Below are 72,089 nucleotides of genomic sequence, written 5' to 3' on the forward strand. Positions count from 1 at the left end.
CCACCTTGTAGATGGTACACACTGCTGCCCCGTGCCTCAGTGGTGGAAAAAGTGAAGGAAGGTGATAGATGGGGTGCCATTCAAATGGGCTGCTTTGTCCTGGATGGTGTCAAGTTTCTCACGTGTTGTTGGAGCTGCAGCCATCCAGGCAAGTGGGGAATATTCCATCAAACTCCTGACTTGTGTCTGATGAATGGTGGGCAGGTTTTGGGGAGTCAGAAGGTGAGTTACGTACGGTGGAATTCCCAACCTCTTACCTGTTGTTGCATCCACAGTATTCATATAGAATTCGAGAAATCTTTCCCTCCATTACAACTGTGAGTCCTTCAGAAGCACTTCATTGGTTTCAGAATGCCTTCAGAGGTTCTGTGGTTGTCAAAGCTGCTTTGGAAAAGTGAGTTGTTGCATTAACTGGGAATCTAAAATTTAAAAAAAAACAAGAAGTGGCCAAGAATCCGTCCCTTTTTAGATATATTAGTGTCATCTGGCCTGTCCGCTCAACATAACCATTATTACAATATTTTAACAAGCAGTGGATGAGCATTTCATAGAATCATACAGTGCAGAAGAGGCTCTTCAGCCCATCGAGTCTGCACATATACGTAAAATAAAAACACAACCTGACTGTATGCATGATGTCTGCTCTATTTTCCTGTATTAATATGTAGGCACGGTGGCACAGTGGTTAGCACTGCTGCCTCACAGCGCCAGCGACCAGGGTTCAATTCCCGGCTTGGGTGACCGTCTCTGCGTAGGTTTCCTCCGGGTGCTCCGGTTTGCTCCCACAGTCCAAAAGATATGCTGGTTAGGTGCATTGGCCATGCTAAATTCTCCCTCAATGTACCCGAACAGGCGCCGGAGTGTGGCCACGAGGGGATTTTCACAGTAACTTAATTGCAGTGTTAATGTAAGCCTACTAGTGACACTAATAAATAAGCTCTACTTCACGGTCACTGCATCAAAGCTTTAAATCTATACATCAGTGCTTGATATCGTACATCTATCCAACAATCTCTCAATGACAAGGATTATTCACACGGGAGTTCAATAACTTGTATTTATGCAGTGCTTTTAATTACCTGCGGACATTCCAAAGCACTTTACACAAATTGAGGTACTTTTGAAGAGTAGTTACTGTTGTAATGTAGGAAATATGACAGCTGATTTTTTATACTCGGCAAGCTCCAACAAACATATAAACATATAAACATAATAATGATTAGGGTGTGTGTATTTTATTGATGTTGGTGAATGGACCTGATCCTGGAAGTCCAGAGTTCGGCTGTGTGTGAGACAGCCTTTAATTCAGAAGCAGTACCATATGGAAACTTTGTAATTTATTTAAAGTACCCTGTGGAATCTACAGCTGTTCAAAAATGCTTGACAATTATTTTTAAGAGTTTGTATCAACCATTTGATTTGATTTGATTTATTATTGTCACATGTATTAGTATACAGTGAAAAGTATTGTTTCTTTGCGCGCTATATAGACAAAGCATACTGTACATAGAGAAGGAAAGGAGAGAGTGCAGAATGTAGTGTTACAGTGATAGCTAGGGTGTAGAGAAAGATCAATTTAGTGTGAGGTAGGTCCATTCAAAGGTCTGATGGCAACAGGGAAGAAGCTGTTCTTGAGTCAGTTGGTATGTGACCTCAGACTTTTGTATTTTTTTCCCGACGGAAGAAAGTGGAAGAGAGAATGTCCGGGGTGTGTGGGGTCCTTAAATATGCTGGCCGCTTTTCCGAGGCAACGGGAAGTGTAGACAGTAACCGTAAGGGAGCAATTGTAATTACCGTGGATAATAAGAAATACTGGCCCATGTGACCCTGGAAACACTCAACCTGGGAGCAGTACCAACAGGACGGAAGTTAACAGACAGAAGCCGTGTGGCCAAACACAAAGGAGAACTGCAGCTTCTTCCCTGCTGCCATCAGACTTTTGAATGGACCTACCTTACATTAAGTTGATCTTTCTCTTCGCCCTAGCTATGACTGTTACACTATTTTCTGCACCCTCTCCTTTCCTTCTCCCCTATGTACTCTGTGCTTTGTCTGTATAGCACGCAAGAAACAATACTTTTCACTGTATCCCAATACATATGACAATAATAAATCAAATCAAATAGCTGGGACAGGCACAGTGGGCTGAAGGGCCTTCTTTGGTGCTGCATGATCCACGCTTCAAACCTTAAACGAAAGTATCAAACCCATGTTGGCTGGTAATCCTCACTAAATGTAACTGGGGACCAGTGGGTGGAAATACTATCAGAGAAAAGTTGCTCAAATGTCTATGTGCAGCATTGCAGGCAACATCCTTTCCAAAAGATTTGGCTCGCAAATGTGTGAAAACGTAAGATAAAAGCAAATGACTGCGGATGCTGGAATCTGAAACCAAAAGAGAAAGTGCTGGAAAATCTCAGCAGGTCTGGCAGCACCTGTAAGGAGAGAAAAGAGCTGATGTTTCGAGTCCAGGTGACCCTTTGTCAAAGCTGACGTTTTGAGTCCAGATGACCCTTTGTTAAACGTAACCTCATATTATTATATCATATTATCCAACTGGACAACAAAGAAATGTTGGGGAATAAGGGCACAGGGTGCATTCTCCCAGTCCTATTGATCCAGTGAGGGCTATATTTCAACCAGCAAGCCTAATCCTGTGGTTCAGTACGAGTCTCTGCTATGATCCAGTTCTGCTCAACTGATGTTGTGAAGACTGTCCTGGTTGTCTTGTGGGGAGAAGCATCTGTGCCTCCTTTTTATTCCTAATAGCCCGGGGGTGGGATACATCTGAGTTCCCTCACCATCTAGCGGTGGGTATACACTCAATCCTGAGCCTTGTGGAGGACAGGAATGCATCCAAGTTCTCTGGTGGTCTTTGTGATCTAGTTGAGAGAGGGGGGAGCAGGAAGGATTTGACTTTCCTCATCTGGAGGAACCCACCCAATTTCCCTGGTGGTCTAGTGGTTAGTTTCATCTGATTCCCTGGTGGTCCGGTGTGAGAGAAGGCATCAGATTCGCAAACAAGCTAGTGACGGGTTATATTAGACACCTCAGGGACACATTTTCAAACCTGTGCCCCTTTCCATGTATTGCAAGTCTGAACCGTAAGAAAAATCCTGTGTCCACCTAAAGATTCATCCGAAATAGTTGTGAGATCCACAGACTATCTTTATGTAAAATAGGTTCTGTTTACTTCTGTTCTGCACTGCTTGTAAAAGGTAACCTAATATAAAAAGACTTAATTAACTGAGATATCTTGTGCAAATACTTGCTACAAATAAATATGGCATATATTTTGCATACTCTGCTCCAGTACAGAGCATAGGGCCGAGATTCTCCAACCTCGCCTGTAGCTGGGATTCTCCACCCCCACTGCAGCGAATGGAGGCCGGAATTTTCCAGTCTTGCGCGTCCCCCGACCGCTGCCAGCGGAGAATTTGACGCACAACCCAATCTCCGATCGCAGCAGCGGGACTGGAGAATCCCAGCTGTGGGAGAGGTCGGAGAACCTGGCCCAGAGGTTTGGCTGAGCGTCAAATTCTCCATTCCCGTTGACAGCAGCAGCAGCCGTGGGGAATGTGAGGGCTGAGAATTCCAGCCCAGGTCAGTAGCAGTGAAGGTCACAGAGGTCGATGGGGAAATCAGTCCTCTTGATTTTCTGGCCCACTAAAATCAGGAGCTGCAGCTGTCAGCTGTCTAATTAGAACCATAGAACCATAGAAAATTACAGCTCAGAAACAGGCCTTTTGGCCCTTCTTGTCTGTGCCGAACCATTTTTTGCCTAGTCCCACTGATCTGCACTTGGACCATATCCCTCCACACCCCTCTCATCCATGAACCCATCCAAGTTTTTCTTAAATGTTAAAAGTTAAAATGTTAAAGCATTCACCACTTTATCCGGCAGCTCATTCCACACTCCCACCACTCTCTGCGTGAAGAAGCCCTCCCCAATATTCCCTTTAAACTTTTCTCCTTTCACCCTTAACCCATGCCCTCTGGTTTTTTTCTCCCCTAGCCTCAGTGGAAAAAGCCTGCTTGCATTCATTCTATCTATACCCATCAAAATCTTATACACCTCGATCAAATCTCCCCTCAATCTTCTACGCTCCAGGGAATAAAGTCCCAACCTATTCAATCTCTCTGTAACTCAGCTTCTCAAGTCCCGGCAACATCCTTGTGAACCTTCTCTGCACTCTTTCAACCTTATTTACATCCTTCCTGTAACTAGGTGACCAAAACTGTACACAATACTCTAAATTCGGCCTCACCAATGCCTTATATAACCTTACCATAACACTCCAACTTTTATACTCGATACTCCGATTTATAAAGGCCAATGTACCAAAGGCACTCTTTACGACCCTATCCACCTGTGACGTCACTTTTAGGGAATTCTGTACCTGTATTCCCAGATCCCTCTGTTCAACTGCACTCTTCAGAGTCCTACCATTTACCCTGTACGTTGTTCTTTGGTTTGTCCTTCCAATGTGCAATATCTCACACTTGTCTGCATCCCCACACCTTTCCTGTGCCTGAACTGGAGTCTTTGGCTGGAATTCTCCCATCCCGCCCGTCACTGGAATTCTAGCGGGCAGGGGGACGGACCATGTAAAGATCCGTTGAAGTCAGGCGGGAATCTCTGGTTTTCAGGCGAATGCAGCCAGAGAATCCCACCCATAGTAAATGTACCTTATAAAATCATAACTTTATCAAGTCTAATATTTGCCCAAATCTTTCGAGTACAAAGAACATCAGCAGGGTGAAGAACAAAGAACAGTACAGCACAGGAAGAGGCCCTTTGGCCCACCAAGCCAGTGCCGACACAAGACATCTTCCTAAACTAAAGACCTCTTGTCTCTACGTGGTCCCTATCCCTCTATTCCCCGTCTATTCATGTATTTGTCAAGATGCTTCTCAAACATTGCTATTGTATCTGCTTCTACAACCTCCTCTGGCAGCACATTCCAGACACTTACCACCCTCTGTGTAAAACATTCGCCCCTCACACCTCCTTTAAACTTTCCCCCTTTTACCTTGAACCTATGTCCCCTAGTAATTTCTACCCTGGGAAAAAGATTCTGACTGCCCATTCTCTCCACACCTCTCATAATTTTGTAAACTTCTATCAGGTCGCCCCTGAGCCTCCAAGGTTCAAGTGAAAACAAATCAACTCTCCTCATAGCTAATACCCTCCAAACAAGGCAACATCCTGGCAAACCTTTTCTGTATCAACTTAAAAACATCTTAATCTCTCCCAATCATCATAACCTTCTATTCACTTCTCCCTCATCTAGCGCTTATCTATAACTTAGGTAAGTGGGGCAGCACGGTGGCACAGTGGTTAGCACTGCTGCCTCACAGCGCCAGGGACCCGGGTTCAATTCCCACCTCGGGTCACTGTCGGTGTGGAGTTTGCACATTCTCCTCATGTCTGAGTTTTGTGCCCCGGTTTCCTCCCACAGTCCAAAGATGTGCAGGTTAGGTTGATTGGCCATGTTAAATTGACCTAGTGTCAGGGGGATTAGCAGGGTAAATATGAGGGGTAACGGGCCTAGGTGGGATTGTGTTCGGTACAGACTTGATGGGCTGAATGGCCTCCTTCTATACTGTAGGGATTCTATGAAATTACCCTGAAATGCAAATATGCTCTTCAATTCGTTATTCCTTGTGGTAGCAAGTTCTACATTCCAATTATTCTCCAGGCAAAAAAAATCCCTTGATTGCCTTATTAGATTTATTAGTGACTATCTTATACATATGACTCCGACTAGTTTGGGGCTCCCCCAAAAGGGGAAATATTTTTTCTCTACATCTGTCCGATCGAACCTTTTCATAATTTTAATCTGCAGAGGTTGGGAATGTGAAATAAATATAGAAGATTTGTTTAAGAAATTTTTACTCCATCCTTAAATTTACAAAGCCAGTGCTCAGAGTGGACCAGGCAAACCCAAATTCATTCCATGCTTGCTCCAAAGACCAAATTCAAATTCCAATTGAATCCAATTCATGGTCCCCATAAGAAAGACAAACAAGATCCAAGCTGACAAGATAAGGCACCCTATCTTGGGCTTGATTGATGATTGTTCTTAGCCAAGAAGCCAAGAAGTGATAGTCATAGAGTCATAGAGGTTTACAGCATGGAAACAGGCCCTTCGGCCCAACTTGTCCATGCTGCCCCTTTTCTTTTAACCACCAAGCTAGTCCCAATTGCCCATATTTGGCCCACATCCATCTATGCCCATCCTACCCATGTAACTGTCTAAATGCTATTTAAAAGACAAAATTGTACCTGCCTCTACTACTACCTCTGGCAGCTTGTTCCAGGCACTCACCACCCTCTGTGAAAAAATTGTCCCTCTGGATCCTTTTGTATCTCTCCCCTCTCACCTTAAACCTATGCCTTCTAGTTTTAGACTCATCTACCTTTGGGAAAAGATATTGACTATCCAGCTGATCTATGCCCCTCATCATTTTATAGACCTCTGTAAGATCACCCCTCAGCCTTCTACGCTCCAAAGAAAAAAGTCCCAGTCTATCCAGCCTCTCCATATAACTCAATCCATCAAGTCCCAGTAGCATCCTAGTAAATCTTTTCTGCACTCTTTCTAGTTTAATAATATCCTTACTATAATAGGGTGACCAGAACTGTACACTGTATTCCATGTGTGGCCTTACCAATGTCTTGTATAACTTCAACAAGACGTCCCAACTCCTGTATCCAATGTTCTGACCATTGAAAGCAAGCATGCTGAATGCCTTCTTCATCACCCTGTCCACCTGTAACTCCACTTTCAAGGAGCTATGAACCTGTACCCCTAGATTTCTTTGATAATAAAAACAGAAGATGCTGAGAATATACGGTGGGGAAAATCATTTGGTTGACATGCCAAGCGTAAGGAGAAGCAGGGTGGACAGAACTTCACATCCTGCTCTGGTTGGGGTGACAAGATGTGCTTTGCATTTTCTGTTCCGCCCCTCAGTAATATTAAGAAAGTAAGCTCGCAACCGGCATAACAGGGGCTTACATTTTGGTGGATAGCAGATCTGGCATGCTACAGATCGGGTTTTAAAGAGGGAAGGGGTTAGGGAGGCATGGTTTGCATTGCAGTCATTATCAGAGATGGAACAGGCTCAAAGAGCAGCTCCAGGAGGCCTGTGATCTTGGATTCCAACATTAAAGTTTATTTATTTATTAGTCACAAGCAGGCTTACATTAAGACTGTAATGAAATTACTCTGAAAATCTCCTAGTCACCACACTCCAGCGCCTGTTCAGGTACACTGAGGGATTTTCATAGTAACTTCGTTGTAGTGTTCATTGTAGGCATTGTAGTAAGCCTAATTGTGACACTAATAAATAAACAAAAACTTAAAGGGATCAATCCAGTAATCACATTGATTGCTTCTTGTCCAATGGTCCTTAATAATTCATGCTTAGCCTTCAAAATATTTTGACATCTGCTTCTTCCCTTCAGGACAAGGTGGCACGTAACTGCCAAGAGCAAACCCATCTGGGAGGAGGGCAGCATACCAGCTGGCCTTCACTTTTGTTTGGAAAAGGTGACCCTCAGGCTACTTGGCAGGGAGATTGGAGAGAGAGCAGCAGATGGTGAAGCTGAAGGTACGATTATACACCGTCAGTATACCACAAAGATATAAGAAGTTTTCAGTCCCAATCACACTTGGTGGAAGTGAGTGACCAAGTATATGGGCACAACTGCGAACGACAAAAAATATACCAGAGGATCCATCCGCAGGCAAATGTGCAAAACGAGCAAAGCTCTTCCTTCACAGCAACTGGCCAGTCAGGAAAAAGGGATCTCATCAGCTGTACTGAATACAGAACAACCGTCAACCCTAGAGATCCACGTGCCCCAAACAACCACAGTGGAATAATAATAGTTGCCACAGCAATATGTGACTCAGGAAAGACACTCTCCAAATAAGGGACATCACCCAGGTCAACAGCCAACATCAATGTGCACACTTGCCATTAAGAGACATGCGTGATTTAAAAACTATGCATGTACAGTGGCCGATTGGTAGAACAAGCAGTTGTTAATGCATGAGAATAGTGGGTGAAAAGTGGATAATTTGGGTAACTCACAATCACACATGATTATGCATGGAACTATGTCTTCTGTTCATTCGGAAAAGGGGGGTGGTGCTTGTATCTTTCATTTGTTACAAAAAGGGGCATGTTTGGATTTTAAAATGCAATCAGTCTACATGTCACATATGACTTTCTGGAGTCCAGTGACCTCTACCATGAGACTGTCTCTCTGTAGGTAGACACCTCTAAAGCATAATAAAAACCCCTCACTGAGACAGACACTGAAAAGCACACTGTCCTTAAACTCAAAATAGTGAATCTTTGGAATTCTGTACTCCAGAGACCTGCTGTTGGACAATAGCTGAGTTTATTCCAGACTGGAATTGATAGGTTTATGGGCATGAAGGTCATCAGGGGACATGGGATCAGGAAAGTGGTGATGATGCAGAAGTTCAGTCATGTTTCTATTGAATGGCGGCGGATAAATGTGAACATGCAAACAGAAATAGGCCATTCAACTCATCGAGCCTGCTCCGCCCTTTCAATAAGATCATGGCCGATTGTAACCGCCTGCCTATCCCCCGATATCCTCTCACCTCCTTGTTTATCAAGAATCTATCCACCTCTGCCTTGAAAACATTCAAAAACTCTGCTTCTATTATCCTTTAAAATTTTCTGGGCACTGATTTGATTTGATTTATTATTGTCACTTGTGTTGGCACACAGTGAAAAGTGTTGTTTCTCGTGCGCTATGCAGACAAAGCATGCTGTTCATAGAGTACATAGGGGAGAAGGAAAGGAGAGGGTGCAAAATATAATGTTGTAGTTACAGACAGGGTGAAGAGGAAGATCAGAAAGAGAATATTATTAGAAAGTTTAAAGAAGTTAGAGTTAAGTTTTAAGAGCACAGAATGAGAGGGTATACTGGGGATAACACGCAAGAATTCGCCTCGCTCCAGCGCCATCTTTTTCCTAAATTTACCCTTTGCTTCCATACACTTCGGCTCATGCTTCTATGCACATCAGTATCAATCCATTTGTTATGGATTTGTTCCAATAGGAGCACGGTGGCACAGTGGTTAGCACTGCTGCCTCATAGCGCCAGGGACCCAGGTTCAATTCCGGCCTCGGGTCACTGTCTGTGTGGAGTTTGTATGTTCTCCCCGTGTCTGCGTGGATTTCCTCTGGATGCTCCGGTTTCCTCCCACAGTCTGAAAGACATGCTGGTTAGGTGCATTGACCCGAACAGACGCCAGAGTGCGGCAACTAGGGGACTTTCACTTCATTGCAGTGTTAATGTAAGCCTACTTGTGACACTAATAAATAAACTAAAAAACAAAATGAGGGAGATAGTCTTCAGGAAGCATAATGGAAGATATGTCCCCATCAATGGGGGTGAAGTAGAAATGGTCAAGGGCTTCAAGGTTTTAGATGTCCAGATGACCAGCAACCTGTCCTGGTCCCTCCGTGCTGACACTATAGTTAAGAAAGCCCACCACTGCCTCTGCTTTCTCAGAGGACTAAGGAAATGCGACATAGGGTGCCACCGTGCCGCCCTATATCCGCCATTATAAACATTCACTCCCTCAACATCAATGCATAGTGTCTGCCGTGTGTACCAGCTACAAGTCTTTGACAGCACGTCCCAAACCTGTAACCTCCACTAGGCAAAAGGCCATGGGGCAGCAGGTACATTAGAACACCATCACCTTGAAGTTCCGCTTCCAGCTGCACACCAAATGGGTTTAGAAATATATCACCGTTTCTTCATTCTCACTCACAGTCCTGGGATTTTCGAGTTAACAGAACCTCCACCAAATGGACTGCAGTCGCTCAAGGAAGTGGCTCACCACCTTCTTCTCAAGGGCAACCAGGGATGGGCAATCTGTGTTGGCCTTGCTATATCCCATCAATGAGTAAAGAGAAGAGCACAAGAGTTCCACAAGATCCTCAGTTTAAGTCATGAAAGACCAGCCATATCTGAGATATGAAGTGGTGATTCCGCCTCCACTCCAGCATAATGGTCAACATGCCCTTTCCTTCTTCAGGGAATGTAAAGTCAGTGAGAATCCATGAGGAACCCCATGTAATGAATTCTCAAAACAAGACTGAATAAACAAGAGTCACATTAATCCCTATAGACATTTCTAAAAACCAAAGGCTGGGGAACTCAAGGGATGGCCTTGTGATATTACCGCTAGACGATTAATCCAGAAAATCAGCCAATGTTCTGGGGATCTGGGTTCGAATCTCGCCACGGCAGATGGTGGAATCTGAATTCAATGAAAAAAAAATCTGGAATTGAGAGTCTACTGATGACCATGAAACCATTGTCGATTGTCAGAAAAACACATCTGGTTCCCTAATGTCCTTTAGGGAAGGAAATCTGCTGTCCTTACCTGGTCTGGCCTACATGTGACTCCAGAGACACAGCAATGCAGTTGACTCTCAACTGCCCCCCAAGGGCAACTAGGGATGGGCAATAAATCCTGGCCAACAAGCGACACACATATCCTACAAATACATTTTTAAAAGCTCCACGGCTCTTGCGCTCACAACCTCTTGGGTCTGTCCTGACAATGATACCCAGAGACAGTGATGGAACAGTCTGGGATTTTGGCTGATAATTACAATTTGGTTTATAAAAAGGTCAGGTTCCTGTTTGCTGAGTCTGTGGGGACTACTCTCCCAAACGTTGTACCAGTTCCCAGACATTATGAGGGACAGCATTGGTTAGGTTGTGCTTAGTATTGCTTCCCGTTTTGATGTCTAAGTCACAGCCTGCGCAGTTATATTCTTGTTTCTCTTTCGATAGCTTGTTACAACTGAATGATTTTCTAGGCCTCTTTGTTTTTATTCATAGCATGTGAATGTCGCTGGCTGGGCCAGCATTTATTGCCCACATCATGAGGGCACTAAATAGCAATACAGCCATGTTTATTTTCTTGCCTGAAGTACATTCGTGAATCAGATGGTTTTTTACAGCAAATGACAAAGGTTTCTTGGGTTGGGATTTTCCGGTTTTGGGGCGAGCGCAGCCAGGAAATCCCACCTGAGGTCAAGAGACCTTTGCATGATCCGCCATCCGCGCGCAGCGATTCCCGTGGTGGGCAGGACGGGAAAATTTGACCCATGGTCATCATTAGACTTTTAATTCCAGATTTTTATTGAATTGAAACTTCACCATCAGCCGTGGTGGGATTTGAGCCCAGGATTCCAGACCATTATCCTGGGTCTCTGGATTACTAGTCCTGCAACAATACCACTATGCCACGGCCTCTTCACAGGGCGGTTAAGGGTGCGGCACAATGATGCAGAACTGGAGTCAGGAAAAGGCAAGACTGTGTAAGAATAACAGTGTTCTCTCCTTACAGTAAATCAGTAAAAACAATTGGAACTTTCCAACAACCCAATTGTTTCAAGACCATTTTAGCGGTACTGCATTTTTAAAGAAAATCTCAGATTATATTGCTGAAATTCTCAAAAACGATGATGAATTTTATCTTCTGATTCTGTGTATTATTAGTCTAGGATTACTGGATTATTATAATAAAAGCAAAGTACTGCAGATGGTGGAAATATCAATTGCGATATCTGATATCAGTCCTAAATTTGCCTTTTGCTAATGTTGAATCTTTGTACCCTTGCCCCACTCTACAAATTCAGTGTGACTTTCTGCATTTAGCAATCCCAAATCATTGATTATCTTCTGTAACATCACAGAGAGTTATCTAGTTATCACCCAGAACCAATCACTGGTGTAAGAGAGTTATTGCCTGGTCTAAGGGAAGGGGCTCAGCATGCTAACAAAGGAGGCAGTTTGGTGACCCCCACCCCATTCATTTTGGTAGGAAGAAGATAGGAATAGCGCAGAGAAACAATACAAAATAAAGGGCACAATTCTAAAGGGGGTGCTGGAGCAGAGGAATCTGGCTGTATATATGCAAAATATCCAGTACCATTATCAATAGGGACAGAGAGTACAAAAGGATGGAAGTTTTGTTACAACGGTAGAAAACACAGGTTTGGCCTCAACTGGAGTATTACATCCAATTCTGGACATCACACGGGCTGTGAAGGCATTAGGATGGATGCAGAAACATTTCACAAGAATGGTTCCAGGGATAAGGAACTCCAGTCAGCCTGAAAGATTGGAGAAGTTTGGACTGTTCTCCTTGGAGAAGAGAAGGTCGAGAGGAAATTTGAAAGAGGTTTTCCAAAATCATGAGGTATTCCAAAATCAGATAGGGAGCAACTGTTCCCATTGGTAGAAAGATTGAGAACCAGAGGGCACAGGTTTAAGATATGGACACCAAACATGGGATGGGATTTAAAGGCCTCGCTTGACCCAAGACTGGTAAATCCTGCCCGATGTCAACACATATTTCCATTGACTGCCCCTTGCCTGCTCTGATACTGTGGTGGGCAGGGCGGTTGAATTCCGGTGATGAAGAAAAACCTTTTTGTGCATCAAGCAGTTAGGATTTGGAAAGCACAGTTTGAGAGTGTAGTGGAAGCTGAGGCAGGGTCAACTGAGGCAGGGTCAACTGAGGCAGGATCAACTGAGGCAGGGTCAACTAAAATAGGTCAACTGAGGCGGGGTCAACTGAGGCAGGGTCAACTGAGGCAGAGTGAACTGAATCAGGGTCAACTGAGGCAGGGTCAACTGAGGCAGGGTCAACTCAAACAGGTCAACTGAGGCGGGGTCAACTGAGGCAGGATCAACTGAGGCAGAGTGAACTGAATCAGGGTCAACTGAGGCAGAGTGAACTGAATCAGGATCAACTGAGGCAAGGTCAACTGAGGCAGGGTCAACTCAAAGAGGTCAACTGAGGCGGGGTCAACTGAGGCAGGGTCAACTGAGGCAGGGTCAACTGAATCAGGGTCAACTGAGGCAGGGTCAACTGAGGCAGGGTCAACTCAAACAGATCAACTGAGGCAGGGTCAACTGAATCAGGGTCAACTGAGGCAGGGTCAACTCAAACAGGTCAACTGAGGCGGGTCAACTGAGGCAGGGTGAACTGAGGCAGGGTGAACTGAATCAAGGTCAACTGAGGCAGGGTCAGCTGAGCCGGGTCAACTGAGGCGGGTCAGCTGAGGCCAGGTGAACTGAATCAGGGTCAACTGAATCAGGGTGAACTGAATCAGGGTCAACTGAGGCAGGGTCAACTGAGGCAGGGTCAACTCAAACAGGTCAACTGAGGCAGGGTCAACTGAGGTGGGTCAACTGAGGCAGGGTCAACTGAGGCAGGGTCAACTGAGGCAGGGTCAACTGAATCAGGGTCAGCTGAGGCAGGTCAGCTGAGGCAGGGTCAGCTGAGGCAGGGTCAACTGAATCAGGGTCAGCTGAGGCAGGTCAACTGAGGCGGCTCAACTGAGGCAGGGTCAACTGAATCAGGGTCAACTGAGGCAGGTCAACTGAGGCAGGATCAACTGAATCAGGGTCAACTGAGGCAGGGTCAACTCAAACAGGTCAGCTGAATCAGGGCCAACTGAAATAGATCAACTGAACCAGGGTCAACTGACTAGTGTCAACTGACCAGGGTCAAAACGGAATTGGACCATTATGAGAAAAGGAAACAAAATCAGGGCTATAGTGAAAAGTTAGGGGAATGGCACCAGGCAAAATGTACCTCGTGGGCCAGCAGTAGACATGCTGGGTTGAATGGCCTCCAGCTGTGCTATAATCATTCTATGATTCTATGAACATGCCTAAACTACATTCTCAACTTGTGATAGAAACCTGAAGCTGATGCTTATCCTTATCTGGAAGAAGTGCAAGGCTGAAATCTATGATGACGGAGGGAGGGGGAGGTTGGAAAATGTGGCGAGCCATTCCAAAGTCCGTTGACTTCAGTGGGAGCGGAAAATCATGCCGGTGGAAAATTCCACCCGCTGTTTGTGAGAATACAGAAAAAATAGATCTCACTGTAACTTCCCTACCGCTGGGAAAAGTGTAATGATGCCAGCATTGTGGCCTGCGGTCCTACCTGTCCTCACAGTTTTGTTTTTAGTTTGGTAGACCAGGTGGTGACTGTTCAGTTACGGCAGCATTCTCCTAGGCCACTGGAGGGAGATCAGATGTTCCTAGCCACTCTCGCTTTACCCCAGGACAGGATACAGGCGTGGATGACAACCCATCCGTCAATATTACAAAGGCAATTTGAGGGAATTTTTGGAAGGCTACTGAATTCTGTTGGTGAGGAACCCTGTTCTCTGAACAGACCTTCTAATCACATGAGGAGAGAACTGAGCAACATGAGTTTGTATATTTTTTATTCATTTGTGGGACATGGGCATTGCTGGCTGACCAGCGTTTATTGCCCACCCCTAGTTACCCTTGAACTGAGTGGCTTGCTAGGTTATTTCAGAGGGCAGTTCAGAGTCAATCACATTGCTGTGGATCTGGAGTCACATGTAGGCCAGACCAGGTAAGGACGGCAGATTTCCTTCCCTAAAGGACATTAGTGAACCAGATGGGCTTTTCCGACAATCGACAATGGTTTCATGGGTATCAGTAGATACTTAATTTCAGATATTTTTTACTGAATTCAAATTCCACCATCTGCCATGGAGGGATTCGAACTTAGGTCCCCGGAATATTAGCTGAGTTCCTGGATTAATACCACTAAGCCATCGCAGCGATCACCTTAAAGGACAAAATTACAGCCCTCAGGACCTCTGCAGGAAAACTGTTTGCAATGTCACCTGCAGACAAAGCCACTGGATAGAACTGCACATGAGAAATTGGTTGCTGGTCCCATCAGCAGCATGGTGCCTCCACCTTGTGCCACCCTCTACACCATTCACCTGGGCATCACACACGTTCTCACTGGGTCGGCCAACCAGTCTGCGCTTCGGGGTGACACTGATTGGCACTCCTGTTACCATCATCCTGAATTGGTTGGTTGGGTTGGAAGTTGCTTCTTAATTGGCCTCCTACTGGAAGCTGGTGTCCATGTCCCATCATGAGCATGTCCGAGTTAATAACCTGGAAATTAGCCTGACATTGGACTGCGACTCAGATGGGAAAGTTCTGCCCCAAGGCCATTCAATTAGGCCATGGCTGCCCTGTACTTGTTCACGCAATCCCATGAAATGTTTACACAGACTCCCACTGTCCATTCAAGACAGCGCCAGAGCTTGGCGACTTCTTGCGAGCTGTGCCCAGCATCCCCCTAATTCTATCTTTTACTCTCATTCTATGCTTTTCAAACTCTACTCTAACTCTTATAAACTTTACATTCTGCAGCCTCTCCTTTTCTTCTTCCATTTGTACTCCATGAACGGTATGCTTTGCTTGTATTGTGCGCAAAAAACAATACTTTTCACTGTATACCAATACATGTGACAATAATAAATCAAATCAGTTGAGAAGAGTTGCCTTTTTTTAGTCATTCATGGGACATGGGCGTCACTGTCTGGCCAGCATTTATCATGATGTGGAGATGCCGGCGTTGGACTGGGGTAAACACAGTAAGAAGTTTAACAACACCAGGTTAAAGTCCAACAGGTTTATTTGGTAGCAAAAGCCACACAAGCTTTCGAGGCTCTAAGCCCCTTCTTCAGGTGAGTGGGAATTCTGTTCACAAACAGAACTTATAAAGACACAGACTCAATTTACATGAATAATGGTTGGAATGCGAATACTTACAACTAATCCAGTCTTTAAGAAACAAAACAATGGGAGTGGAGAGAGCATCAAGACAGGCTAAAAAGATGTGTATTGTCTCCAGACAAGACAGCCAGTGAAACTCTGCAGGTCCACGCAACTGTGGGAGTTACAAATAGTGTGACATGAACCCAATATCCCGGTTGAGGCCGTCCTTGTGTGTGCGGAACTTGGCTATCAGTTTCTGCTCAGCGACTCTGCGCTGTTGTGTGTCGCGAAGGCCGCCTTGGAGAACGCTTACCCGAATATCAGAGGCCGAATGCCCGTGACCGCTGAAGTGCTCCCCAACAGGAAGAGAACAGTCTTGCCTGGTGATTGTCGAGCGGTGTTCATTCATCCGTTGTCGCAGCGTCTGCATAGTTTCCCCAATGTACCATGCCTCGGGACATCCTTTCTTGCAGCGTATCAGGTAGACAACGTTGGCCGAGTTGCAAGAGTATGTACCGTGTACCTGGTGGATGGTGTTCTCACGTGAGATGATGGCATCTGTGTTGATGATCCAGCACGTCTTGCAGAGGTTGCTGTGGCAGGGTTGTGTGGTGTCTTGGTCACTGTTCTCCTGAAGGCTGGGTAGTTTGCTGCGGACAATGGTCTGTTTGAGGTTGTGCGGTTGTTTGAAGGCAAGAAGTGGGGGTGTGGGGATGGCCTTGGCGAGATGTTCGTCTTCATCAATGACATGTTGAAGGCTCCGGAGGAGACAATACACATCTTTTTAGCCTGTCTTGATGCTCTCTCCACTCCCATTGTTTTGTTTCTTAAAGACTGGATTAGTTGTAAGTATTCGCATTCCAACCATTATTCATGTAAATTGAGTCTGTGTCTTTATAAGTTCTGTTTGTGAACAGAATTCCCACTCACCTGAAGAAGGGGCTTAGAGCCTCGAAAGCTTGTGTGGCTTTTGCTACCAAATAAACCTGTTGGACTTTAACCTGGTGTTGTTAAACTTCTTACAGCATTTATCACCCATTCCTAGTTGCCCTTGTTCAGAGGGCAGTTGAGAGTCAACCAGATTACTGTGGCTCTGGAGTCAGATAAGGACAGCAGATTTCCTTCCCTGAAGGACATTTGTGAATCAGATGGGTTTCTTCCGACAATGAATAATGGTTTCATGGTCATCAGTAGATTCTTAATTCCAGATTTGTTTTAAAAACTGAATTCAAATTCCACCATCTGCCGTGGCGGGATTCAAGCCCGGGTCCCCAGAGCATCAGCTGAGTTCCTGGATTAATAGTCTAGTGATAATACCACTCGGTCATTACCTTCTCTCAAGCAGGAGTGGTGTGAGATTGCCTGAATATAGAACCACTGCAGTGCGACATTGCTTGCTGACATTCAGGGCGGGATCTTCCAGCCACGCTCGCCCCAAAACCAGAAAATCCCGCCTGAGGTCAACCTTTGCATGATCTGTCCCCTGCCCGCTACCATTCCCGTGGCAGGCGGGACGGGAAAATTCCCCCCTATGTATCAGCAGAACTCCACAGTGACAAAGACAAATGGCCAAAGGCAACGTACATCACTAATTTAGGTTTCCAATGCAAATAAATAATGGGGCAAAGAAATATTCTGATGCACGAATGATGTGTATCTACACATGGCATCTTTAGCTCTATATTGACCAGTAGATAAGGTGGAAAATATTTACAATACACATCAATACACAAAAGGTTACACAAATATAGACAGTAATTATATGTGTACACACACACACATACTCATACAAAGACGCGTGCACACACACGCACACACATTCATACACACGTGCACGCACACACTCATGCACACACATGGACACACACACAGCTGAAATGTTTCGGACCAGTTTGTAACTGGGCCACCAGATGATGTGACTTGCAAAGTGAAATACAAAACCTCATAAAAAGGCAAAGCAGCCTTTAATTATCCAATTTGGCATAATGGCTTTCTCCTTCTAACTGAGTGAAGAGCCAAACGAGGAATGGCTGACTCATGCACATCCACCCCCCCCCCCCCCCCCCCCACCCACCCCACTTACTGAGAGATCCTTTATAGTGGGGACAACATTTCGGAAAATAGGGCAAAAGTATTTCAGTTCCAACCACCCCAACCATACCTCCCCACACCACCGAGAACAAAGAGAGCAAAGACAAAAATAGAAGGGATTATAAGAAAGGTCATTTAGTGACACACATTTCCGAAGGGTGCAGTATGGGAGGAGGCCATTTGGCTCATTGTGCCTCTACTAGCTGTTGGGAGGAGCTATCCCCTTGACCATTTGAACGTCACCTATTGAATTTGCTTCCACCACCTTTACAGGCAGCGCATTTCAGATCACAACAAATCATTGTGTACAAAATATCATAGAACCATAGATCATAGAATCTATGGCATGGAGACAGGCCCTGTGGCCCAAACTGGTCCATGCTGACCAAAAAGCCCATCTAGGCTAACCCCATTTGCCTGCATTTGGCTCATATCCCTCTTAACCTTTCCTATTCATGTATCTGTCCAAATGCCTTTTAAATGTTGTCAATGTCCCTGCCTCAACCACTTCCTCCGGCAGCTCATTCCACATACATACCACCCTCTGTGTAAAAGGGTTGCTCCTCAGGTTCCCATTAATTCTTTCCCCTCTTAAATTAAACCGATGCTCTCTACTTTACGATTCTCCAACCCCGGGAAACCCAATCCATGCCTCTCATGATCTTATACATACCTCTCCTACGTGCCAAAGAAAAGGGTCCTCGCCTGTCCAATCTCTCCCTATAACTCAGTCCCTTGAGTCCTGGCACCATCCTTGTAAATCTCTTCTGCACTCTCTCCAGTTTAATAGCATCTGTCCCATAGCAAGGTGACCAAAACTGAACACAATACTCTAGGTGCGGCCTCACCAACATCCTGTAAACGGGAACAGGCCACTAGTCACAGGTCTCCAGGCCGACAAGCATTCTTTCACCACAAGAATGTGGCCTGGTAGCACAGTGGTTAGCACTGCTGCTTCACAGCTCCAGGGCCCCGGGTTCGATTCCCGGCTCGGGTCACTGTCTGTGTGGAGTTTGCACATTCTCCTCGTGTATGCGTGGGTTTCCTCCGGGTGCTCCGGTTTCCTCCCACAGTCCAAAGATGTGCGGGTTAGGTTGATTGGCCAGGTTAAAAATTGCCCCTTAGAGTCCTGATATGCGTAGGTTAGAGGGATTAGCGGGTAAAATATGTGGGGGTAGGGCCTGGGTGGGATTGTGGTCGGTGCAGACTCGATGGGCCGAATGGCCTCCTTCTGCACTGTAGGGATTCTATGACAACTCTTTGCTTCATATTACTTGCATGTTGCCTCTGGCTCTTCTGCCAATCATGTTAAATCTGTGTTCTCTGGTGACCAAAACGTCTGCCATTGGAAACGGATTGTCCTTATTTTCTCCATCAGAACCCTTCAAAGTTTTGAACACCTCGATCCAATCTCCCCTTAGTCTTTACTGTTCTGAAAACAACAGAGTCATATATTCTGAATATATATAATATATTTTATTTTTTTATTCATTCGCAGGACATGGGCGTCGCTGGCTGGCCAGCATTTATTACCCATCCCTCGTTGCCCTTGAGAAGGTGGTGATGAGCTGTCTTCTTGAATCACTGCAGTCCATGTTCTGTGGGTTGGCCCACAATACCATTAGGGAGGGAATTCCAGGATTTTGATCCAGCAACTGCAAAGGAATGGCAATATATTTCCAAGTCAGGATGGTGAGTGGCTTGGAGGGGAACCTGCAGGTGGTGTTCCCATTTATCTGCTTCCCTTGTCCTTCTAGATGGAAGTGGTCATGGGTTTGGAAGGTGCTGTCTAAGGATCTTTGGTGAATTGCTGCAGTGCATCTTGTAGATAGTACACACTGCTGCTACTGAGCATCAGTGGTGGAGGGATTGAATGTTTGTAATATATTTATTCATAATATATTACAAATATATTCATATTCACTCTATTCTGCACCCTTTCCTTTTCTTCTCCCCTATGTACTCTATGAGCCGTATGCTTTGTCTGTATAGCGCGTAAGAAACAAGACTTTTCACTGTATCCCAATACATGTGACAATAATAAAACAAATCATTCTGGTATGTATTTACTGCACCCTTTTTAAGGCCTAGGCACCTTCTGGAAAGTTGTGTGCCTGGAATTGTGTACTCCCACAGGGGCCTAACCCATGTTTTATAAAGTTTTACCGCAACTTCCTCACCTTTGTACTCTATTCCTCTATTAATGAAACTGAGGATCCCATTAGCTTTATTAAAAGGCTTTGCAACTTATCTTGCCACCTTTGAAGATTTGTGTACATGTTCCTGCGCCTCCTTTAAAATTGTGCCATTTATCAGAAAGCAAAATAAAGGTTGATGTGTTGAGAGATAGCCTTCATCGGAACACACAGAACAGAGATTCGAAAGCAAATGAAATGAGTCATGCAGCTAAGCAACTTGTATTGAAATACACAAAAGAACTGACTCATAGTGCCAACATTGACATTGTGGTATTTGAGTTGATAATCTTAAAGAATGGAAGACAAATACACAAAAAGAAAGCAAAATAGAGAAGTGCTTATCGCACTTTGTTAATTTTCCAATACCATTTTTAGGTTTAATCTCATCCTAAGATGGCACATGCTGCTGTCCTGCCAGACCTTTTCATTTTTATTGTTCCTTTTAACTGATTAGATCAGGAAACCAAATGGCATTCAAGTTGCTAAACTTGGCTCAGCATTCTTACCCTCTGAGTCCAAAGGTTGCGGGTTCAAGTCTAATACCAGGCACCTGAGTATCTAATAGAAAATATTGGAAAATCTCAGCAGGTCTGACAGTATCTGTGAGAGAGAATAGAGCCAACGTTTCGAGTCTGGATGACCCTTTGTCAGAGCTGGCGAAGGGTCATCCAGGCTCAAAATGTTGGCTCTATTCTCTCTCCAGATACTGTCAGACCTGCTGAGTTTCTCCAACACTCTCTGTTTTTGTTTCAGATTCCAGCATCCGTAGTATTTTGCCTTAATCTTACCTGAGCATCTAATCTAATTTGCAGTGCCGTGCTGTCTGAGGTGCCATCTTTCAACTGAAATATTTAATCCATCTGCTCTCTCAGGTGTACATTAAAGATTCCATGTTAATTAAGAGCAGGGGATATCATGGAATAGAATGCACATTCTCCCCGTGTCTGCGTGGGTTTCGCCCGGGTGCTCTGGTTTCCTCCCACAGTCTGAAAGATGTGCTGGTTAGGTGCATTGACCCGAACAGACGCCGCAGTGTGGTGACTAGGGGATTTTCACAGTAACTTCATTGCAGTGTTAATGTAAGTCTTACTTGTGACTAATAAATAAACTTTAGAATCATAGAATCTCCACAGTGTAGAAAGAGGCATTCGGCCCATCAAGTCTGCACCGATCACAATTCCACTCAGGCCCTATCCCCATAACCCCACTTATTTACCCTGCTAGTCACCCTGACACTAAGGAGCAATTTAGCATGGCCAATCCACCTAACCCGCACATCTTGGCACTGTGGGAGGAAACCGGAGCACCCGGAGGAAACTCACGCAGACACAAGGAGAAAGTGCAAACTCTACACAGACAGTGACCCAAGCCGGGAATCAAACCCTGGTCCCTGGTGCTGTGAGGCAGCAATGCTAACCATTGTGCCACCTCAGATATCAACATTGATCCCTCAACAAAAATAACTAAGATCATTTATCCCACGGTTGTTTGTTGGACCTGGCTGTATGCTGGAATGGGTTGCTGCATTTCTCGATATGACATCGCTGACTACATTTCAAAGTAATTCATTGTTTGTGAGGGGGCATCCTGTGGTAATGAATGTAAATGGTAAATGTAAGCTATTTCAACAAATGAATCGGAACCAATTGGAATACAAATGTTTTACCCAATCAGTTTGCTATGTTCCGGAAGGAATTCAGCTAAGCTGCTTTTGGTGAATTGAGAACATTGAAGGGATTTGGAACTTTAATCTCTTGCACAATCAAATTAATTATAAATCTACAACTTCTACCACCTAGAAGGACAAGCGCAGCAAATGCAAATGCGCCAACATTCAGGCTTGAGCTGATAAGTGACAAGTAGCATTCGTGCCATACAAATGGCAGGCAATGACCATCTCCAGAAAGAGGGAATCTAACGCACTTCCTCATTAATATAGTGGTTAGTATCCCTGCCTGTCACGCGGGAGACCAGGGATTCAATTCCCCGACGAGAAGATGCAAAATTTCCTGATGGGCGGCATGGTGGCACAGTGGTTAGCACTGCTGCCTCACAGTGCCAGGGACCCAGGTTCAATTCCAGCCTTGGGTCACTGTCTGCGTGGAGCTTGCACGTTCTCCCGTGTCTGTGTGCATTTCCTCCGGGTGCTCCGGTTTCCTCCCACAGTCCAAAGATGTGCGGGTTAGGTTGATTGATCATGCTAAATTGCCCCTTAGTGACAGGGAGATTTGCAAGGTAAATACATGGGGTTACAGGACTAGGGCCTGGGTGGGATTGTTGTCAGTGCAGACTCGATGGGCTGAATGGCCTCCTTCTGCACTGTAGGGATTCTCTGATTCTATGATTCTATTCTATGATTCTAACCATTTCCCCTTTACACTCAATGCATTAGCATTGCTGAAACCCCCATTATAAACATCCTCAGGGAAAACTGAACTAGACCAGCCATATAAATGCTATGACTATAAGAGCAGGTCAGAGGCAGGAAATTCTGCAACAGGCAGCTCACCTCTGACTCATCAAAGCCTGTCCACCACCAATCAGGAATGTGATGGAAAATTCCGCACTTGCCTGGATGAGAGCAACTCCAACAACATCCAGGGAGCTCAACACCATCCGAGACAAAGCTGTCCATTGGTTTCGCATCCCATGCGCCAACTCAAATCCCTCCTCCATCATTGATGCACAGCGGCAGCAGTGTGTGCCATATGCAAGATGCACTGCAGCAACTCGCCAAGGCTCCTTTGCCAGCACCTTCCAAATCCATGACCTCTACCACCTAGCAGCAAATGCGTGGGAAAAACCACCACCAGCAAGCGTCCCCTCACGCCATGCGCCATCCTGACCTAGAACCATATCACCGTTACGGGAGCTGGGTCAAAATCCTGGAACTCTCTTCCCGACAGCACTGTGGGTGTACATTCGTCACGTGGACTGCAAGTTATTCAAAAAAATAGCTCACTGCCATTTTCTCAAGAACAATTTGGGATGGGCAGCGAATGCTGTCCTTGCCAGAAACGCCCTGATCTGTGAATGAATTTAAAAAACATTGTTTAAACATTAAGGGTTTAAGTATTAAGCAATTTAATAACCACATTTACTTGTGTGATAGTTTATTTGCATTGGCTGCATCATCACAATGTGCACACCACAAGGCACTGTTATGTAAAGCTTTGATCCCATTATGGAATGTTGGTCGACAGGATTACAGATTAGGGAATCAGAGGTGGAAGTCGGGACTTTCAGATTTATTGGTGACAATCCATTAATCTTCTGGATTTATTCTCTAATCCATTCTCTGAGGGCACTGCGGGGAACAAAACGTCCTTCCTAAGGTGTGGAATGCATGGGGCTATGGGGATAGGGCCTGGGTGGGATTGTGGTTGGTGCAGACTCGATGGGCCATATGGCCTCCTTCTGCACTGTAGGGATTCTACGGATTCTAAGTCGGCTTACATTAACACTGCAATGAAGGTACTGTGAAAATCCCCGAGTCGTCACACTCCGGCGCATGGTACACTGAGGGAGAATTTAGCATGTCCAATGCACCTAACCAGCACATCTTTCGGATTGTGGGAGGAAACCGGAGCACCCAGAGGAAACCCACACAGAGAATGTGCAGACTCCGCACGGACAGCGACCCTCGCCGGGAATCGAACCCAGGTTCCTGGCTGCTGTGAGGCAGCAGTGCTAACCACTGTGCCATCCAGCCAGAAGATTTCACCCAATGTTTCAGATCTGAATGACCTGCTTCTACAGTTCCAAAATGTTAACTGTGTTACTCTCTCCGTGGGTGCTGCCAGACCCGCTGAGTTGATCCAGCATTTTCTGTTTTTATTTCAATATTTTGATATTATTTGATGCATTAATAAGCTCCTCTTTCAGCATGGCCTGGGTTGCAACTTCTTCCTTGTTAAAGACTGCGTAATGTATTAATTTAGTACCTCAGCTATTCCCCTACCTCCATGTGTAAATCCCCCTTTTGGCCTCATCAGCCCTCCCGTTCCTTTTCCCACCCTTTTAATATTTATAAGCCTATAGAAGACTTTGGGATTTCCATTCATGTAAAGTTGCTCGTCTCTTTTCATACTCCCTCACTGCTTCTCTTATTTGCTTTTTCACTTCCCCTCTGAACCTTCTATATTTAGCCTGCATGGTTAGCCACTGTATTGTCCACCTGACATCTATCATCAGCATACAAATTTTCTTCTTCATCGCAATCTCTATCTCTTTTTTCAACCAGCAAGCTCTGGATTTGTTTGGTCTAAACTTAAACGAAACATTAACATGGCAATGAAGTTACTGTGAAAAGGTCTCAGGAATTAAAGATACAGCAGCACTAGTATCAACCTCCATCCTGATATGTTGTCCACTTAACTCTTGACTTACCCAGAATCTATGTGATTCAGCCTGTATGGATAAAATGTTCAGTCGGAGCTCTTCATTGTAGTTCTGGACATTCTCTTCTTCGTGGTCGCAATTCTTTTTTTCCATGATGTAAATTCTTTTTGTAGAATGCAACCCTTTCTTTTTCTTGAAGGTACCCAGATTCTTTTTCTGAATATTCTCCTCAGGGGAAGCTGGTCTAGCCCATCAAACTTTTGCAACATAACCCATTTTGGCACAATTCTTGCACTGGCTTTGCTTTCTCCAGTATTCTCTCACTGAACGGCACATCTGTGACATGCTTGTTGCTCTTTTGACTTCTTATGGGCATTTTCCAACTTGTGGATCTTCATGCCTACACCATATTGTGAAGCTTCTATAGCAGCCAATTCCATTGACACTGAGATTTCTACTGCTGTCTTTAAAGTCAAAACATGCTCAGTAAACAATGGTATTTGGATAGCCTCATTTTGGAGACACCAAACTAGACAATCTCGTAGAGTATCCTTTAATGACTCACCAAACTCACAATGACATGCCTGCATTTTTAATGTTGCCACAAACTGAGTAATGCTTTCACCTTCCACTTGATTCTTTCAGTGGAACGTGAACCATTCTGCGATGACCAGTGGCTTCAAGGATCTTTGTCAAATCATTGGAAGTTTTGGTTCCTGGCTTTGTTGGATGAACCAAGCGCTGGAGAAAATTGAAGGTTTTACTTCCTATTGTACTGAGAAAAGCTGGTATAAGCAACTCTTTTGCAGTTTTATTAGTTTTCTTCCACTAGCCTTTGTGTGAAGAATAACTTCCAGTTATCATTCCCGAACAAACAGGCTCTAATTTTAAGGTTTGTTTTGGACTCCACCTCTCCCCCCCCACCCCCGCAACCCCCCCCCCTCCCCCCCGCCCAACCCACACCAACCAAAGGAAATAATTTCTCTTAACTTTTGTACACAAAGGAATACCTGCACGATGCGTATTGGGAGAGACCACTTTGTAAAGCCTTTCAACCCATATAGATCCAGGGGCTAATAACCGGAAAAAGCTCTCAGACTGTCTATAGTCTCTAGCTGTGTGTAACTCTGGTAAAGCCCCACAAAGTTTCTCGTTCCCTTCAGTAGGACACTGCTTAATTCCACTGGGAGAGGTCAGCATAGAGTGTTTCCATGTGTTGCCCTCAAAGCGGCTGCGGTGGTGGGAGAAGGGGGGATGGGGGGAGCAAATGAGATGGTCGCACACCTCCTCATGGAATGTGCCTTTACAAAGAAGGTCTGGAGGGAGATGCAGTCGTATTTGTCAAGGTTCACCCTGAGCAGCAGAAATCCGTGCTCTACACACACTAAGACAAACATCAACTGGATTTTCACAGCAGCTTCATTGCAGTGTGAATGCAAACCTACTTGTGACTAATAAGTAAACTTTACTTGAAACTTCTAACTGCTGCTGGAGAGTCATCAACTCAGTGAAAGACGCTCTTTGGTCTGCCCGAAACTTGTTGATCTTCCAGTGCAAAGAATTGTCCTCGGCCGAGTGTTGAATTCTGGCACATTCCAAGGTCCAGGACTACGTGCTGAGGGACGCACTCAAGCTTGGGACAGCCTCTGCCAAGGCGCAATTGGGAGAGACCACTTTGCAAAGCCTTTCAACCCATATAGATCAAGGGGCTAATAACCGGAAAAAGCTCTCAGACTGTCTATAGTCTCTAGCTGTGTGTAACTCTGGTAAAGCCCCACAAAGTGTAATTTGACCAATGTACACAGTTTCATAATGAACTTTGAACTTGTATTGAAACGTATGTCACGTTCTTGGACTGAACACAGCGTTAATTTTTGATCTCAGGGAAAAAGCGGGCGGCACGGTAGCACAGTGGTTAGCACTACTGCCTCACAGTTCCAGGGACCCGGGTTCGATTCCCGGCTTGGGTCACTGTCTGTGAGGAAAGAAAGAAAGAAACCCTACAGTACAGAAAGAGGCCATTCGGCCCATCGAGTCTGCACCGACCACAATCCCACCCAGGCCCTACCCCCATATCCCTACATATTTACCCACTAATCCCTCTAACCTACGCATCTCAGGACACTAAGGGGCAATTTTTAGTGTGGCCAATCAACCTAACCCACATATCTTTGGACTGTGGGAGGAAACCGGAGTACCCGGAGGAAACCCACGCAGACACGAGGAGAATGTGCAAACTCCACACAGACAGTGACCCAAGCCGGGAATCGAACCCAGGTCCCTGGAGCTGTGAAGCAGCAGTGCTAACCACTGTGCTACCGTGCTGCCCAGCACATTCTCCCCGTGTCTGCGTGGGAGTGCTCCGGGTGCTCCGGTTTCCTCCCACAGTCCAAAGATGTGCGGGTTAGGTGAATTGGCCATGCTAAATTGCCCTTTAGTGTCAGGGGGGCTAGCGAGGGTAAATGCATGGGGTTATGGGGATAGGGCCTGGGTTGGTGCAGGCTCGATGGGCCGAATGGCCTCCTTCTGCACTGTATTCTATGAAAATGTAAATATGATCACCTTCTGCTGTTGTAAGGAACGGAAATGTTTTTCAGGTCATATATGAACAAAGTATATATTTGAAATATAAAGAAAGAGTGTTTCCACGTGTTCCGTGGGCAACCTCTGCAGTGAGTGAAGCATTAGCGATACGCCTGAAAAGACTAAGTGATAAAATGTGCGAGAAAAGCATATGGGCTCCATGCACAACCGATTAAAAATAAACAAAATGTTTTCTCGGTGCCTGGCGCCGTGACTATGCTGGAACAATTACCAAGGCAAGTGGAGTTCAAAAAGGCTTGCTCAGTGAAGGCAACCCCTGGGAGAGAGAGAGAAAAAAAATAACAAAAAAAAATTTGTCAATGAAATTACAGTCAGACGTCCTAATTTCTCAAGCGTGTTCCTGTTCAGCTGGCCATACTAAAGCAGAGTGAGTGCAAGAGATAATTCTAAGAATGAAACTGTGAGATAGTGAGTCATGTCGAAACATGGGTCAGCAAATGGTATATCCCAAACAGTTGCGGTAAGGGAACCAGTGACTGACCTGAATTTTTGTGCATGCTGTCAGCTAACTATGTAGGATATAAAACCACAAAAACCTACTGTTGCACAGTACATACAGCAAGCTCTGTATGAAGCAGGCAGCTTGCAGATAGAGATATGTCAACTGTGGAGCAGGGCTGTGTTCAACATCTGCCAGGAACTTCTTTTATATTTGACTTGTAACCTTGCTTTGCAGGTAAGGGAACACACGGGAGATTATTTTCTCAGTAAGGCAATGCCATCAGCGCCTGTTATTTTAAGGTCACGGGCAGAAGGAGCAAAGTGTCGGATCATCAAAGGCTGCCTTGCTGCTAGCACTTAGGAAGCAGGAAAGGAAAGAGTAAAATGTGACTATTTTGTTAGCCTGTCTTGTGACCAGGGCGGCCACATGGCAGAAGTGAACAGAACAAGAAAAGAGAATGTTTTCTTCATTGGGGGGGAGAATGCATTTCAAGAAATCCCAAGGATTAACACATACTCACAACACTGTACCCAACTAGCTTTTCACATGGGATCATTAAAGCACCCGCCCCCCCCCCACTAAATTTTATCTTAGTGGGCGGCATGGTGGCACAGTGGTTAGCCCTCAGGTTCAATTCCCGGCTTGGGTGACCCTCTGTGCGGAGTCTGCACGTTCTCCCCGTATCTGCGTGGGTTTCCTCCGGGTGCTTCGATTTCCTCCCACAGTCCGAAAGATGCGCTGGTTAGTTGCATTGGCCATGCAAGTTCTTTCTTCCTTCATAGTAATTCTAATACAGCTGTGGGGGAGGGGGGGGTTTACTTGCCGACGCGCCGGGAACTGGAGGCAGGGGGGCATCCAGTTGCCTGCGGGATCTTTTGAGCCTGACAGATTCCCCCCCTCGGAAAACAAAAACGGTGGCAATTTGGTTAGCCTCACAGAGCCAGGGACACGGGTTCAATTCCCGGCTTGGGTGACCCTTTGTGCGGAGTTTGCACGTTCCCCCCGCGTCTGTGTGGGTTTCCTCCCACAGTCGGAATGAAGTGCTGGTTAGGTGCATCGGCCATGCTAAATTCTCCCTCAGTGTTACCCAAACAAGCGCCGCAGTGTGACAACTAGGGGATTTTCACAGTGACTTCATTGCAGTGTTAATGTAAGCCTTACTTGTGACACTAATAAATAAACTTTTAAACTTTATGCTGCTAGCACTTAGGAAGCAGAACAGGAAGAATGAATGGGACTATTTTGCTAGCCTGTCTTGGGACCAGGGCAGTCACATGACAGAAGTGAGAACAAGAAAATGAACTCTATTCTCTCCCCATGGAGTTCAAGAACCCCGAGGATTAACACATACTCACAACACTGTGCCCACCTAGCTTTTCACATGGGATCATTAAAGCCTCCCCCACTAAGTTTTATCTTACACTTCTAGTAAATGGTCTGAAAGATTAAGGAAACAGGACTCATCTCGGTCCACTTTAGTGTGAAACGTCAGCACTGGCCCTTTCACTGACATTCTGCAGAAGGTCTTAATTAGAATGGTAATGAACCACTTTGCTTATTCACAACGGCTGGAAAAGCTGGGATTGTTCTCTTTAGACAAGAAAAAGATAAGAGGAAACTTAATAGAGATGGTCAAAATTATGGAGGATTTTGAACACAATAAATAAGGAGAGACTGCTTCCAGTGGCAGAGGAGTCAGTGGCTGGAGGACATAGATTTAACATCATTGGCAAAAGAACCAGGGGTCTGATGGGGAGAATTATTTTGCCTCAGTGAGTTGTACTGTTCATAATTGAACTACCGGAAATAGTGTTGGAAACAGATTCAATGGCAGCATTCAAAAGGGAATTGGATAAATACCTGAAGTGGACAAAACTGCAGGGCTATGGGGAACAGTAGAAAAGAAAGAAGGTGAGGAAGAAAGAGAAAACAAACACTCAGTTCTTTGTAGCTCCTTTCCACAGCCAAAAGACTTCCCTAAGTTCTTTACAGCCAACGAGGTGTTGCATCAACTTGACCAATTTACACAGGTCATGCTCCCACAAAAAGCAATACGATAGTGACCAGATAATGTTTTGAGTGAAGTTGATTGAGGGACAAATCCACAAACAGGGATAACTTTCCTGCTCTTCTCCAAAATAGTGCCAAGCGGTCTTTTATGTCCATGTTTGAGGGCAGTCCTCAGTTTAGCATCTCATCTGATAGGCAGTGCCTCTGACAGTGCAGCACTCCCTCAGTACTGCACTGGACTGTCAGTCTGGATCCCAGGACTTGAACTCACAACCTCCTGACTCAGAGGCAAAAGCTCTCTAGTCGGCCACAGCTACTGTCTGTCTTAATTGTCGGCATTGCTTAACACCAGGCACAACCCATGGTTATATCTTCAAAATAGTGCCTTAGGGTCATCACCATTCACCTGGATGGGCTGATGGGGGGGCCTCAATTTAACCTCTCATGCAAAAGACAGCACCTCCAACAGTGCAGCACTCCATCAGTGCAGAGATCAGAGTGTTAGTCTAGATTCTTTGCTCATGTCACAGAGTAGGATACATTCTGACTCATTGGTGGAACTGCCACCAATCCTCGGCTGACACATAGAATCATAGAATCCCTGCAGGAAAGAAGGAGGCCATTCGGCCCATTGAGCCTGCACCGACAACAATCCCACCCTATCCCCGTAACCCCACATTCTTACCCTGCTAATCCCCCCAAAACTAGGGCGAATTTAGCATGGCCAATCGACCTAGCCCACACATCTTGGGACTATGGGAGGAAACCGGAGCACCCGGAGGAAACCCACGCAGACACGGGGAGAATGTGCAAGCTCTACACGGACAATCACCCAAGCCGGGAATTGAATCTGGGTCCCTGGCACTGTGAGGCAGCAGTGCTAACCACTGTGCTATCGTGCTGAATATGTCACAGGCCTTGACAGCATCTGTGAAGAGAGAATAGAGCCAATGTTTCGAATGGGTCATCCAAACTCGAAACTTTGGCTCTATTTCCTCTCCACAGATGCTGTCAGAACTGCTGAGATTTTCCAGCATTGTCTGTTTTTGTTTCAGATTCCAGCATCTGCACTATTTTGCTTTTATATTATTATTATTATAATAATACACAAATATCGAGCTTTGGTTCCAGACTGATCATAATCTAAAGCTTCAAGTGTTCTAGAATTTGCAAAGTGCTTATAAGCATTCTATTTTCACTGCAATTCCGGACTGTGTACAAGTCTCCTGTTTGAATGCAGCAGTTCAGTTGAAGTATTCTTTGAATGAGTATGTACTTGTGTTGCCTGTGGGATTAGGAAGGAGTTACATGGTATGTGGAAATGAGGAGTGCGTAGGTTTAATTTTTCTAGGTTTTCAAGCCAGGCCTATTCAACAAAAGGATTGGTGACTCATTCTAATGAGTGAAAATGTCACCATCAAGCAAATTGCAATCAACACAAGAAGACATACAGCAATTTGTCTGCTGAATTTTCTCAATTAGCTGCTGAATTGGATAGGAATTAAAGCTGTAAGAGGCTGATCAAAACAACCATTCCCACAACACTGGTAAAATAGTCAAACTCTCCCCACTGACGTTGCAGTTTGATCACTCAGCCCAAACTAGGTGCACTTAGAACATAGAACATAGAACAGTACAGCACAGAACAGGCCCTTCGGCCCACAATGTTGTGCCGAGCTTTGTCTGAAACCCAGATCAAGCTATTTCCTCCCTATCATCCCGAAGTACTCCATGTGCCTATCCAATAGCTTCTTAAATGTTCCTAAAGTTTCTGACTCCACTATCCCTGCAGGCAGTCCATTCCACACCCCAACCACTCTCTGCGTAAAGAACCTACCTCGGACATCCTTCCTATATCTCCCACCATGAACCCTATAGTTATGCCCCCTAGTTACCGCTCTATTCACCCGAGGAAATAGTCTTTGAACTATCTATCCCCCTCATCATCTTATAAACCTCTATCAAGTCTCCTCTCAACCTCCTCCGCTCCAAAGAGAAAAGCCCAAGTTCCCTCAACCTTTCCTCATAAGACCTACCCTCCAAACCAGGCAGCATCCTGGTAAATCTCCTTTGCACTCTCTCCAGTGTCTCCACATCCTTTTTGTAGTGAGGTGACCAGAACTGCACACAATATTCCAAATGTGGTCTCACCAAGGTCCTGTACAGTTGCAGCATAACCCCACGGCTCTTAAACTCAAACCCCCTGTTAATGAACACCAACACACTATAGGCCTTCTTCACGGCTCTATCCACTTGAGTGGCAACCTTCAGAGATCTATGGATATGAACCCCAAGATCTCTCTGTTCCTCCACATTCTTCAGAACCCTTGAAGAACATAATGTAATCATTATGTCATTTCAAGAAGAAATTAGATATACAGCTCTTGGGGCTAAAGGGATATGGGGGAAAAGGGGGATCAGGATATTGAATTTGATGATCAGCCATGATCAAAATGAATGGCGGAGCAGGCTCGTAGGGCCGCAGAGAGTTATTGGCCAAAGTTTTATCGGCCAATTCCGATTCCGGGGATGGGTGAGGCTCGGAGAATGGTATTCTCCATTGGCCTCGGGCGAGATCATACGAATCTCGGGCGGACGTGCGGGTTAAATTCCGCCCATAGTAATATGCAGCACGGAAACAGGCCCTTCGGCCCAACTCGTCCATGCCGACCAAATTTCTTAAACTGAACTAGCCCCATTTAAGACCATAAGATACAGGAGCAGCATTAGGCCATTCAGCCCATCATGTCTTACTCCTGCTCCTATTTTCTATGTTTCTATTTCAAGTCCATTCATGGGTACAGGAAGAGACTGAGGTTAAAATTATGCAAGAAAAGCACACTGACAAGACGTTTGGTTTACACCCATGAATTGGCTTTTAGCATCATGAGGCTTTTTTTGTGTTGCGTTCAAAGTGCTAAATAAATGCAAGTTGGGTAGGTGGACAGCAACTTCCAGAGGAGGTCATTGTTTGCAGATGACATGTTTCAATGACTCTGGATTGTGGACTCCTCAGTCAGACCATAGTGGGAGGTGTGGGAGTGGGGGGAGGAGGGGGGGGTGCAGATATTGATATGGAGAGGAGTGATTTAAAGACAGCTTTGGACAAACATGTGAAACACAAGTGAGGCTTTTTTTTAATGCCAAAGAATGCTGCTCGCCGTACTCAGCACTGTAAATGCAGCACAAACAAACTGGGGCGATCTTTATACTGATATTTGCAAATATCATTAGCTTAAAATTTAATTGGGTAAGACTTCTCTCCGTTGCCAGCAGTCGTCCCCTTCCAGCACTGGTATATTTATCAGATACAGTGTGTTAATGCTGTCCTGCACAAGATTCCCTTATGCCCTGTGCCACAGCCTACGAGTTATAGATGTAGGAACATAGCCCTGCACCTTGCCTTCCACCAATGGTTAGTTGCCAGTAAAACTCATTCCACATCCAATGGATAAAAGGAGGCTCTTTTGCACCACCTAGGGGCAGGGCTGGTCTTGCAACTTGCTTCAATTCTAAAACGTTCGCAGACTGCATTGAGATGTGTTTCCCCTTCGGATGTAGAGAGCAGGTATAGATCTAGATATATAAAATGAACGATTCACTCAACTGAGCGTTTTATCTGTCAAGTCAATAATTATAACTTTGACTTTTCTTTTTTTGGCAGATAAATAAAAGGAATGTTCTAACGGTGCTGGAGTAACATCTAATTATCTTTGAATAGAAACAATGTCTTATCATAGAAATTGAAAATATTATTATGGGCTGTGATCATAAAGCATACATTGTGTAAACTGGTGCATTCGACACAAGCTACTGTGGAATCCAGTGTGTGTTGGCATAATTATTATGATTTATTATTGTCACATGTATTAACATACAGTGAAAAATATTGTTTCTTGCGCGCTATACAGACAAAACATACCGTTCATAGAGAAGGAAACGAGAGAGTGCAGAATGTAGTGTTACAGTCATAGCTAGGGTGTAGAGAAAGATCAACTTAATGCAAGGTAAGTCCATTCAAAAGTCTGACAGCAGCAGCGAAGAAGCTATTCTTGAGTCGGTTGGTACGTGACCTCAAGACTTTTGTATCTTTTTCCCGACGGAAGAAGGTGGAAGACAGAATGCATTTGTACTTTCAAAAAGATAGAATTGGAAACTTTCTCTCTCTTCCCCCGCCCCCCCCCCCCGCCCCACACCCCCACCCCCACCCCCTACAGTCCATCTAAAATCTAACACACATTGCTATACTTATCCATGACACTACATCAAACTGGGGCCCCTGTATTCCCCCATCACATCCTGTATTTTAGCCCGTGTCTGTCTGTTTCCTACAGACTGGAGCACATGGCTGCATTCTCCTGCCTTGCTGCAGCCCAGGAGTGTGTACGCGAGCTCTCCTGCACCACCCCATGAAAGCAACTGGTCCTGCATCCCAGTTTTCAGTTCCCAGCCTTCGCTGTATCACGGTTCAAGTTCACTCTCTTAGAAACAGAAAGCCACTTTGCGTTACGGATTAATTGTTAGCACTACAAAGCACGTTTAAAAAAAAAAGAAACGATTCAATGATTTACGCAGCTATATCGTTTTATCTGCAAAGTTGTTAACCTTGACGTGCTGGCAAATGCAGAAAAGTCATTTGCCGCCAGTCTGGAGAATGCAATTATCTCAGCCTCAGGAAAGCATGCGCCATGGGAACTGCAAATATTATGGGTTGTTATCATGAAAAAAAAATTTGCCATGTGACAGGGCAGCATTTGTCATGTTGTCGACATTGCTGAAATGGAGGCAGGTGCAGGAAGAGCCGTTTATTCTGTGAATGTGCCATCGCTTCTGATAGACGACAGGCTGAAAAGCAGCAGCAAATCTAATTTCACTGAAAGCCACTCGGATGCTAGCTTAGATGTATCAGTTTCCACAAGCTAGCAATTAAAAACTAGGACTATACTTGGTGGAAGTCTTTGTATTACAATAACAGACCCTATCCACATCCACCACAAAGCAGTACTTGCATTTGCATAGCTGGCATGTACGAACAGGGAGTATGCAAAATGGTAACACACATAGACCCGTCCTCGGGCTGTTAATGCTAAAATGTCATGGTGTCTTTTTTCAGTGCATTGTACGGTTTTACTTGGAGCTGGTGCACTTGGTCACCGCCTTTGTCCGCTCCGACACGGCGTGCTAGGCCAGTTCCCCGGGCAGCAGCGGGCGCACGGCAGTCTGGATCTCCCAGGAATAGATGGTACCACGCTTGTCGTATTGTGCCAAGCGGGAAGCCTCACCTCAATGCGCTTGAAGACATCGTTGACATATAAGTTCATGATGCTCAAGGCCTTGGAAGAGATGCTGTTGTCTGGGTGAACCTGCTTCATCACCTTGTAGATGTAGATGGAGTAACTCTCCTTCCTGGATCTCCTCCACTTCTTGCCGCCCTTCGTGGAGGGTAATGAAAAGGACCAAGGTGGCTCATGTTCCCAGCCAAAGATTAAGGCACTAACCCATGAGGTTTTAGGACTAATTAAGCAACAACCTTTAACAAAGCAATATTTCACACAATGCTTCAGAGAAACTTGATTGGGCGAAATAATTGGCACCGCACTGAACAGGAGTCAGGATGAAAGTTTGATAGGTTTTAAGAAGAGTCGTCGTGGAGAATGGAGAGGTAGCGATGGTTTAGGAAAGGAATTCCAGAGCTCAGGGTCCAGGCAGCTGGTCCACCAAAAGTGAGATGAAGACAGAGGCCAGAAAATTGTTTGATAATCAGGCTGCCACAGACACAGCTTGCTCCATTCTGCTAGTTACCCAGATGGGGCGGCACGGTGGCACAGTGGTTAACACTGCAGCCTCACAAAGCCAGAGACCCAGGTTTGATTCCCAGCTTGGGTCACTGTCTGTGCGAGGTTTTTTGATTTGATTTGATTTATTACTGTCACAAGTATTAGTATAAAATGAAGTGTTTGGACATTCTCCCCGTGTCTGCATGGGTTTCCTCCGGGTGCTCCGGTTTCCTCCCACAGTCCGAACGACGTGCTGGTTACGTGCATTGGCCATGCTAAATTCTCCCTCAGTGTACCCGAACAGACGCCGGAGCGTGGCAACTAGGGGACTCTCACAGTAACTTCATTGCAGTGTGGGCAGCACGGTGGCACAGTGGTTAGCACTGCTGCCTCACAGCGCCAGTGACCCGGGTTTGATTCCTGGTTTGAGTCACTGTCTGTGCGGAGTTTGCCTGTTCTCCCCGTGCCTGCATGGGTTTCCTCCGGGTGCTCCGGTTTCCTCCCACAGTCTGAAAGACGTGCTGGTTAGGATGCATTGGCCATGCTAAATTCTCCCTCAGTGTACCCGAACAGGCGTCGGAGTGTGGCGACTAGGGGATTTTCACAGTAACTTCATTGCCGTGTTAATGTAAGCCTATTGTGACACTAATAAATAAAACTTTAAAACAGATATTCAAAACGGAATCATCAGTTAATCCAAAAGCAAAATACCCCGGATGCTTGAAGATCTGAAATAAAGCACAGAAAATGCTGGACATACTCTGGAGGTGGGGCAGCATCTGTGAAGAGAGAAACAGAAAGAGTTTTCATCCAGAACTGGAAAAAAGTTGGAAGAGTTAGTTAACGTTTTCCAGTCTGCTGAAAGGCCAGGTGGGTTGAAATATTCTGTTTCTTCTCCTGCAGACACTGCCCGATCTGCTGAGTTTTTCCAGCATGTTTTGTTGTTAAGTCATCAGGTATCTGTCTATTTTATTTAGGCTGCACTATTGAGCAAAAAAAAAATGGTGTAAGTAACATCTTCAACATATTCTGCCTTTAAAAATGAGCTGATTAAAAGGCATTCTTAAAGCAAGATGAAGCAATCATATCTTGCTACACCAACTGGGCTGCTCAATCACTGCTAACTGTAATTGGTTTCAGTTCTGTGAGTCCTTCATTTTTTTTTGCAGAGGTCCAAGCGGTATTTCCTTTTAAGAACAAACCATTGCAATCACGTCAGTCCAGCGGGGTGCCTGCTTCTAAGTGCAGAGTTTTCATGTTAAATATGTAACAGACTTCCACAATTCGTTAAGTACAGAGGTGCCCACTTAAGAATGCTCCGTGTAAGTGATCCTATAGTACAAAACACCAGCTTGTTCAGAGCAATGCTGTTTCTTATTTCAACTAATAAGAACCCTTGCTGGTCGGTGGTGTAATGGGTTAGAACGCTAGGGTTTAACCTCTAAGGAACTGCAGTAATGGGTCTTCAAAAGTAATTCATTGGCTGTGAGGGAATTTTCATAGAATCATAGAATCCCTACAGTGCAAAAGGAGGCCGTTCGGCCCATTGAGTCTGCACATCAACAATCCCAACCAGGCCCTATCCCCGTAACCCCACGTATTTACCCCAATAATCCTCCTAACACTAAGGGGCAATTTAGCAAGGCCGATCAACCCAAACCCGCACCTCATTGCAGTAAGAAGTCTCACAACACCAGGTTAAAGTCCAACAGGTTTATTTGGAATCACTAACCTAAAAAGTGATTCCAAGTAAGCCTGTTGGATTTTAACCTGGTGTTGTGAGACTTCTTACTGTGCCCACCCCAGTCCAATGCGGTATCAACTTTGCAGTGTGGGAGGCAACCGGAGGGAAAAGCAGACACACGGAGAACATGCAAACTCCACACAGTCACCCGAGGCCAGAATTGAACCTGGATCCCTGGCGCTGTGAGGTAGCAGTGCTAACCACTCTGCCACCGTGCTGCCCATAGTCATCAGGAACTAGAATGCATGGTTGTGAATGTGGGGCCTTTCTTCTTTTTCTCTAAGCCTTGGAATTTAACCCAAAACCAGGCGGGATAAAGTACCCTTGGAAGGTGTGCAACACCATGAGGGCTTTTGGTGGGGTACAAGAAGAAAAAGCAGCCTACACTGGCGGCTGGGTGGTGCTTAGACAAGGGAAACAGATTTAAGATGACTGTCAAAGGAGGGTTTATGCAGTAGGTTGTCCTGGTTTGGTATGCAGTCCCCAAAGTCGTGGTGGAGGCATATTCAATAGTAAGTTTCAAAAGCGATTTGGATAAATACTTGGAAAAGAAAAAGGTTGCAGGGCTTAGAGAAAAGAGCTAGGAAATGGGATTAATAAGAGTCAGCACAAGTATGATAGGCCAAATGGCCTCTCTCTGTGCAGTAGAATTCAATGAGATCCCCCTGGGCTAAAGATTCAATAGTGCAACTTCTCAGGCTCGTGAATCGTGATGCGCACTTCCCCCACATCCGGCCAAAGCGACGCAAACAGCACACAAGCTTCATGCTGCCTGCTCACCATCATGATCGAGGCCTGCAGCCTGACGCGAAGCAAGCTGCCACCTAGCTGCATGTTCAGCTGGGAGCCTGGACGCATGCACAACTAGCACAACTTTCAGTTACCTTGTACTTCCTAGAGGCAACCTGCGTCCAGTGGCGCTACTGAGGCCAATTACGCGGCCTGTGTGTTTGAGGTAAAGTAAAAAACCAGTTCCCAGAAGTACAAGCTTCCAGCACATTTGTACATCGTGGTTAATTTACACAAAATGCATATTCTGATCCAAGAGGCTAGTGTGGGAAATGGAAATATTACACTGGTGAGGTACAGTGAGTGCTCTTTGATGTTACTGTTGTAACGCATTGTTCAGGTAGTGTGGCATCAGCTATCGAGTCATTCTTATGCCTGATGTGGTAAAGGTTTAAAGGGATTTCTTTGAAAATAGCTGAAGTATTGAATTCCGGCTTCCCTTTCTCTTTCTGTGAGGGGAGCGATATTAATTAATACTGTAGAAGGGCATTTTCCATTGCAGGCTTATTCTCCACCTTCAGAGGCAGTTTAGTTCACTCTTGCTTTGTTTAGAATCTCATTTGCTCCGATTTCTGTAAACCCAATGCTGACATTAGATCCAAGTCATGAAAAAAAATGTTCCTTTGACTTTTATTTCAAATTAAACAGGGGGGGGGGGAGAGCGGAGGGGAAGGGCCAGGAAAACACTTGGAAAATGACTGACATGCAGAGTGATATGGAGATGAAAAATATCATAATACTACCGTGCCGCCCATGTTATGAAGTAGTTTTCTGGTTATCAGTGTCGATCACAATTAAGCGACTTAATGATGAGGATGGATCTACAGCTCTTCTCAACCCATTCATACAGAACAATTCTGGATGCAACCTCATTGCTGCAACTCATTATAAGAAGGTAAAAAAATAAGAGCTGGTGTCGGCCATTTGGCCCTTTGAACCTGCTCTCCTATTCAACATGAACATCATCCATCTTTCATCTCAACACCCACCTTCTCACACTATCCCACCATCCCTTAGAATCCAAAAATCTATCGCCCTCTGTCTTAGGGTGCCACAGTGGCACAGTGGTTAACACTGCTACCTCACAGCACCAGGGACCTGGGTTCAATTCTGACCTCGGGTGACTGCCTGTGTGGAGCTTGCACATTCTCCCCGTGTCTGTGTGGGTTTCCTCCGGGTGCTCCGGTTTCCACCCACAGTCCAAAGATTAGGTGGATTGGCCATGCTAAATTGCAACTTAGTATCCAAAGATATGCAGGTTAAGGAGATTGGTGGGGTAAATATGAGGGGTAACGCGGATAGGGCCAGGGTAGGATGCCCTGTCTGAGAGTCGGTGGGCCGAATGGCCTCCTTCTGCGCTGGAGGGATTCTATCCTAACAGTACAGTTTGTTCCCGGTTTAATTTATAAATCATGGACAGTGTTGTAGGAAAATGTATTTTTTTTAATTTGCTCATGGGAAGTGGGTGTCACCGGCTCAACCAGCATTTATGTCCATCCCTAATTGCCCTAAAAGGGACAACCACATTGGGAGGAATGATAAGTAAGTTTGCAGATGACACCAAGATTGGTGGGAAGAAGGAGATCATAGATTGCAGGAAGATCGAGATGGGTTGGTCAGATGGGCAGAGTAGTGGCAGATGATATTTAACCCTGATAAGTGAGAGGCGATGCACTTTGGAAAAAGTAACAAGACAAGGGATTTTTTAATGAATGGCAGGACACTAGGAAGCTCAGAGAAACAGATTGATTTTGGGGTAATTATTCACAGATCCCTGAAGGCAGCAGAGCAGGTGTACAGGGCAGTTAAGAAGGCATATGGGACGCTTGCCTTTATTAGTTATGGTGTAGAGTGTAATAGCAGGGCAGTTATGTTGGAGCTGTGCGTGATGTCGATGAGGCCACAGCTGGAGTACAGTGTGCCGTTCTGGTCACCTCACTGTAGGAAGGATGTGATTGCGCTGGAGAGGTTACAGAGAAGATTCAGCAGGATGTTGTCTGGGTTGGAGCATTTGAGCTATAAGGAGAGGCTGGATAGTCTTGGATTGTTTTCTCTAGAGCAGAGAAGGCTGAAGGGGGACCTGATTGAGGTGTATAAGATTATGAGGCGTATGGGCAGGGTGAATCGAAAACAGCTGTTCCTCTTGGTTGAGGGGTCAATAACGAGGGGGCATACTTTTAGGGTCCAATTACCACAGTCAAATCTGAATCTCAATACTGTTGAATGCAGAATAATACAGGGTTCCCCAAACCTTTCCAGTTACAGAACCATTTGGACCACCTAAGAGTACTGACGGAACGTCTGAGAAACATTCTCATTGTCTGGAGAGTTAAACCACAAAAAGATTGATTGTTTTTTTGCAATAGGTACAAATGTACAAAAACAATTTATAAAAGTGATTGTAAAGGTTTGTGAAACCCTGTATTCTCCTGCATTCAACAGTGTTGAAGTTCAGGTTTTACTGTGGTTTTACATGTGATTTTATCTTTACATTGATTGACAACCGCGTCATCAGGGAGCCCTTGAAGCAGTGGAGCCAATGGCAATCTGTTCAGGTTACTTCAAATGTTTGAATGTATTCAGCTCTAAAGGATTGTTGACACAGTTGTGTAATGGAATCTCATTATGAATGCCTGGCTGAGCTCCAAACCTCACTAAAGAGTTCAATTCAGCAGGGGTTGTTAATAGAGCTGGCAAGGACCTGGTGAGACTTATTGTAATTAACAGTTTTATGATCTGCTAACAGTGGCTTTATGTTTATTTTGACAGTTTTATGCTTAAATAATAGGATTAATGTTTTTATTGAGTGTAGCTTGAATGGTTATGTGTTTGATTGATGGTTTCATGAGTTGCCAAGGTAACTTTTTTTTAAATGGAGTTTGAATGACTGTTTATTTTGACAGTTTCATGAGCACCTCAAATATTTCACAATGTTATTACAGGGATAATGAGTTTTGTCCATACTAAATACTGGGAGAGTGGACATGGAGGAGATATGGGGGGCTTGGGGGTTATGTGAGGGTGTGGGAGACGGTCAAGGGGGTAGGGAGGGATAGCCCCATAGTAATCCTGGCTGCCCTCCAGTACAAAATACCCAAGCACTTTGAATTCAATGTCTGACTTCATTGCTATTGCAGTGGCTAAGCAGCCATTCATAAGAGCTTTGCAAAGATATGTAACTGCAGCTATGCATTTACCAGATGTTTCAGTTATCTCAATGCCCACAGCGACATAGAAAAAGAAATCAAATAGCTGATTAAAATCAAACTTCAGAAAATGTTGAACAAACATGAGGAATAGTCTCGCAGATTCAGGATTTTCCAGTCTAACTGTTTTTAATGCCCTCTACCTTCTCAGCAAAAAAGATCAAGGTATTTTCTTTTGCAATGCCGTGGATGGCTAATGATCCAATAGAGGTTTACAGAGGCTTCTTTGAAAATGACCGAAATGGTTGAATTCCTTTATGGTCCTATGAGGGAGTGGTATGAATACTGCAGAAGCCATTTTTGATATATGTTCACCTCCTGCCTTCCTACACATTACAATCTGTTCTTGCTTTGTTTAGCCATTTGCTGGCTCGGTTTTCTTCAGACAGACACTTTAAGTAAACTTAAAGAATAACGCAAGCCACTAGCAATAACTAACATATAAAATGCTCTATCTCTGATTGTCACTTCTAGGCACTGATCAGTAATCAGTGCCTATAAATGACAATCAGAATTAGAACATTTAATATGTTTAACACATTCCCATTCATTTGTCCACTACTGTCTTAAATAGGTAAACTTTATTCTATAATGGATGATGGAACACGATCCGAGACAAATATTTGACCAACTATGCTCACAACAGAAGTTTTCCTGTCATATGTTTAACTGTTTTTATTTTTTTTTTAAATTACTGTTTGAAATATGAAAAGTTACTGTTTGCCAAGTTCTTTAAGCAAAACCTATGTGCAACAAATGTCACTTCTAAGGGCTTAAAAATAATTGAAGTCCTACTAAACTACACCAATAAGTTTTCAAAAGAGTCTCTTGTTCCATGCGACCCCACAGCTTTCACTGACAACTTGTTATACTGTCATCTCCGCTAAAGTTAAGCACGACTTCCAAATTCCAGGAGACTGGCATTCACCAGCAAGATTGATTTGATGCCAGCTGTAACAATGTCACTTATGACACCACTGTCCAAATACCATGGATTTGCTGAATGCTTTCAAAAGCTGCGCAGTTTTCCCATGGGAATAAAAAGCGACAATAGCTACTTCCTCCGGGCTGAACCCATCACTGAGCTCCAAGTAAACATTAGCAAGAAGGAATTCTGCTTGGATTTGAAGACGAGAGGTCTGTTTAATTTTCCTAGGTGCTGAGAGCTACGAACAGGGGAGGAGGGGGGGCAGGGGCTTTGTTTGCCAGGGTTGTAAGAAGGAAGTAATTAAGTTCAGGTATTGTAAAGGAAGGATTGGACACAAATTGACATGTCTGGAGCCAGACTTTACGGTATCTGCTGGCAATTTTGTATTTTCAGCGTCAAGGCTACATACCTTTCAATGTTTTTTTTTAGAGGGGCGCATGAAGCGATTTGTTTCAGTGTGCAGGCCCTTTAAATTCTGTTTGAGGAGCCATGCATGCACAGTAACTTAAAAGATGTCAATGTGTGCGTGATCTGAGTGGAAGCTTTTGGGTTGCCGCGTGGCCACACAGCGTTGAGGGAACATTGATTAAGGGCGCAAAATATTGAAATTCTTAAGTCCAGCTGGGTATACTATAACGCTGCAAAATGGTCCAACAGACATATCGCTCTTCCTCTCATCTGCATTAGACTTGAAGCAAACTCAGCTCTCATTATAAGGACGGCTCCCTAATTCTGATTGAGAAAGAGCAAAAGAGAGAATGCTGCAAAATCGCAGCAGATCTGGCAGCAACTGTAAGGAGAGAAAAGAGCTGCAGTTTCGAATCCAGATGACTCTTTGTCAAAGCTTCTTGAAAAAAAGCATCTTGTTGTTCCTAAGCAAAGATAGTGTCATAGAGCCATAGAGGTTTACAGCATGGAAACAGGCCCTTCGGCCCAAAATGTCCAAGCCGCACTTTTTTTTAAACCACTAAGCTATTCCCAATTGCCCGCATTTGGTCCATGTCCCTCTATATCCATCTTATCTATGTAACTGTCCAAATGCTTTTTAAAAGACAAAATTGTACCCGCTTCTACTACTACCTCTGGCAGCTTGTTCCAGACACTCACCACCCTCTGTGTGAAAAGATTGCCCCTCTGGACACTTTTATATCTCTCCCCTCCCACCTTAAAGCTATGCCCTCCAGTTTTAGACTCCCCTTCCTTTGGGAAAAGATGACTCTCTAGCTGATCATTATTTATCTACCCCATCATTATCTTATAGTCCTCTATAAGATCACCCCATGAGATCACCGTGAGGCAGCACGGTAGCACAGTGGTTATCATTGCTGCCTCACAGTGCCAGGGACCCAGGTTCGATTCCCGGCTTGGGTCACCGTCTGTGTGGAGTTTGCACGTTCTTCCCGTGTCTGCGTGGGTTTCCTCCGGGTGCTCCGGTTTCCTCCCACAGTCCGAAAGACGTGCTGGTTAGATGCATTGACCCGAACAGGCGCCGGAATGTGGCGACTCGGGGAATTTCACAGTAACTTCATTGCAGTGTTAATGTAAGCCTTACTTGTGACTAATAAATAAACTTTAAACTTTATATAGAGGGGAGATCTTATAGATGGGCCGAATGGTCTCCTCCTACACTGTAGATATTCTATGAAGGCTTGATATCTACAAACAGATCAAACAATGGCTGTCTAGGGGGCACTTGCTGAAAGTTAAGAAAACACCTTGAAATTATTGACTCCTTGGCGTATTCTTTCTTTAAGAAGTGGCCTGGAAGAAGCTGTCAAAGACTGCAAGCCAAAGGAGATGTTACGAATAATAGTATATCCTGGGGGCTGCTTATCCACCTCCGCTGCCTTCTGAAGAAAGGTGTGGCGTGGAATATGATATCCACAACCCATACCACTGCTGAAGTCAGAATTAGGCCTATTACGTGGAGAATGTGAGAGTATGCAGCACCCTGGTTACTGAAAGCACAACTGGAGACATTTTCAAAATACAGCAGCCCCAGCTCAACTTCATGGATAATCAACTTTCGCTGCAGCATTAATCCAATCTGACTGGTCAAAAAACAAGCCTGCCCATGCATGTCACCATGACAGCAGAGGAAAAGACATCTTCAGCAACAATCAATCTGAACTAAATTAGGTCAGCTCCATTGTGGACTCACGTTAAGCAAATTGTACCTTCGACAAATGTGCATGTCAAAGGACAGGAGGAAAGGCTAAGAACATTCAACTAGAAGACATCCTCACGATTAAAATGAGACAATTTGGATGCCTAATTCAATTGTCAGTACAATGTTTGGAAGTCTAAAAAAGCTTAGTTTTTATCAGAGGTTGTGTGGTGAACAGGGGAGGCAATGCCTTGTCTTATTGTCATGATGTGGAGATGCCGGCGTTGGACTGGGATAAACACAGTAAGAAGTTTATCAACACCAGGTTAAAGTCCAACAGGTTTATTTGGTAGCAAAAGCCACACAAAAGCTTGTGTGGCTTTTGCTACCAAATAAACCTGTTGGACTTTAATCTGGTGTTGATAAACTTCTTATTGTCTTATTGTCACCAGACTATTAAACCAGAAACTCAGTTCTGGGAACCCGGATTCGAATCCCGCCATGGCAGCTGGTGGAATTTGAATTCAATAAAATATATCTGGAATTAAGAATCTACTGATGATCAAAAACCATTGTCGGAAAAACCCATCTGGTTCACTAATGTTCTTTAGGGAAGGAAATCAGCCGTCCTTACCTGGTCTGGCCCACATACGACTCCAGAGCCACAGCAATGTGGTTGACTCTCAACTGCCCTCTGCCTAGCAAGCCACTCAGCTCAAGGACAACTAGGGATGGGCAATAAAAGCTGGCCAGCCAGCAACAGCCATGTCCCACAAATGAATAAAGAAAAGAAACAGAAAATGCTTCAAATACCCAGCAGATTTTGCAGCATCAGTGGGGAGAGAAGGTTTGTGACCTTTCATTGATTTGCCAAATATTCGATGCAATGATGTAGTTGATGCCAACTGAAAGTTTGTGTCACAACAGGATTAATTTGCACAAGACCTTATTTTACCAAAAGAGACAAGTGTCCATGTGAAGCCTCCTTTTCTCATAGTGATACCAGAATTGCTCCTTTTAAGAAGCTTTTAGGCTGCACATGTTACACCTGTCTCGAAATCGGACAAGAGTTCATTCATGCTCTATGTTGACTTCACTCTACCAACATCAATGTCATCCCACCCAATATTAACTCTGGACTGTTCCTATTATACCCTATATATTTCTTATTTCCTGTATATCATCTGGTCTTTATTTATCTAAGTTTTTAACGTAACCAGGCCAATGTAACTTAAGCTTTCCCTGAGTCCATTCACCTGCGCATTTCACAGATGTACCTCATTGACTATAAAGTAGTTTAGGTTTATTTATTAGTGTCACAAGTAGGCTTACATTAACACGGCAATTAAGTTACTGTGAAAATCCCCTAGCCGCCACACTCCGGCGCCTGTTCAGGTACACTGAGGAAGAATTTAGCTTGGCCAATGCACCTAATCAGCATTGGACTGTGGGAGGAAACCAGAGCACCCAGAGGAAACCCATGCAGACACGGAGAGAACGCGCAGACTTTGCACAGCCAATCACCCAAGCCAGGAATTGAACCCGGGTCCTTGGCACTGTGAGGCAGCAGTGCTAACCTCTGTGCCAATGTGCCTACATATTAATATAGGAAAATACAGCAGACATAGAAACATAGAAGCATAAAAGATAGGAGCAGGAGAAGGCCATTTGGCCCTTCGAGCCTGCTCCGTCATTCATTACGATCATGGCTGGTCATCCAACTCAATAGCCTAATTCTGCTTTTTCCCCATAACCTTTGATCCCATTTGCCCCAAGTGCTATATCCAGCTGCCTCCTGAATGCATTCAATGTTTTGGCATCAATTACTTCCTGTGGTAATGAATTCCACAGGCTCACCACTCTTTGGGGGAAGAAATGTCTCCTCACCTCCGTCTTAAATGGTCTATCCTGAATCCTCAGACTGTGACCCCTGGTTCTGGACTCCCCCACCATTGGGAACATCCTCCCTGCATCTACCCTGTCTAGTCCTGTTAGAATTTTATAAGTCTCTATGAGATCCCCCCTCATTCATCTGGACTCTAGCAAAAACAATCCTAACCTAGTCAATCTCTCCTCATACATCAGTCCCACCATCCCCAGAATCAGCCTGGTAAACCTTTGCTGCAAGAGATCAAGAGATCGAGAGCAAGAACATCCTTCCTCAGAAAAGGAGACCAAAACTGCACACAATACTCTAGGTGTGGCCTCACCAAGGCCCTGTATAATTGCAACAACACATCCCTGCTTCTGTACTCAAAACCTCTCGCAATGAAGGCCATTTGCCTTCTTTACCGCCTGCTGCACTGCATGCTTACCTTCAGTGACTGGTGTACAAGGACACCCAGGTCCCTCTGCACACTCCCCCTCTTCCAATTTACAGCCATTCAGGTAGTTATCTGCCTTCTTGGTTTTGCTTCCAAAGTGAATAACTTCGCACTTATCCAAATTATACTGCATCTGCCATTGATTAGCCCACTCACCCAACCTGTCCAGATCATTCTGAAGGATCTCTGCATCCTCGTCACAGTGCACCCTCCCACCCAACTTGGTATCATCTGCAAACTTTGAGATGTTACATTTTGTTCCCTCATTCAAATTATTAATATATATTTTGAATAGCTGGGGTTCCAGCACCGATCCCTGTGGCACCCCAATAGTTACTGCCTGCCAATTTGAAAAGCACCCATTAATTCCTACTCTTTGTTTCCTCTCTGCCAACCAGTTTTCTATCCATTTCAATACACTTTCTCTAATCCCATGCATTTTAATCTTGCACGATAATCTCTTGTGCGGGACTTTGTCAAACACTTTCTGAAAGTCCAAATATACCACATCGACTGGTTCCCCCTTGTCAACTCTACTAGTTACATCTTCAAAGAATTCCAACAGTTTTGTCAAGTATGATTTCCACTTCATAAATCCATGCTGACTCTGTCTGATCCTGCCACATGCTTTCTAAATGCTCTGCTATAAAGTCCTTGATAATGGATTCGAGAATTTTCTCCACTACCAATGTTAAGCTTACTGGTCTATAATTCTCTGTTTTCTCTGTACCTTCCTTTTTGAATATTGGAGTGACATTCACTCCCCTCCAATCTGCAGTGACTGTTCCAGAGTCTATAGAATCCTGGAAGATGATCACCAATGCATCCACTATTTCTAGAGCCTCTTCCTTAAGTACCCTGGGATGCAGACTATCAGGCCCTGGGGATTTATCCACCTTCAATCCCACCAACTTTCCCAGCACCATTTCTCTACTAATATTGATCTCCCTCAGTTCTTCCCTCTCACTAAATCTTGCGTTCTCCAACATTTCTGGCATCTGATTTGTGTCCTCTTTTGTAAAGACAGAACCAAAGTATATATTCAGTTGCTCGGCCATTTCATTGTCCCCCTATTATACATTCCTCCATTTCTGTCTGTAGGGGACCTACATTTGTCTTCACCAATCTCTTTCTCTTCATGTATCTATAGAAACACTTAGTGTCAGTCTTTATGTTCCCTGCAAGGTTACCTTCATACTGTATTTTCCCCTTCTTAATCAATCCCTTGGTCCTTCTTTGCTGAATTCTAAACTGCTCCCCATCCTGGACCTATTATTTTTCTTGGCCAATCTGTATGCTTCTTCCTTAGATCAGATACTCTCTCTAATTTCCTTTGTAAGCCATGGATTGGCCCTCTTACCCATTTTGCTTTTGTGCCAGACAGGAATAAACAGTTGCTGCAGTTCCCCTATGTGTTCCTTGAATGTTTGCCATTGCCTATCCATTGTCATCCCTTTAAATAACTCTCCCCAATCTATCAAGGCCAACTCATACCTCATATCCTCATAGTTTCCTTTATTAAGATTCAGCACCCTAGTCTCCAAATCAACTACTTCACCATCCATCTTGGTAAAAAATTCTATCATGTTATAGTCGCTCATCCCCAAGGAGTTTTGTACAGCTAGATTGGCAATGATTCCCTTCTCATTATACAGTACCCAGTCTAAGATGGCCTGCTCTCTAGTTGCTTCCTCCACATATTGATCAAGAAAACTATCCCATATACACTACACCATTCAAACAGTCAGGTTGTGTTTCTATTTTACATATGTGTTCAGCCTTGATGGGCTGAAGGGCCTCTTCTACAGTATGCTTCTATGATTCTCCCAAGCAGACATGGGGAGAATGTGCAAATTCCCCACAGATGGTGACCCGAGGCCGGAATCAAACCCAGGTCCGTCCCTGGTGCTGTGAGGCTGCCGTGCCACCAATGGTGCCATCCCTATACTTTGAGATGTCTCGAGGTTGTGAAAAGCACAAATTTGATTTGATTTATTATTGTCACATGTATTGGGATACAATGAAAAGTATTATTTCTTGCTTGCTAAACAGGCAAAACATATCATTCAGAGAGCACATAGGGGAGAAGGAAAGTGTTACAGTCATAGCTAGGGTGTAGAGAAAGATCAGCTTCATATATGGTCGGTCCATTCAAAAGTCTGATGGCAGCAGGGAAGAAGCTGTTCTTGAGTCAGTTGGTACGTGATCTCAGACTTTTGTATCTTTTTCCCGACGGAAGAATTTGCTTTCTTTCTGTGCCGTGGGCATATTAAAGTTAAGACACCGTAGTTTCTACAAAATAAGCACAAAGAGACAAATGAATCAGGAGATCTGCAACTTCCCCTGTTGGAGTTTACCAGAATTGTCATCAAGTCGATCTGTCATGTACCTGCAATGGTGATCTGTAATCTGATCCCCAGCTTGTGAAGGGATCAGTCCATGCAGAGCATGGAGTAAGGTGAGATTTTTATTCAACTTCATGCCTGAATCGCACCAGTAATGTGCATTGTCACAACAATAAGTTTTAATTTCCTTTACTTTGCATATGTTATCCAATCTGTTGCTATGTGTTGAAAGATAATAAATATGACGTGTGGCTCAGCTGAAATTTAAGACTTGATTTGCATAACTTGCAAATCTTGGCATCTCTTGAGAAGCACAGGGACATATTTCGTGTTCAATTATATATTGTCGTGAGCAAGTGACTCAGTTATATGAAGAAAAGTGTCAAATTGTTTTCCCTCTCACTTTAACATTATTGTCCCTTCCCTATTGAATGGCACGGTGGCACAGTGGTTATCCCTGCTGCCTCATAGCGCCAGGGACTTGGGTTTGATTCCAGCTTTGGGTGACTGTCTGTGTGGAGTTTGCACGTTCTCATCTTGTCTGCGTGGGTTTCTTCAGGGTGCTCCGGTTTCCTCCCACAGTCCAAAGATGTGTAGGTTCGGTGGGTTGGCCATGTTAAATTGCCCCTTCATGTCTCAGGACGTGTAGATTAGGTGGATTGGCCATGGTAATTGCATGGGATTGTGAGGTTAGGGCAAGGGTGTGGGTCTGGGTAAGATGCTCTTTCAAAGAATCAGTGCAAATTTGATGGGCTGAATGGCCTCCCTCTGCACTGTAGGGATTCTATGGTTCCATGGTTCTATTATAACCGACTGTTTATTCTACAAGTGCTTGAGTTGCTGCCTCTTCCTGTACACTTTGGTGAGATCTTGTATGCTCATCGCCTGGTCTCCAATTTCCCTCAGCCATGTGAGGCAGCATCTTCCCCAAGAACCTAACACCGGAAATCATGGTACAACAAAATGAATTTACATCTATCCATTCCACCTAATAGCACTCTTTGCTCTCCTAAATGACTCACACTTACATATGGCTTTCTTTCTGTTGCTGTGGGCATGAAAGTGATACAGTCATAAAAGCATAAAATCATATAATTACAGCACAAAAAGAAATCATGTGTAATTTGACAAAGGGTCATCTGGACTCGAAACGTCAGCACTTTTCTCTCCTTACAGATGCTGCCAGATCTGCTGAGATTTTCCAGCATTTTCTCTTTTGGCTTCAGATTCCAGCATCCGCAGTAATTTGCTTTTATCATTTGTAATGATGCACTTTCAGAGACTTCACTTCTTAATTAATGAATGAGAAAACAGCAACCTCATGGCTGCCTAATCCCTACATGTCTCCTACCTAAGAGGACTCCACCCCTGGGGTGTTTACCCCTTCTCAGTCCCAATTGGTTCCCCCAAGCCAGGTGACACTTACTCTGCCTTTTGGCTAAGCCATGTAACCCACGTAAGTCACTTTTATCATCACTCTCAACTCACACACTCACCAACTCATCACATGTGCACAGGGATCTCACCCTGGTCTTGAGGGTGTTGGCTATGAGGAGAGGCTGAATAAACTAGGAATGTTTTCACTGGAAAGATGGAGGCTGAGGGGAGACCTGATAGAGGTCTACAAAATTATGAGGGGCATAGACAGGGTGGATAGTCAGAGGCTTTTTCCCAGGCTGGAAGTGTTAATTACAAGGGGGCACAGGTTCAAGGGGGAAAGTTTAAGGGAGATGTGAAGGGGAAGTTTTTCACACCGGGAGTGATGGGTGCCTGGAAGAGGTGGCGAAAGCAGGCACATTAGCAACATTTAAGAGGTATCTGGATGGATACATAAAAAGGTGGCACAGTGGCACAGTGGCTAGCACGACTGCCTCACAGTGCCAGGGACCCTGGTTCGATTCCTGGTTTGGGTCACTGTCTGTGCGAAGTCTGCACATTCTCCCCGTGTCTGCATGGGTTTCCTCCCACAGTCCGAAAGACGTGCTGGTTAGGTGCATTGGCCATGCTAAATTCTCCCTCAGTGTACCTGAACAGGCGCCGGAGAGTGGCAACAGGGGGATGTTCACAGTAATTTCATTGCAGAGTTAATGTAAGCCGACTTGTGACAATAATAAATGAACTTTAAACTGAATAAGGGTGGAATAGAGGGATACGGGCCAAGTAAGGGCAGGAGGTTTTTTTTAGTTTAGTCAGGGCATCATAATTGGCACAGGCTTGGAGGACCGAAGGGCCTGTTCCTGTGCTATACCTTTCTTTGCTCTTTGTTCATTGCCAGCCCAAGGGACACCACCATTCATTCTCTCACACACAACATCAGCTCCTCTGCAGACAGAGACTGCTTGATTTCTTCCAGCAGTGATCTTTCATGTCATATAAGAGATGATTCAGTGGAAAGCGCCAGCTGATTTTATTTTAAAAATTGAAACCCATTTTAAAAAAATCAAACAATTATGTCTCTTACATGCAGTAGTGTTTGAACAGCCTTTCTGTGGTAGACAAATAACGTAGAAGTATAATGACATAAATATTTCTTTTCAGTCATACAAACCAATACAAGCCCAAGAAAAAAAAGGAGAAATCTAACTTTACCACAATTTTTAAGTTAAAAAGCCACAAATTTTCTGACAAGCCAAAAGTAATGTTTGGAAAAACACCATACTCTATTGCTTATTCTATAGACTGAACTGAACATTCTAAATTCACTCTTGGGATGTGAACATCCCAAGGGTAGCATGGTGGCATGAGGCACTAATGCCTCAGCCCCAGGGTCCCAGGTTCAATTCCAGCCTCGGATGTCTATCTGTGTGGAGTTTGCATGTTCTCCCTGTATCTGCGTGGGTTTCCTCCGGGTGCTCCAATTTCCTCCCAAAGTCCAAAGATGCACAGATTAGGTGGATTGGCCATGCTAAATTGCCCCGTAGTGTCTCAAGGTGTGAACATTATGATGAATAGTGGGGGAAATGTTACATAGAATCACAGAGTCCCTACAGTGCAAAAGAAGGCCATTTGGCCCATCAAGTCTACACCAAAAACAATCCCACCCAGGTCCTATCCCCGTAACCCCACATATTTACCCCATTAATCTCTCTAACCTATACATTCCAGGACACTAATGGGCAATGCACCTAACCCGCACATCTTTGGACTGTGAGAGGAAACCGGAACACCCGGTGGAAACCCATGCCGACACAGGGAGAACGTGCAGACTCCGCACGAACAGTGACCCGAGGCCGGAATTGAACCCGGATCCCTGGCGCTGCGAGGCAGCAGTGCTAACCACTGTGCCACCGTGTGGATTCAGAGTTTGCAGATGTAACATGAAAGGAAATGCTCCCAAAATAATTAGCAACAGCATCCTTTAATCTTGCAGAATGTTTACTTTACATCCAGCAGAATGTGCTCAAGAATGACCTGCTCAATACCATATGTGTCAGTTCTGATTGAAGAATGAATCATGCACGAATTGACTGCACCTCAGCGTGGGTGTGAACTAATAAGTACAATGCAGCTCTTTACCCGACATTAGTACTTACAGTGTGGTGAACCTAATACTGCCCTTATATTGTCTCCACCCAAAGGCCAAACCACAACAAACTGCCTTGTGCTTTCCCAAGACCAATGGGAATGGGTGCACTGTGATCTTTACTTTGACAGGTAGCAAGTATGAGACTGCTTTAATAAAAATGCGGGATGGTGAAATGAAATGCCTTTCAAACAATGCAACATTGAGCACAAGTATTGAAATGTTGCTGGGTGAGGTTTGCAAAAAATAATCCAGCTGAAGGAAAGCAGGTGTCCTTTGCTGCGATTGTCTGCAGACTTTCATCTTCAATGTCCTTGAATAGGTTCCAATTCAGCATCTAGACCATGGCACGGAGAGTCACTCTTTTGCCAAGTAATTTAATCAAGTGATTGATTGTTTCTCAACAAATATGAGATTTTCCCGCAGTGCACAAAAGAACGGCCATGCGAGTGTCTGTTTGGGAATAGCTGAGGAATAGATATTGCATCGAGCAGGCTTAGCAGCATCCATTTAACCCTTAGAGAAGGGTGAAGGGTAATGTATGGGATATGAGAAAAGAACTGACATTATTTCCCCTTGTCTGCTTTCTTAGCGATGAAAATTGGGATGCACAAGAAGTCAGAATTGGAGAGAGAATGCAGAGGCCTCAGAGAATTGTACATCTGGTGGAGGTTACAGAGATTGGGAAAGGTGACATCAAGAACCAATTTGAAATCAGGGATGTAGATGCTACATTTGAGGCAGGAGCCAGAGTAGGCCAGTGCATATGTTGGAAAGTATTGCAGGCATAACCCATTGAGGGATTCTGGAGAAACCAAAACTATAAGAGCAAATCTTGAATGCTTTACTGGATTATCTGAATCATAGAATCCCTACAGTACAGAGGGAGGCCCTTCAGCCCATCCAGTCTGTACCAACTACATTCTCACCCAAGTCCTATTCCTGTAACCCCACACATTTACTCTGCTAATCCCCCTGACACTAGGGTCAATTTAGCACGGCCAATCAACCTAACCCGCACATCTTTGGAGTGTGGGAGGAAATCAGAGTATCTGGAGGAAACTCACGCAGACACAGGGAGAATGTGCAAACTCCACACAGACAGTGGCCTAAGGCCGGAATTGAACCTGGGACCCTGGCATTATGAGGCAGCAGTGCTAACCACTGTGCCATCGTTCCGCCGTGCATCAAGGTGTTACTGTTTTATAGTTATAATTCGATAATAGTAGCAAGTAGAGACAGGAACATATTCGGCTTTTGAAAGATACCATTACAAGCCATTAAAGAGAGATATCTGGTTGCAAATTGAGATGAAGGCCAGGACAAGGAAGAGTACTGGGTGAGGTGTTAAAAGTTAGAGGGGGGAATTTTACCATCCCGCCCGCCACAGGAACCGTAGCGGGCGGGGGCAGACCATGCAAAGAGCCGTTGTGCTCGGGGGGCATTTTCCCATTCTAGAGCAAGCGCAGCTGGAAAGTCCTGACCAGAGAGAAGGTTGCTTGGAAGAAAGGAGCAAAGAGAGCAAAATTCTCTTTACATCACAATGACATTAATTTCATTTCAAGTTGATGCTGTGTTATTAAAGTACAAAACGTCTTCTATTTAGATCCTGAACTTGATCCTGAACAGCAGGCGGCACGGTGACACAGTGGTTCGCACTGAGGTCCCTCATTTAAGATAGTAATGAGGAGGAATTTCGCTCTCATTGGAGTGGAGGCTGGGTAATTGAATATATTCAAGATGAGAGGTTCCACGACACTAGGTTATAGTCTAACAGGTTTATTTTGAAATCACAAACTTTCGGAGCGCTGCTCCTTCTGGTGAAGTGGAGAGAGCTGTGCAGGGACAGAAGATATAGGTGGAGTGACAATAGCCCGACACTAACAGGTAATCAAGAGTGTCAAAGGATAAGTACAGACAGTGTAGGCCAGCTGAATAACAAGTCTTTACAAGTCATCACGAGTGCTAATAGACAAATGCAAGCAGGCTGTATAACAAGTAAAGGGATGACTTAAGAACTGATGATTTATGGCAGAGATAAATCCAAACATACATTTAATATATATTCAAATATATTCAAAGCTGAGTTGGACAGACTTTTGATCGATAAGAGGGTCATGAATTATGGAGGGTGACAGGAAAGTAGATTTAAGGCTACAGTCAAATCAGCAATGATTGCATTGAAAGGCAGAGCAGGCTTAAGGATTCAAAAGGCCTATTAGAACATAGAACATAGAAGATTACAGCGCAGTACAGGCCCTTCGGCCCTCGATGTTGCTATTCTGTTCCTATTTCTTACTTACAAACTCTTATAAACTCATTATAGAATCACTAAAATGCAGAAGGAGGGCATTCAGCCCATCGAGTCTGCACCGACTCTCTGACAGAGCATCTTACATTCTTATAGGAGAATGGGGATGAGAAAAAAATCAGCCATGATTGAATGGCAGAGCAGACTCGATGGGCCGAGTGGCCTAATTCCGCTCCTATGTCTTATGGTCTTATGGTTATGGTCTTACCCAGGTACTCTGTCCCATACTCTCCCCGTGACCCCACGTATTTAGCCGCTAATACCCCTAATCTACACATCTTGGGACACCAAGGAACAATTCGTAATGGCCAATTCACCTAACCGGTCTTGGGTGACTGCGTGGAATTTGCACGTTCTCCCCGTGTCTGCGTGGGTTTCCTCCGGGTGCTCTGGTTTCCTCCCACAATCCAAAGATGTGCAGGTTAGATGGATTGGCCATGCTAAATTACCCCTTAGTGTCCAAAGATGTGTAGGTTAGTGGGATGAGTGGGGTAAATATGTGAGGTTACGGGAATATGGTTGGAGGTGGAGCTGGATAAGGTGCTCTGGTGGAGAGTCAGTGCATACTCAATGGGCCAAATGGCCTCCTTCTGCACTGTAGGGATTCTATGAACATAGAATGGAAAAGTATTTGTAGTGGAGTCAAAGAATGGGGTAAAATCTAGGACCTCTTCTTCCAATAGATCAAATGCCTCTGCAGTGACTTCATTGTCTTGAACTCTGCCCTGCAACAGTCATCTGAGATCTAGAAGCTCCTCCAGCAGATGGTCGCCATCTTGTTTAGTGCATCCTGTTTCTGCCTCTTCCAGTCTGTCTTCAAAGAGAAGAGAAGGATCTGCAGACTCCTCCTGCGGTCCAGTGGATGGTATTTTTACAATGGACACTAGCTCAATGCAGAATAAATCAACTTCAACTTTTGCTGCAGTTTTGCGATTCTCCCAATGCTTGAAACAACATTGGAAATTCCTCCCTGAGTATCAATCTGCAGTCCTCAATCGTTACTTCACTGGCCTTTTGTAGTAGACCAATCCTGAACACTCTGACTTGCAACGCAGAGGAATTTGATGCTTTGAGAAGATATAAAGAGTGCTGTTAATTTCTTTATCCTCATGCCTAAGGGTTGTAGTGAAGTGATCCTTCACTGTGAGGTCTGTCCACACAGCCACTGTAGCCATAATTCAGGTGGTTGGATTTTTATTTCCTGAAGCCAGACTTGAATCCGGTTCAAACTGTCCAGTAAGACCATGAACCCAGCCCCAGTGTGCTGTTTAAATTCTGTTCTATATCCTTGGACATCCATCCCCACAGACCAGAACTGCTTACTGGGACTTGATTTCTCCAAGTCAATCATCAGGATGAAATGTTGTATTTCCAATTTAGAACCATAGAGCCACAGAAAATTACAGCTCAGAAACAGGCCTTTTGGCCCTTCTTGTCTGTGCCAAACCGTTTCTTGCCTAGTCCCACTGACCTGCACTTGGACCATATCCCTCCACACCCCTCTCATCCATGAACCCATCCAAGTTTTTCTTAAATGTTAAAAGTGCATTTACCACTTTATCCGGCAGCTCATTCCACACTCCCACCACTCTCTGCGTGAAGAAGCCCTCCCCAATATTCCCTTTAAACTTTTCTCCTTTCACCCTTAACCCATGCCCTCTGGTTTTTTTCTCCCCTAGCCTCAGTGGAAAAAGCCTGCTTGCATTCACTCTATCTATACCCATCAAAATCTTACACACCTCTATCAAATCTCCCGTCATTCTTCTACGCTCCAGGGAATAAAGTCCCAACCTATTCAATCTCTCTCTGTAACTCATCTTCTCAAGTCCCGGCAACATCCTTGTGAACCTTCTCTGCACTCTTTCAACCTTATTTACATCCTTCCTGTAACTAGGTGACCAAAACTGTACACAATACTCCAAATTCGGCCTCACCAATGCCTTATATAACCTTACCATAACACTCCAACTTTTATACTCGATACTCCGATTTATAAAGGCCAATATACCAAAGGCACTCTTTACGACCCTATCCACCTGTGACGTCACTTTTAGGGAATTCTGTACCTGTATTCCCAGATCCCTCTGTTCAACTGCACTCTTCAGAGTCCTACCATTTACCCTGTATGTTCTACTTTGGTTTGTCCTTCCAAAGTGCAATATCTCACACTTGTCTGCGTTAAATTCCATTTGCCATTTTTCAGCCCATTTTTCTAGTTGGTCCAAATCCCTCTGCAAGTTTTGAAAACCTTCCTCACTGTCCATTACACCTCCAATCTTTGTATCATCAGCAAATTTGCTGATCCAATTTACCACATTATCATCCAGATCATTGATATAGATGACAGACAACAATGGACCCAACACCGATCCCTGCGGCACACCACTGGTCACAGGCCTCCACTCAGAGAAGCAATCCTCCACAACCACTCTCTGGCTTCTTCCATTGAGCCAGTGTCTAATCCAATTTACTACCTCCCCATGTATACCCAGCGACTGGACCTTCCTAACTAACCTCCCATGAGGGACCTTGTCAAAGGCCTTGCTGAAATCCAGGTAGACAACATCCACCGCCTTCCCTTCATCCACTTTCCTGGTAACCTCCTCGAAAAACTCTAATAGATTGGTCAAACATGACCTACCACGCACAAAGCCATGTTGACTCTCCCTAATAAGTCCCTGTCTATCCAAATATTTGTAGATCCTATCCCTTATCACACCTTCCAATAACTTGCCCACCACCGATGTCAAACTTACTGGCCTATAATTTCCCGAATTTCTTTTGGAACCTTTTTTAAACAACGGAACAACATGAGCCACCCTCCAGTCATCTGGCACCTCCCCCATGAATACTGACATTTTAAATATGTCTGCCAGGGCCCCTGCAAGTTCAACACTAGTTTCCCTCAAGGTCCGTGGGAATACCCTGTCTGGTCCTGGGGATTTATCCACTCTGATTTGCCTCAAGACAGCAAGCACCTCCTTCCCTTTAATCTGTAAAGGTTCCATGACCTCCCTACCTGTTTGCCCTATTTCCGTAGACTCCATGCCCATTTCCTCAGTAAATACGGATGCAAAAAAAACATTTAGTATCTCCCCCATTTCTTTTGGTTCTATACACAGCCTACCACTCTGGTCTTCAAGAGGACCAATTTTATCCCTCACTATCCTTTTGCTCCTAACATACCTATAGAAGCTCTTTGGATTTTCCTTCACTCTGTCTGCCAAAGCAACCTCATGTCTTCTTTTAGCCCTCCTGATTTCCCTCTTAAGTAGCTTCTTGCACTTTTTATACTCCTCGAGCATCTGATCTGCTCCTTGCTGCCTGTACATTTCATACAACTCTCTCTTTCTCTTAATCAGTGTTACAATCTCCCTCGAGAACCAAGGTTCCTTATTCCTATTTATTTTGCCTTTCATCCTGACAGGAACATATAAACTCTGCACTCTCAAAACTTCTCCTTTGAAGGCCTCCCGCTTTCCATTTACATTCTTACCAGAGAACAGCCTGTGCCAATCCACACTTCCCAGATCCCTTCTCATTTCATCAAATTTGGCCTTTTTCCAGTTCGGAACTTCAACCCGAGGACCAGATCTATTCTTATCCATGATCAGGTTGAAACTAATGGCATTATGATCACTGGATCCAAAGTGTTCCCTCACACTCACATCCATCACCTGCCCTAACTCATTTCCCAATAGGAGATCCAATATCACATCCTCTCTAGTTGGCACCTCTATATACTGATGTAGAAAATTCTCCTGAGCACATTTTACAAACTCTACCCCGTCTAAACCTTCAACAGTATGCGAGTCCCAATCTATATGTGGAAAATTAAAATCCCCTACTCTCACAACTTTGTGTTTCTTGCAGTTGTCAGCTATCTCTCTGCTGATTTGCTCCTTCAATTCTCACTGACTATTGGATGTTCTATAATACAACCCCATTAATGTGGTCATACCTTTCCTGTTTCTCAGCTCCACCCATAGGGCCTCTGTAGACAAGTTCCCTAATCTATCCTGCCTGAGTACCGCTGTAACATTTTCCCTGACCAGCAATGCCACCCCCCCCCCCCCCCCCCCCCCCACCTTTTATCCCTCTGCCTCTATCCCAATTTCCTGGATGGCACAGTGGCACAATGGTTAGCACTGTTGCATCACAGTGCCAGGGACCCAGGTTCGATTCTCGGCTTGGGTCACTGTCGGTGTGGAGTTTGCACATTCTCCTCGTGTCTGCTTGGGTTTCCTACAGGCACCCCAGTTTCCTTCCACAATCCAAAGATGCGCAGGATAGGTGCATTGGCTATGATAAATTGCCCCTTTAGTGTCCTGGGATGCGTAGGTAGGAGGGATTAACGGGATAAATATGTGGGGTTACGGGGATAGGGCCTAGGTGGGATTGTTGTCAATGGGTCGAATGGCTTCCTACCGCACTGTAGGATTTCTATGATTGTAACAGACCTTTGCCTGGTCCTGTCCTACCCACTATGATCCCCATGGCGGATGGAATTGGAAACGTCCGCCCCATATGTCTACATAACCACCTTATTAACCTCTCCTCTACCTTCAGGGATCTGTGGACATTTACTCCAAGGTCCCTCACTTCCTCTCAGTATCCTCCCATTTACTGTGTATTCCTTTGCCTTGTTTGACCTCCCCAAAACGCATCGCTTCACACTTCTCTGGGTTGAACTCCACTTGCCACTTCTCTGCCCACCTTGACCAGACCCTACTGTTCTGCAAATGCCAGTGAATAATGTCTCCATTCACATCAAAAGTATGCTCTAGATTGACTATTTTTTAAAGGAAAACAAACAAAGAACAGTACAACACAGGAACAGACCATTCAGCCCATCAAGTCTGTGCTGACACAGATGCCTCTCTAATCTAGTACTTTCTTGCCTCCACATGGTCCATATTCCTCTATTCCCTCCCTATTCATGTATCTATCCAGATGCATCTTGAACGTTGTTATAGAATCTACTTCCATCACCTCCTTCAGCAGCGTATTCCAAGCATTCACCACCCTCTGTGTGAAAAACTTGTCCCTTACACCTCTTTTAAACTTTATCCCTCTTGCTCACAACCTATGTTAACACGGCACGGTAACACAGTGGTTAGCACTGCTGCTTCATCGCGCCAGGGACCCATGTTCGATTCCTGGCTTGGGTCACTGTCTGTGTGGAGTCTGCATGTTCTCCCCGTATCTGCGTGGGTTTCCTCTGGGTGCTCCAGTTTCCTCCCACAATCTGAAAGATGTGCTGGTTAGGTGCATTGACCTCAACAGACGTCGGACTGTGGCGACTAGGGGAATTTCACAGTAACTTCATTGTGGTGTTGATGTAAGCCTTGTGACTAATAAATAAACTTTACTTTTACTATGCCCGAGAGTAATTGACCCTTCGACCCTGGGAAAAAGACTCTGACTATCCACTCTATCCAAGCCTGTCATAATCTTATAAACCTCTAGCAGGTCCCCCCCTCATCCTCCAGTGCTCCAGTGAAAACCATAAAGTTATGGTTTCATTTGTTGATCGGGTAGACAGAGAGAAACCATTTTCTCCTGAGAGGGACACAGAACAAGGAGACAAAATATTTAAAAACTGGAGCCAAGTCTTTCAAGGGTGATTCCAATAAGCACTTACTTACACAAAGAGGTGGAACTCTCTCTCCCCAGGAACGTTGCTGGGGCTGGATTCAATTGAAAATTTCAAAAATATTAATGATTATGGAACCAAAGTGGGCAGATGGAGTCGTGCCACAATCAACCAGGATCTGGCAGCATCCGTAAGGGGAGAAAAGAGTTGACGTTTCGAGTCCAGATGACTCTTTGTCAAAGCTCCGCCTTACAGATGCTGCCAGACCTGCTGAGATTTTCCAGTATTTTCTCTTCTGGTTTCAGATTCCAGCATCCGCAGTAATTTGCTTTTATCTTCCAACCAGGATCTAAGCAACCAGGACTTGCTTGAGAGGCTGAATGGCCTCCTTCTTATTGTTGTAACTCATCCATTCGGTACAAGAGAAAATCATTCCTATTCAGTGGGTACAATGCAGTGATTAAATTGAACGTGAAGCAAGCGGGGATATTATTCTCATTCGGATGATGTCAGTGGCCCTGAGAAGGAAGTGATGGATAGGAGGTCGGAAACCCTGGTGCTTATGTTGGAAGATTGCTTTCTACATTTCAATGCAGGGCAGACTCCAGTCAGCAAAGTGCCAAACCCAAAGACAGCTCAGCTGTGATGTAAAACATTCCACAAACAGAAAATTCTTACTGTCATTTGCCGAATAATTTGAAAGATGGTTGAGTGTGTCGAAATGATACATTTGGGTAGGAAAAGTGAGGGAAGGACGATAAGAAAGAATGGGCACAATTCTGGAGACAATGCAGGAACAGAGGGATCTGCACTAATTGTTGAAACCGGCAGGCCTGGTTGCAAAAAGTGGTTTGAAAGGCAGGAAAATCATAGGCTTTGGGGCTGATCTTACCAGGATTTGACAAAGTGTCAGTTCTGGCTAGAAACCTGATGTGAACCTCTCCAGATTCATTGGTCTCTTTTCTCACCAGATCTTTTTTAAGTTTATTTATTATTATCACAAGTAGACTTACATTAACACTGCAATGAAGTTACTGTGAAAATCCCCTAGTCACCACACTCCGGCACCTGTTCGGGTACACTGAGAGAGAATTCAGCATGGCCAACGCACCTAAACAGCGTATCTTTCAGACTGTGGGAGGAAACCAGAGCAAACCCACGCAGATACGGGGGGAATGTGCAGACTCCGTACAGACGATGACCCAAGCCGGGAATCGAACCCAGTTCCCTGGCGCTGTGAGGCAGCAGTGCTAACCACTGTACCACTGCTGGATTGCTGTAAAAACCCTTCTCATGTTCTGTTGGAAGGCTTATGTCGTGTCGTGAATATCATAGGATTCATTTGCGCGTTGAAGAAAGCACCCGGAGGAAACCCACACAGGCACAGGGAGAACGTGCTAACTACTGTGCCGCCATCGATCTTGACACTTTCACATATAATAAATAGAGTGGTTGGGGTTTGCGCTGTCACTCTAGTGGGGCAGAGGGGGAACCAGCCCCACAGAGATCGGAGCACCCTCTAAAAAGGGCACTCTGATCACAAATTATTATTGAGAATAAATTACCCCACATTACAAATGTATCTGCACCCCCTCCCCCCACTCTGATCATCCCTGGCATCCCCTCCCCCAATCATTCCCACCCCATTGCCCTCAGTATCCGCTCCCCCTGCCCCAAGCAGGCACTGCTTGGCCATGCCCCTCTCTACCCGGGGGTTGTACTGACCTTTGCGCCCCCGGTGAGTTCCCCGCGACAGGTTTACCGTAAGACCATAAGATATAGGAGCAGGATTAGGCCATTCAGCCCATCGAGTCTGCTCCACTATTCAATCATGGCTGACATGATTCTCATCCCCATTCTCCTGCCTTCTCCCTGTACCCCTTGATCCCCTTATTGACCAAGAACCTATCTATCTCTGTCTTATAAGACACTCAATGACCTGCCTCCACAGCCATCTGTGGCAATGAGTTCCACAGATTCACCACCCTCTGGTTGAAGAAATTCCTCCTCATCTCAGTTTTAAAGGAGCGTCCCTTCACTCTGAGGTTGTGCTCTCAAGTTCTAGTCTCAAATCTTCTAGTTTACGTTTTGGTAAACCAATTGAAAAAGTTGCCGACGTGACATCACGTCGGCGAGATATGAAAATTTAATGAGGGGGGATAATTTGGAAAGGTGTATAATTATATTTATATTTAGTAAAATGTATTAAAATCAGGTAGCTGGCGAGATTTGTGATTTCTGGATTTTGAGCGACCCCCCTCCCCCCCCACCGACCTCATTCGCGGAGAGTGTGGGCTCAAGATCCCGCCCATAGAATACAAAAGTTCGGAACTGATGTCAAACCTTTCTTAAACTCTGGTTCCACTCCAACTGAAGCATTGGACGGGATTTTCCGCTGCAGTTGCCACTGTCAACAGGCCGGGAAAATGTGGAAGATTTCGGTCATCGTGTCCAATTTTGCACACCGCATTTTAGGAAGGACGGGAAGACTTTAGAGAGGATTTGCAAGAATGGTTCCAGGAATGACAGTCCTCAGCTGCCTGGGAGGATTAGAGAAGCTGGGGTCTTCACCTTAGAGGAAGAGTAGGCCAAGAAGAGATTTCCTAGACTGTTCAACATCATCAAGGATCTAGAGGGAATAGATGGAGAGAAACTGTTCCATTGACAGAAGGATCTAGAAACCGAGGACACCGATTTAAGATGATGAGCATAAGAACCTATGGCAACTTGAGAGGGGATAATTTGGCAAGTGGGGTGTGTGTATAATTATACTTACATTTAGTGAAATGTATTAAAATCAGGTAGCCAGCAAGATTTGTGATTTCCGGATTTGTTGATCTCGTGCACGGAGAGTGCGGGAGGTTAGGATCTAAAAATGCACGACCAGCAAGTTTATTTTTATTCATTCATGGGACATGGGCGTCGTTGGCTGGTCAGCATTTATTACCCATCCCTCGTTGCCCTTGAGAAGGTAGAGGTGAGCTGCTTTCTTGAATCGCTGCAGTCCACGTGCTGTGGGTTGACCCACAATGCTGTTAGGGAGGGAATTCCAGAATATTTCCAAGTCAGCATTTATTGTCCATCCCTAGTTGACTGAGGGCTGTTGAGAGTCAGCCACATTGCTGTGGGTCTGCAGTCACGTGTAGGCCAGACCGAGTAAGGACGGCAGATTCCTTCCCTAAAGGGCATTAGTGAACCAGATGGGTTTTTCCAACAATCCACAATGGTTTCATGGTCATCAGTAGATTCTTATTTCCAGATATTGTTTTGCTGAATTCAAATTCCACCATCTGCCATGGCGGGATTCGAATCCGGGTCCCCAGAACATTAGCTGTACTTCTGGATTAATAGTCTACCGATAATACCACAAGGCCATCGCCTCCCTGACAGTATGGTAGAAGCAGTTGGCTCATTAGTCTTGGGGTGTGATTCTCGCTTACAGTTGCATTAGCATGCGGGAGGTCCTGGGTTCATATCCCGGAAGAGCCCAGCATTTTGGGGCAGCACGGTGGCACAGTGGTTAGCACTGCTGCCTCACAACACCAGGGACCTGGGTTCAATCCCCGGCTTGGGTCGCTGTCTGTGTGGAATCTGCACGTTCTCCCCATGTTTGCATGGGTTTCCTCTGGGTGCTCTGATTTCCTCCCACAGTCCGAAAGATGTGCTGGGTTAGGTGCATTGACCCGAACAGGCGCCGGAGTGCTGCGACTAGGGGAATTTCACAGTAACTTCATTGCAGTGTTAATGTAAGCCTTATGAGAAATAAATACATTTTTAAATGTGCGGGTGTGGGGATAGAGCCTGGGGGTAGGATTGATGTCGGACCAGAGGGCCGAATGGCCTCCTTCTGAACTGTAGGGTTCCTATGATTTCTATGAATTGTGGCTTTCAAAAGGGAATTGGTTATGCACCCGAAAAACATATTTACAGGGTTATAGGGAGTGGGACTCGCTGAGTTGCTTTTGTAGAGACTTGCCACAGACATGACAGGCCAAGTAGTCTCTTCCAGTGCTATAGACAGCCTATGATTCTGGTAAAACCTTGACAGCAATGGAAAAATGCAGCAAATTAATTGTTTCTGAATTGTTAAAAGTTATGAGGTAACAGCTGAACAGTCATAAAAGAGGGCAGGATGATTTTTCATTCTCTGAGGCTCTAAATCTATCAGGAAAGGTGAGCTTTACTGAGCACAAAAGGTAAGAACATTCAATCTGTGAACTCAGTAACTTTTTTCTGACAAACTATTTACATTATGACTGTTTTGATTCCACGGTATCATGTATTTTTGTTTCACCATGACAACCACCACACTTTGGAAAGCCTTTAATGCTCTTGCAGATGGTATTTATGAGTTCCAATTCTGCCAAGAGAGTTAAAAAAAGGTTCCCATTGTCAATCCGATGTTTAAAGAGAAGGTGAGTGTACACAACAGTACTTGGCTGGAACTGAAGTTTCCCGCTTAGGGCACCTCCCAGTCAAATCTGAGAAGGGAAGGAATGCTAATTGATGTAACCTCTAACAGTCACATCCATTGATGGAGCGCGCCCCCGATGCCAGCCATCGACCTCCTCGCTGAGTGTGATCTCCCAAAAATGGTGGTTCTTTCAAAGGTCTACTGTGTCCGAAGTAGGATCGTGCTTAACATAAACTCCCGCATGTTACCTTGTGCTGTCAGTGAATGTAGATAAATAGATATTCTTTTACCGCTGTGCATGCTTGCACAGAATGGAGCAGCAGAATCAAGGACAATTCCCCATTCTCAGGTTTACCACCCTGTCTTTCTTACTGCAAAAGGAAGCACTCGGCACCCACCTGCGCATGTGCAAATGGATGATAAATCACTCACTTGGGAAGCCAGCATTGCTTTGTGTGAGGGTACAGCCTGGCAGGGGTGTGACCATGATCAGGAAGGGGACCAGGCTAGCCCATTACTTTGGGGGTGTGCTGACGCCTACGATCATGGTTTGCCGAAGCTAGGGCAGAGTAAAGGATCAGGGTAGCCAATGAGGTTAAACCGAGGCATTACCTGATGCAATTGCCATCTTGACCTTTAGGCTAAGATGAAGGGTCAGCTCAAGCCCGGGAGAAGGTGCAATACCTCATCCTGTCAGCTTGGATCTGGTTTGATCGAGCCCAAGTTAGGATGCAAAGTCTTGTCTTGTCAACTTGGATCTTGTTTGTCTCTCATGTGGGCACCATGATCGGACTTGATTTGAATTGACTTTTTTGATTAGAAATAAAGTATCAATTTTAAAAAAGGACAGTATTTGGTTTGCATCTAACCAACACAACTGGAACCTGGTTTCTTTGCCTAGCAAATAAAAGGCCTCGAATGCTTTTGCTTTGTTATCAGTTCTGGCTCTGAGGTGGAAGGTTCTTGGTTCAAGTCCCACTCCAGGGCCTGAGCACAACAACTTAGGCCACTGCCCGCAGTTCCAATTTCTATTCCGGAAGGCAGGTTGGGTTAGAAATTGGGCTGGGTGCCTTCAGAATGAGTGCGGAGGCTGCTGGGTGCGAACTGAAGGCCTGCCTCTGGGCTTCAGCATTTTGTTGAATTTAATTTTAAAAATGATAAATACAAAAATGAACCCTCTAGGCCTCACTCTTGCCCCCCCGCCCACCCCCCCCCCCACCCCGATATATGTCCTATGCTATGCTGCCTCATTCCCTCCATGCAACCCCATAATTCCTTTTACCACCTATGCCAATCCATGCACCTGTACCTGCTCCCTATGGCGCCTCGTAACCCCTACACCAATCCATGCCACTCTGTCCAACCCCATGGCCCTCGTACCCACTGTGCCACCCCACATCCCCATATATAGCCCTATGTCAACCTTGTGCCAACTCACATCAACGCATGCCCCCCACCCACCATCCTTTGCCCTGACCCCCTCCATGCTAACTCACCTAGTATCCACGATGAACAAACCTCAGGAATCGCGCGGACATAAAATAAAGGTACATGTCCATTGATAAAGTCACTATTTTAAAATACACAGTTATTGATAAACAAAACATTCAATATATAGAAATTCTTTCAACTAAACTCTTATGAAAGCAAACATTTCTATTCTATAACCACTTGGAGCTGTGAATCAAACTGTTTGCTTAACAGGTACCCCACTGTGATGACGTTAGTTTATAAAATCAGTCAATGTGGCACAATTCCTATAATGCTAATCCTCAGGCTTATGCCAACAGGCAGAACTAAGTATCAAGCACTGATTTTCTTTTAACTCCAGACTGTTGTATTTTTAATTTAAACCCACCTGAGTTAAATCCATTGACGCCTTTGACAGTTCCAATGCTTTTTGACAGTTCCAATGCTTTTTGACAGTTCCAATGAGCTTTGACAGTTCTTTGACAGCTTTACCAGTTCCAATGAGTTTGTTCATTTCATACATACAATCACCTTTACTTCTAACAATCCCAAAGGGTGGTTTACTTATCCCAAAGGGTGCCTTACCTCTCCCAAAGGTGACCTGCGACTATATCCAAAGGGATATATTCCCTCTCCAAAGCTTTGGATATCCAAAAGAATCCATCAAATTTAGACCAACTCTTACCCAGTTTAATCTGCACTCTTTGGGTTTCACACCCTTGGACGACCAAAACTCCACATCATCGGAGGCAGCTGATGATTTAAAAGGCTAGCTGCTTGTGAAAACTGTGCATGTACAAGCGTTAATCCTAGACCAGTCCCATTCTGCAAAAATAGCAGGTGCGTGTTGAGGAGTGGGACTTAGGATTTCTGGGCTTGTCTACTGTTTCTGCCAAGGTGGCAAAACCTCCCGTTGTGGTGCAACCTGGGCTTAGGATGACCATTTGTCCAGTTTCATGGTGGACGGTCAGGTTTTCAGCTGTGTTGTCTGATGCCAGATGCCTTTCATAGAATCCCTACAATGCAGAAGGAAGCCATTCGGTCCATTGAATCTGCACCAACTCTCCGACAGAGTATCTTACTCAGGCCCTATCTTTGTAACCCCAAGTATTGACCCCAGTAATCCCCTAACTGACACATCTTTGGACTCTAAGTGGCAATTTAGCATGGCGAATCAGCTTGGCCTGCACATCTTTGGACTGTGGGAGGAAACCGGAGCACCAGGAGAAACCCAGGCAGACACGGGGAGAATGTGCAGATTCCACTCAGACAGCAACCCAAAGCCGGAATCGAACCTGGGTCCCTGGTGCTGCGAGGCAGCAGCTTTAACCACTGTGCCACCGTGTCGCCCCTTTATGTCCAATATTTTTATTCTGGGGTCACTAACAGGAGGTCCCTGAACCTCCCACTAGCTGCTCTGCTGCAGTAATGGCCTGCGCTCATTCTTTTCCTTCTTATTTTGCAGCTACGCACAGACCTATGGATGGCAGGCCCAGGATGATACCAACTCCATGCACAGAGCTATCTCTCTGACCATCCTTCAGAGCTGCTGGTCTTGTATCTGGTCAAGCAACAGCCACCCTAGAAAAAAGTGCCTCTCAAAAGCACTTAATTTGCTGCAGAATACTTTGAGACAGTCTGAATTGTAAGGCGTTATGTAAATGCACATCTTCATTTATGAATCTCTCTAAATTTCATGGGGAGGAATTGTGTTTACAGGGAAGGAGAGGTGGAATTGGGTGCCTGCAAGATATTAAATCAGGTCAGCATCCCAACAGCACCTCATCGATATAATCATTAAAAGAGGCAGCCAGAGCCCACGCCTGAAACAAGAATCAAAGGAATAGAACTATATGGTAACTCCTAGTAAGTGCTGGTATCACTTAGTAAAAATACATAGGGCGGCATTCCCCGCCGGGTCTGTCGGATGGTACAGTGGTTAGCATTGCTGCCTCACAGCGCCAGGGACCCGGGTTCGATTCCGGCTTCGGGTCACTGTCTGTGTGGAGTCTGCACGTTCTCCCCGTGTCTGCGTGGGTTTCCTCCGGATGCTCCGGTTTCCTCCCACAGTCCAAAGATGTGCAGGTTAGGTGCATTGGCCATGCTAAATTGCCCCTTACTTCCAGGGGGACTAGCTGGGTAAAAACATGGGGTTACGGGGATTGGATCTGGGTGGGATTGTGATCAGCGCAGACTCGATGGGCTGAATGGCCTCCTTCTGCACTGTAGGATTCTATGATGGAATTTTGATTGTGGCACCAAATCACCCGCAGCAGATCACGCAGGGCGTCCCGCTCTGATGTGGCGAGAAAACCTAGCCATGGCCTTCAGAACCTCCTTACTTTATGCGTTCTTGTGATGAGCACGACTCTGAAAAGGCCCATCAGAAAAGAGCACAAACAAACAATGAGCGACGGCAGGCCTGGAATCACACACAAACCAGAGAGTCGGAATTACATCCACTTCCGCAGAACACTTTGTCCCACAGTCAGTGTAGTGTATCACTTTCCCCCGCAGTGTATCACTTTCCCCCGCAGTGTATCACTTTCCTCTGCAATGTATCACTTTCCCCCGCAGTGTATCACTTTCCCCCGCAGTGTATCACTTTCCCCCGCAGTGTATCACTTTGCCCCGCAGTGTATCACTTTCCTCTGCAATGTATCACTTTCCCCCGCAGTGTATCACTTTCCCCCACAGTGTATCACTTTCCCCCGCAGTGTATCACTTTCCTCTGCAGTGTATCACTTTCTCCCGCAGTGTATCACTTTCCCCCGCAGTGTATCACTTTCCCCTGCAGTGTATCACTTTCCCCCACAGTGTATCACTTTCCCCCGCAGAGTATCATTTTGCCCCACACTGTATCACTTTCCCCCGCAGTGTATCACTTTCCCCCGCAGTGTATCACTTTCCCCCGTAGTGTATCACTTGCCCCCGCAGTGTATCACTTTGGCCCGGAAAATATCACTTTCCCCCGCAGTGTATCACTTTCCCCTGCAGTGTATCACCTTCCCCCGCAGTGCCTCGCTTTCCCCCGCAGTGTTTCACTTTGCCCCACAGTGTATCACTTTGCCCCGCAGTGTATCACTTTCCCCCACAGTGTATCACTTTCCCCCGCAGTGTATCACTTTCCCCCGCAGTGTATCACCTTTCCCCGCAGTGTATCACTTTCCCCGCAGTGTATCACTTTGCCCTGCAGTGTATCACTTTCCCCTGCAGTGTATCACCTTCCCCCGCACTGTATCACTTTCCCCCGCTGTGTATCACTTTGCCCCGCAGTGTATCACTTTCCCCCGCAGTGTATCACTTTCCCCCGCAGTGTATCACTTTCCCCTGCAGTGTATCACTTTCCCCCGCAGTGTATCACTTTCCCCTGCAGTGTATCACTTTCCCCCACAGTGTATCACTTTTCCCCGTAGTGTATCACTTTGCCCCGCACTGTATCACTTTCCCCCGCAGTGTATCACTTTCCCCCGCAGTGTATCACTTTCCCCCGCAGTGTATCACTTTCCCCCGCAGTGTATCACTTTCCCCCGCAGTGTATCCCTTTCACCCGCAGTGTATCCCTTTTTCCCTGCTGTGTATCACTTTGCCCCGCAGTGTACCACTTTCCCCCGCAGTGTATCACTTTGCCCTGCAGTGTATCACTTTCCGCCGCAGTGTATCACTTTGCCCCGCAGTGTATCACTTTGCCCCGCAGAGCATCACTTTGCCCCGCAGTGTATCACTTTGCCCCGCAGAGCATCACTTTGCCCCGCAGTGTATCACTTTGCCCCGCAGAGCATCACTTTGCCCTGCAGTGTATCACTTTGCCCCGCGGTGCATCACTTTGCCCTGCAGTGTATCACTTTCCTCCGCAGTGTATCCCCTTTCCCCTGCAGTGTATCACTTTCCCGTGCAGTGTATCACTTTCTGCCGCAGTGTATCACTTTGCCCCGCAGTGTATCACTTTGCCCGCAGTGCGTCCTTACATTTCCAGATACCGAAATAACTTCCAGGTGAGGCAGGCGAAAAATGTGTGGCAGGAATTATTCAAAGTGATGCACTGCGGGGCAGTGAATTATTGGAGAGGATTCTTCGAGACAGGATTTATTCCCACTTGGAAATAAGTGGACGTATTAGTTGGAGGCAGCATGGTTTTTTGAAGGGGAGGTCGTGCCTCACGAACTTGATCAAGTTTTTCGAGGAAGTGACGAAGATGATTGATAAGGGTAGGGCAGTGGATGGTGTCTACATCATTTCCTCCAAATCATTTATATATACTACAAACAGCAAAGGTCCCAGCACTGATCCCTGAGGAACACCACTTGACACAGCCCTCCATTCAGAAACGCACCCTTCCACTGCTACCCTCTGTCTCCTGTGACCGAGCCAGTTTTGTATCCACCTTGCCAGCTATAAACCCATGTCTACATGCCGGGGCGGCACGATAGCACAGTGGTTAGCACTGCTGCTTCACAGCTCCAGGGTCCTGGGTTCGATTCCCGGCTCAGGTCACTGTCTGTGTGGAGTTTGCACATTCTCCTCGTGTCTGCGTGGGTTTCCTCCGGGTGCTCCGGTTTCCTCCCACAGTCCAAAGATGTGCGGGTTAGGTTGATTGGCCAGGTTAAAAATTGCCCCTGAGATTCGTAGGTTAGTGGGATTAGCGGGTAAATATGTGGGGGTAGGGCCTGGGTGGGATTGTGGTTGGTGCAGACTCGATGGGCCGAATGGCCTCCTTCTGCACTGTAGGGTTTCTATGATTTCTATGATTACATGGACTTCAGTAAGGCCTTTGACAAGGTCCCTCATGGCAGACTGGTGCAGAAGGTGAAGTCGCATGGGATCAGAGGTGAGCTGGCAAGGTGGATACAAAACTGGCTCGGTCACAGAAGACAGAGGGTAGCAGTGGAAGGGTGCGTTTCTGAATGGAGGGCTGTGTCAAGTGGTGTTCCTCAGGGATCAGTGCTGGGACCTTTGCTGTTTGTAATATATATAAATGATTTGGAGGAAAATGTAACTGAATTGATTAGTAAGTTTGCGGATGACACAAAGGTTGGTGGATTTGCAGATAGTGATGAGGACCATCAGAGGATACAGCAGGATATAGATCATTTGGAGACTTGGGCGGAGAGATGGCAGATGGAGTTTAATCCGGACAAATGTGAGGTAATGCATTTTGGAAGGTCTAATACAGATAGGAAATATACAGTAAATGGTAGAACCCTTAGGAGTATTGATAGGCAAAGGGATCTGGGTGTACAGGTACACAGGTCACTGAAAGTGGCAATGCAGGTGGAGAAGGCAGTCAAGAAGGCATACGGCATGCTTGCCTTCATCGGCCGGGGTATTGAGTTTAAAAATTGGCAAGTTAAGTTGACGCTTTATAGAACCTTAGTGAGGCCACACTTGGAATATAGTGTTCAATTCTGGTCGCCACACTACCAGAAAGATGTGGAGGCTTTGGAGAGGGTACAGAAAAGATTTACCAGGATGTTGCTTGGTATGGAGGGCATTAGCTATGAGGAGAGGTTGGAGAAACTTGGTTTGTTCTCACTGGAGCGACGGAGGTTGAGGGGAGACCTGATAGAAGGCTACAAGATTATGAGAGGCATGGACAGAGTGGATAGTCAGAAGCTTTTTCCCAGGGTGGAAGAGTCAATTACGAGGGGGCATAGGTTTAAGGTGCGAGGGGCAAGTTTTAAAAGAAATGTACGAGGCAGATTTTTTACACAGAGAGTGGTGGGTGCCTGGAACTCGTTGCCGGGGAAGGTAGTGGAAGCGGATACAGTAGTGACTTTTAAGGGGCGTCTTGACAAGTACATGAATAGGATGGGAATAGAGGGATATGGTCCCCGGAAGGGTAGGGGGTTTTAGTTATTTCAGGCAGCATGATCAGTGCAGGCTTGGAGGGCCGAAGGGCCTGTTCCTGTGCTGTAATTTTCTTTGTTCTTTGTTCTTTGTTCTTTGAATGGGCGGGGGGCTCTTGTCTGACTCTTGTTTGTATCCACCACGTTGGTTTCCTTGCGACTTGGCGGGGAATCAACTCTGAAAAGGAGAAAAGGACTCTGATTTATGTTCATTTCACTCGTTTCCGGCAGGACAATGATAAAAATGGAGAAGGTACTGCACCCAACCTGCAACGGGAAATCTGTTCATGTTGTGAGGGAACATTAGCTCAGCAAGACCTGGTTTTGAATAACTGGTCACCCTGTGCCAGGGACTATAGTCACAGCGAACA

The sequence above is a fragment of the Mustelus asterias genome, chromosome 9 (genome assembly GCF_964213995.1).
Source record: "Mustelus asterias chromosome 9, sMusAst1.hap1.1, whole genome shotgun sequence".
In the NCBI taxonomy this organism is placed as follows: Eukaryota; Metazoa; Chordata; class Chondrichthyes; order Carcharhiniformes; family Triakidae; genus Mustelus; species Mustelus asterias.